Below are 72,089 nucleotides of genomic sequence, written 5' to 3' on the forward strand. Positions count from 1 at the left end.
ATGTCTAGTGGGAATGAGATAATATTAGCTTTTGGTTGCCAACTTTGGACCTAGAGCCCCTACCAATTGTCGTGAGGCAAGAAGGAGGCTCGTGATAATTTTCCATCTAGGCCTTGCCCCTTCACGAGTTTCATCTCATTACCAATTTTGTCAATGGATGGTGTAGGATTTGAAGCCTCCTTAAAAAGAAAACTCTTATGTTTCAAATGAAGAACAACCACGGTGGCTTATGGATGCTACCCCCATGGTCCTAACCTAAATTATAAATTATTTTGTGAACCCTGTGGGGAATTTAATTGGTTCAAGTAAAGGTTATTTTTAAAGAGTTTGTTCTTTGCTTAGGGTGTGCCAAAATTTTAAATTCAAGATAAACTAAGTACAAATATTGCAAAAGAGCATACCCTTTGTACAAAGTTTAAGTGAGTTTAGTGTGTGATGTGATGGTGTGTGTAAGGTGAATGGTGAACATACAAAGTGTTTGAATTGCAACAATGTGGATATGCGATGATCCTTTATAATTTCCCCTAATTACACTATGTTATGTTGTTCCTTGCAATCAAAGAAAAAGATTTGTGGATAATGGGCCACTTACTTTTCCTAATTATGCTAGATGAGCATATAGGGAGATGGAAAAATTAGTGTTTTGAGAAACGTTTCGAAAACCCCCACAGGTTCACCACAAGGGTGCAAGGGAGGGAGGACCTACTCTCTTTCTTACTAACACCAAATCCTAGTCCCAAAAATGAGATTGGTTTGCAAAATAAGTAAAATATGTGTGGATTAGGGTTGCTTACTTCTTTCCTAGTTAAGCTTAGTTGTAATTTTCCAATTGAAATGAAGATGGTAAGTAGTATTTTAGAACCTTTTCAGATCCCCCCACAGGTTCGTCACAAGGGTGCAAGGGAGGGAAGGCATGCTCTCTTTCTTACTAACACCAACTCCTAGTCCCAAAAAAGAAATTAGTTTGCAAAACAAGTAAAATATGTGTAAATTAGGGCCACTTACTTCTTTCCTAGTTAAGCTATGTGTAATTTTCCAATTGAAAGGGAGATGGTAGGTAGTATTTTAGAACCTTTTTGGATCCCCCCACAGGTTCACCACAAGGGTGCAAGGGAGGGAGAGCCTACTCTTGTTCTTAATCACACTACTCCTAGTCCCAACATACAAAATTTTAAAGTAAAAGATAAGAAAGTTACTCTAATTATGATGGTTAGTAAATCAAAACTAAAGCTTATCTGAACTAGAAAAAATTACAAGAGTGTAGCAATATCACTAAAGGATGCCAAAACACTCAGGAAAATGAAATTAAAATGAAGATAATGGTTATTTGTGTGTCTCGTGGGTTATGTTATGCACAATCGCAAGACCTACGTGACTATCTCTGTAAAAAGTCATGATACCAATCAAAAAAATTGAAAAGGGAGGCTTCTAGGCCATAGACAAGTCTAATGGAGACCTACAAAGCTTCATAAATTTATGTGACTAAAACCAGATGGAGAAATAGTGAGAAAATGCTTTCCAAACAACCAAATTATATCAAAAAATGTAACCAAGTAAAGTCGCCAATTTGTATGGTGTATTTGGTATCATATGAGTCCCAAATCCACCTCTCTTAGAGCTGGTTGCTTCCTAAAATAAGGTATACAAACAATGAATAATGTTAGTGGTTAAACGTGGACTAACAAAGCATTGAATTAAGTGAAAACAATGCATAAAAAAAACTAAAATTAAACTAAACTAAACAACTTGTAATAAGCACATGAAGCTAAACTAATCAACAAAGTAATAGGAAAAGGGTCCTCTTTATTGATTATTGGTAGAGGAAGAGTTACAAATGAGTATCAAAGATACTAGAAAAGTTTTTTTTTAACAATGGTGCTCAATAGTTCTTAATGAGGATTTACCCTTCTCAATCCTTTTTGCAAGTTCTTGCTCTCTTAATGAAGAAAATTAAAATCTCTCAATGGTAAAATTATCTTAGCATTGGTATGCTTGATTACTTTAGAGAAATTTTGGAAGCATAACAATGCAAAAATTATTTTGTTTTCTGGCTCTCCATGCTTTTGCATTTATAGAAATTTTGAACACCCTCTCCCTCCTTTGGCTCATCAATGAGGTTGTTTGGCTCATAAATGAGATGAGAGATACCATCCTCCTTCAATTAAGGCTTCTTGAGGCTCAAGGCTCAAATGGTCAGCCCCATCGTGTCAATAGTTTGAGTGTTCTTCAAGTAAATGTGCCTCTCGAGGTGTTGATTAGGCTTTCTGCGACCCTCACAACTATCGAAGTAAAAGTCGTGAGGGTGCAATAAAATATATTTAGAGCGCCCTTGAGAGTTGATTTTTTAAGTCAAATTTAGGAAAACCTTTTGAATTTTTCCTTTCCTAATGTTTTCAGCTCAAAATGTGTCATTTTTACATGTTTCTTACTGACTCTAAGAGCCTTTTTTGTGTACAATTGAGTGTACCATTTTTTCATAATAACAATTGTTCTGGAGATTAGAGAGTCGTGAACTCAAGATAGGTTTGAGATTACTAGGGAACTATCGTTCCCCATTATGTTCACAAGAATATTGTTAATCAAGGAAAAATTCTTATACTTCTTTGAACCAACCCCTTAAATCTAACAAGGTAGGTGAGATAATGGGACAAATCTACCTGGAAATTTGTGCCCTAATGTTGTGACTAATCTTGAAGAGAATTCATAAGATTTCAATGATAAAAGAAAATTATTTACGAGGGATTTGAACATAAAATGAAATTAAAAAATAATATTTACAAACTGTTGTTGAAATTTCACAAAAATTATGAAATAAAAGTCTACACATTGAAAAATCAACAAACATGAATTAAAAATCTGACATAAAGAGTTGCAAACTAATCAGTGTTTTGAAGTTTTTCAGCCTCAAAAAACTGTAGAGCCTTATCTGTGTTGAATTTATAAATTAAAGAGAATAAACTGCTAATAAAAATACAGATCTCTGTGAGAAGTATACACAGCAAATATAGAGAAAAATATGTTGATTTATTAATTGAATGTCTACGAGTATAGAAGAATCAAAAGGAATAATCATGTGAAGAATCTTCACCAGATCATATTCAAAGCATCTGCAATGTAAAGAAATCACATGCAGAAGCTCTGGAAAGAAAATAAATGATGAGACAACCCTCAAACACATTCAGATGATCTGATACAATAATAGACAACCTATTTCTCTGCAAGATCAATTGTTGTTATCACTATTTAAATGAACACCAAACCTTCAAACAACAAATAAAATAATAGGAATTCAACTTACTTAAGAAGATATGTCCAAAGGTTGAGTGGAGTTGCTCATTTGACTTTATCATTCCTTCAAAAGTGATGATGCCACCTTTTGGTTCAACTTCTTGTAGCTCGCAGAATATTGAAATCAAAAGGAAGGAATGACAACTTAATAACTTAATGCCTACCTCTCATCGCAGTATTATCTCTCCTCCCTTCATAGGTGCTCTTCCTATTTCATGCCTCCTCAAAGTAGTTTGGAAGTTAAACCACTTTTGGGGTTCATTATGTTTTATTTTTTAATCAAATGTTGATTAGAATATGAGGATGGGGTTTCTAAAAGGAAAGTTAAATCAAATTAACTTTATGAATTATTATGTTTTAATTTCCTAATAGGTGGGACCCCCCTAATCCATAAAATAAGCCCTTTAATATGACTCCCTGACATAATTGTTTTTTCTCATAAATAATTAAATAATCATTAACCACACATGCATTATATGCTTCCAAACAAAATAAGATAACAAATAATGTTATTATAAACTATTCATCCCTCCAATGTGAGAACAAAGGCATCATTATCCATTATATCCATTCATCATCAAACAAGAAAAGATAAGCATCTTATGTCTCCCAAAACACCTCTTATCTCTCCATCCTTAATCATAATGATAATCAACAAATATGCATCTCAAAAATATATACAATAGATGTATTATAAGATCCCAAAATGCCATCCATAAAATAAGTACTATAAACTATCCATATATGCATACAAAATCTTGTCATAAGTCTATGTGAATAAGTGTTGAGAAAATAAACTAAAATAGTAGCAAAAATTAGGCATGATCCATCCATAAATAAAATTGAATCTAACAGTATCAATAAACTATCATTTTGGCCTGTGAGAAGGTGCACTTATAACTTAAGGTGACAAAGTGATAAGAACCATCAGAGGAGTCTAATCTCGTAACCTAATATTTTTTCTTCTCAAGGTTGGCAGTGGGTTGAGGAAGTTTAATGACATGCTTAGAGGGTTGAGTAGTAGCTTGTGAAGGTTGGTAAGCAGACCTAGAAGATTGGGTTGTTGGTTGTGGAGTGGGGACAACACGAGAGGCAGTTGATTGTAATTGATGTGATACATGAGCTTCTAGAGGAGGTGGAGGAGGAGACAATGAATATGTTGTCCATCCCTAGACAGAATACAATGGTTGTGGATGAATGATGTTTTTCCAACCATCATTGGTAGGGACTGCAAGTGGGGTTGAAATATGAGCTAGCACTGGGATACCAATACTAGGCCTATTATGGATGGATGGTTATGGAAGTTGAGCAACATGTTGGCCAGTTAAATTTACAATGCCAGTTTAGAGAAGTTGTTTCAATTCTTTTGAATCTCCATCAAAATGCATAGAAACTCTAGGCCTTTCATCCCTTCTTATCCCAAATGCTCTGTTTTTATTATTCCTTCCCCTTCCTCTGTTTCGATTATAAAAACTCATGTTGTAAAAGAAACATTATGTAGGTCATGGCAAAATAAAATATCATAATATCAATCAATCTCTTATTACATGAGTTTTGAATAACATATAATTGGGAAAAGAAATTTGCATGGAAAGGGATAATCTCATAATGCATCATAAGAACTCATCTACAATTAATAAATAAAAGTTTGCATCATATAATGATTTAAAAGGTGATGATATCGAAAAATGTTATAGGCATATTTTTTAATTTTACGGAGGCCTAATGTATCATAATAACACATTACTGATAGGCATCTCAAATTTAATGAGAGGGTGATTGGACATAAAACAGAGGTCTCTTTTTTATTTATCTAAAACCGTATGACTCGAGTTGAGTATGGCATCGAGAGGCATATAAAATTAAGCAGACATAAAAAGATAAAGACTCTTGGCAAATATGTGAGGGTCATACTCTTATAATGAGATCATTGACTTGGAGTTTATATGGCTCACAAAAGAAAACAAGATGTTGGGTATATCAAAATGATTTGAATCAAACAAATCCCCTTTTTTTATTAAGCGAACAGAGACATGAAAGATAACCATGATTTTTGTATTGTAGAAAAATTAATAAGGAATTTATGAATCTATAAATGAATCCATGTTATTAGAAACTTGCCTTTCCCAAGCCATGAAGAGAAAACATTGGTTTAGTTCCATGATAACATCAACATGGTTTTGTGCCCGAGACCCTAAGGTCTCAAGAGCTCACACTATAGGGTTTTGTTTTATATCTGGAGAGAAAGAGTAGATAGTGTGTTAAGATTAACACGGGGATGACCCATTTATATGAAAATAAGTAAATTGTGGGTTAAGAATAGAACAATCATAAACCATGATTATTTGCAAAGCCATTTTGAAAATTATAATATAAAAAAAAAAAAGGGCCTGCATGTTGCATCACTCAAGATGCATCACTTTGTATGTACTTTCACTTTTGAATAACCCTTATAACAAAGTGAGAAATACATACGTCAAAAAATGCTACAGTCCTAGCCTTTGAACAAGAAAATATGGACAAAAAAATTATTTTACTCAGGGACAGAGCATATAGAGACAGTCCTGGTAGGTCATGACAAGACATTTCGACAACTCCTTCAAATACTAAATGTAATAGACATGACAAGATTTATTAAAAAATGAGGGGGATAAACACAAAGTTAGGAATTTTTAAAGAACATAATGTGTTTTTGTGCCAAGACTTGAGTCTCAAGGGCTCGCACTACATGGCTCAAGAATTTTGAGTAGTGAAGGTTGTGGGACAAGACAAAATCATGCAAATACCATGTGGAGGTGTTTATCCTTTCCATGCAAACAAATATTAGCTGCATAGAAGTATGTAGAGTAAAAACTTTGAATAGAAACGAATTTTATGAACTTCGAAGTATCCTCAAATAAACATAGAGGGGGTTTTATCCTCAAAGGAATGATTTCAAAGGAGTTTGTGATGACATCAAGCAATTAGTAGACAAACCGAAGGAAGAACGGGAATGGAGGAGTAAAAACTCAATGTAAATTCATCCTATTAAAGCTGAAATATATTACTTGTCGTAGGCATACCTGAAAATTTCGCACACCAAAAGAAAACAATTACCCTGGTGTTTAAGAATCTCCTTTCTGTTCCTCAGCTCCTAGTAGTAATTTGAGGCAGTTTGAGAGGGAACAACTAAAAATGGAGGATCCCGACATGTTCAATACCCCTGAAACTTTAGGGGAAAAGTGTAAAATGGCATGCTATGATTGAGAATTTAAGCATAGTGGTGAGTAAATATCTAAGTAAAAGTGGGTGTAAAGATTTCCAAAGTGGATGGCTATGTCCTAGAGAAAAATGAGGTATGAATTTTATGTAGGATTCATTAAACCGGTGACCTCTGGTAATTACAAACGTGACTTCACTGCATAAGGAATGTTTACACAGTCGAGGAGACATGCTAGAATTATTCCCTTATGAGGGATCACAACGAAACAAATAAATGTCATGACGATGGAGGAAGCAATCAAGATATAGCTTTAAAACCAATATCAAGTGAAAATTATAGGAAGGACTAGCCATTATAAGCATCGAAAATAACAAAAACTCCCATACCATGTGAGCCAACATACATGGAATGGCATGTTGGATTTATAACTCACTTGCTCACATAGATTCATCTCTAGTTAGATATTTGGATTGCACTGCCATGCCATGACACATAGAAGCCAAACAAAAATATGTTGTGAACACTCGACCTTTCCACTAAATTTATTTTCCACATATATTAATTCAATATATCAGTCTATTTGTTAATGCTTGTAATATTTCATTGTTCAAATATGTGCCCTGCTGCCACCTTAAACCACATGTTATAACTTACAACACAAGCTTTGCAATCTAGTTCAATAATATAATTATATAAATAATGATCTCATCCTTATAACCATAAGTATTGCACAAAACAATGTAAACCTTTGTTATGAATGGGAATTATAAACTTGTGACTGCGAGACTATATAAAAAGTATTTTGTATCATTCAAAAACCCTTGAGCGGTGATATACTATGTTTCGACCATGAGAAATAAAACAATATAATGTGAATATGAATTCCTATGTGAGATGCTTGCAAAATGGTTTTCAAACTTTTGTCAATGAAAACTATATGTGTTTAATGTATGGCAACCAGAAGTTCAACCCTTACTCCTTTTCTTTGTGGAAGCTTAGCACATTTAGAACTTGGCTAGTTATGCTTATATTTCCTTCCATTTGTCATATTCATGGCATAAACTTTGCCTCCATCCCAAACTTAGTTGAAAACCTGAATGTGGAAGAAGACTTGATGTACCGGTATATTTTTCTCATATCATCACAAATTTGCATAATCTCTTTATGTGGTTATCTCAAGGTAGGGCCCCACCTACTAGTTTTATTTTTATTATTTTTTTGAAATTTGTATTTAATTTATTTTTTACTAAAATAGGGAAGATAATCACAATGATTTGTGAAATTTTCAACATTGATGTGCATTGACACTATGCTTCATGGATTTACCAACAAATACTAACCATACATTAATTTAAAAAGCTCTAAAGGCTCCATTTTAATTTTACAAAAGATGTACAAGTTTCATGAATTTATTAGTGATTTATTTAATTATTTAATCAAGATGTTTTTTTGTCTAGATTGGATCATTATTTTGTTTTCATCCATCTAGAATCTTTTAGAGTGGAAAAAAGTGGGGGAATCAACTCATAGGATCATTTTTACCGGTGAGCCCCAATTTGGCAAATTGGGGTCTGAAACCTTCTAGGAGCATTTTGAGGCATCAAACGATGTTCTTTGGGGGGTAAAACTTTGTTGCTTTATTGCAACACTTTTTTCCCTATTCTAGACACAAAGACGTATGGAAAAGTTTTGCCACTCAAAAGTTGACCTTCTTGTTTTCACCACCATAATTCGAGAGGATGTCACATCAACCCCCAGAACCTATGGAAAATGGGATAGCTACGTGATTATGATAAATAAGACACTATAAGTTTCCATATTGTAACTATGGTTAGGAGTTGAGGGAGTAAACCCTAACCACTAGTAGGTTATCGAGTTGTCATATAATCGAACCACTGGGAGGAAGGGTTTCCATTCTTTGCGAGTGCATTTGTTCCATAGATAAGCAGAGTAGCCGAGAGGGATAGAGAGAGAGAACACAAAGAGGAATTGTGCACAGTTGTTGCCCCTGGGCCACAGGCCTTACTTCTTTGTACTTACAACCATTTTCTATTTAGATGAAGAGAGCAGAGAGGCCTCACCTTCTAGTGGGGTTTTCTCCTGAAAGGGTTTCTCAGGTTATATCTTGTACCAAATCATGGTTTGTGAGTTTTTATTTCAATGTTCTTTATTTTGTGCATAATTTTAATTTGCATGCATGCGCGATAAATAATAATCTATATATTCAGAAATTTAAAGAGGGATAAATCCTTATCATGTATATTTCAAATTTTTAATTATAATTTTATCAGATCTATTGTGACAAAATGTCTAGTGGAATATCCACGGCAGTTTGCGAATCATTTGTGGAGACTTTTCCAACAAATTCTTCACTATAAAACATGGACATTCTAAGCATTACACATGTTAAAATTGCATTCAAATATTTATATTCAATCCTTTTCTAGAGGGAACATTCAACCATTCACACTTGAGATCAAAGTCTAGCTTAGTGTTAGTCATAAAACATCTCCATTGATAGAAATGGGTTTATACACTTATTTGATTCATAGTAGATTATAGGAATCTGAAAAGGGTGAGTCACTCTCCACCAAATTGTAGGCACAACTACACTATAATCTTTATGGTAGTTAGCCACCCTTAAGCCAAATCTAATGCCTTAAGAGGAAGTTTCGCTTGGGGTTTAAAAAAAATCAAATCGAGATAGGGGACATGAAGGATGCTCTCTTTCATACACAAGAATTCAGCGTGCTACCTGTTAGCCATTGTGTTAGGTCATGTTATCTTTCACTGTGTGGCCACTCTAGGTCTACACAACACAAAGGGAGCCCTCCACTGAGTCGATAATTCCTTGGTAATTCCCTTTTTAGTGCCATTTTTGCATAATTTCAACGAGATTTCTCAACAATTGGCCACTTTAGACTTACATGGCATAAAGGCAGCCATTCACTAATCCAATAGTCCCTCAGTGCTTCCCTTAGTGTTTTTGTGCATATATTCAGTAGGCTTTCTCAACATTTTCATCTCGCCCTCTAACTTAGGTTGATGGCTTCAACATTGATTTCTCTCACAAATCAGGTAGTCCACAACTCCACACAGGTTTTTTGTGACTTAGAGGGTTCTCGGTCACCCTCAATCAAAGTCACCCTTTTAGCCCTATGTGTGGTTCAATTTTCTACTCACATATTCCACTAGTTAACTAGCATACACTTCTTTGTCTCTATCTCATTCCCCTTCCACTACTCATTGTTATCCTATACTCTTCACTATGTTCTATTCTCCATGCATACTCCTATTATGAGAATTTATTTGGGTCCCTCCTTGATCTGCACAGTCAAAAAGAAGTCTCCAGAATGGGTACGTAGCCCATACTCTTGGAGCATCTTTAGACCACTCCCATTCCTTAACTACTAGTAGTTAGGTGGTTCAAATATTAAATCTGAAATAAGAACATCCAATTCATGTGAGATAGGAAACTTCTTGAATCCCCTTTATAGCTTTCCCTCTCAAGCATCGATATCCGTGTTGGTTTCTCTCTTCTTTAGTCTTTGGTAATATATATAAATAAAATGCATATTACAATTGTTCTAGGCCTTTTGACCCATTTTCATTTACTTGCTCCTACAATGTCATTACATTAATTAATTATAATTATAATATTTTTTGGGGATTAAAGACTGCAGGTATTACATTACCTTCCTCCATGAAGTGACAAAATTTGGCAAGAGCTTATGGTTGTTCACTTCTTTTAAACTAGCTAATAGATTTTTAGCTCCCTAGTGAATGTTAAGGCTAAAAATAACTCTCATATTAAAAAAATAACCTATCATGTAAAACTAGACCATATTTAAAAAGAACCTCTTAGAATCTAAAAGTATTTCCCTATTAACCCCATAGGGTAAACATTTATACTAGGGGTTAAGAGCTTTATCCATCAACATACTCACTTACTTTTGTTAGCCATACTCACTTTACTTTTATCGCCCATTATGCCTCCCACTATTTATTGGGGTTAACATTGATACTATGTGTTAAGAGCTTGGTCCATCAACATACTTTTGTTGCCCATACTCATTTTACTTTTATTAGGCATTATGCCTCCCACTATCTATTCAACCCACTATTTATTCAAAGGAATATTAAACATGCCACACACTCACAAGAAAGCATTTATACTAGGTGTTAAGAGCTTTGTCCATCAACATACTCACTCACTTTTGCTGGCCATACTCACTTTACTTTTATGGGCCATTATGCCTCCCAATATCTATTCAACCCACTATTTATTCAAAGGAATGTTAAGCATGCCACACTCACAAGAGAATTGAACTTTAAATGGAAAATATCACTATTTCTATTTAGCTAACGAATAAAATATCAAATTATAAAATTTATCAATATTTTATTATTCATGCATTCCTATCACACTATTATAACATGGTAATACTCAAATTAGTTTTCTTATAATAAATTATAAATAAATAAATAAAACATTAAAACAAATATATATATATATGACACTATTATAACATATCAACTATCACTATTTAGCTAACGAATAAAATATCAAATAATAAAATTTATCAATATTTTATTATTCATGCATTCCTATCACACTATTATAACATGGTAATACTCAAATTAGTTTTTTTATAATAAATTATAAATAAATTATAAAACATTAAAACATATATATATATATAACATCATAGTTAATAAAATAATAATAACCACACACATTAACCTTGTGGTCTATGATGTGTCAATAAAGGTCCACTGAATAATGAATTTTCAAAGTTCTCACATTTTCCACTTCTAATATATGTCTAGTACATCAAGAAATGAATAATGAATTTCCACATCATACCAAAAGCCCCACACGTAAACCTTGTGGTCTATGATGGGTCAATAAAGCTATTAACACAATTATTTGGTATTATCTTTTCTGTTTTTTTATTAATGTATAGTCTCACATTTAAATCATTCTTAAAAAATTAAGGCCAACTTGTCATATTCTTTTCCTTTCAAAATGGGTTTACAATTCCGTTTTAAAAATTTAAAAGCCAACTTGTCATATTCTTTTCCCTATCAAAATTGGTTCATAATTCCTTTTTTTCAAACCTATCATGAATATGATACTTTTCCAAATGACGTCATATTCACGAGTGCCCAGCAATGTGGTTGACCCACCAGCAAAGCAATGACCTTATTCCATCCTAATTTGCTAAAGAGAATAGATAAACATGAGAAGTTGAAGAGCAGCCAGCAACTTTACTTTCTTGGTAGGATGTCATATTCAACTTTTTTAAAAGAATCTACAAGGAAATTATGGAAAGGTTTTTAATTATATGGATAGGTTTTTTTAATTATAATTTAGAATATAGATTTTTTTAATAATAAATATTAGATGGATAATTATAATTTATTTAATATTTTTAATTATTGTTATAAATAAAGGATAAGATTAAATTTTAAATTTAATTTTGATTATAGTTTATTTTGTTATTTTATTTTTTATACTAATTTAGATTCATCTTAATTCCAGATCTATCAAGTGTCGAGAGGGATCGAATCGAATCTCTCGAGGTGCAAATCTCTTTTTTTAGTGCAAAACTTGAGGAAAGGTTTGCACCTCGAGAGATTTGATCCCTCAGAGCTTGATAGATCTGGAGTTAAGATGGATCTAGGCTGGTTTCAGTCGTGTGCGGTCATACAATATTTGTTGAACATCTAATTATTTTGATCATTTTAAATATGCTAAATATGTCTAAGATTAATTTGGTCAATTTGATTTTAAATTTGCTTAGTTATATCAGTGTTTTGAGATGAGAGAGACTATTAGTAACTTGATGAAAATTGATGAAATAAAAAATTTGAGTGCAAAGTGACAATGTAACAATATTGAATGATAGAAAATGTGAATAATAAGAATATAGTCAATTACAAACAATCTTCATTGCGATCAATCTAAAACTATTTTCTTCTACTATTCTTATTGTCACACCTATTAGTTTTGCCATTTTCTCATATCGATCATATGAAAATGATAGTTGAAATCATAAACCATTCAAATATTTAACTCGAGCTACTGTAGTAAACACCATACCTTGTCTCTGTTGCTCTCCAATATTAATAGTAGTTTTCTCCAAAGTCAATCATTGTGACTTATGGAGTGTTAAACCCCAAATAATATTCAATGGTAGTTATTTTCTATTACCACATTTGAATGCAAAGTGATTAACAATGTTGAATGATGGAAAATGAGAATAATAAGAATGTATCCAATTACAAATAGTTTACAGTTTTAGGAAGCAAACATTTCAGGTAAGTGAACATTTTATTTAGGATGAAAATTCAAGTATTATTTATAGTTGAATTAGTGTAACACAAAAGTCAGTTCATGTCATGAATAATTTTTATGTTCTTACACTGAGAGAGAGGGTGTCTATTTTGGGGGTGAGAATGAGAGACAAGGTGAGAAGGAGAGACAAGGGGAGATAGAGATATAGATGGAGGGGGGAGAGAGGGAAGAAGAGAGAGGCAAAGAAAGGGAGGGAGGAAGATATATATGTATGGAGAGAGAAGTGTAAGAGAGAGAGAGAGAGAGAGAGAGAGAGAGAGAGAGAAGTGTTAGTGCATCTAGTGCAAGCGATCAATTAGTATTAGAAATCAACAACTACAATGAAATCAAAATAATTATTTTAGTGAATAACCAAAATATTCATGAATTACTAGATCTAAATTCTATGTTTGTATTTGTGTCTTTGTGTCTCTTTACTCTTCCCTCTCTCTCCACCTTCCATTATGTGTCTATCTTCCTCCCTCTCTCCTTCTCTCTCTCCCCCTCCCTCTCTCCCTCGTCTCTCTCTCTCTGCCTCTCCCTCCCTTTCTCTATCTTTCTCTTCTTCCCTCTCTCCCCCTATCATTTATATCTATACCTCCCTCCATCTCTCCTCATTTGTATCTTCATCTCACCCCCCTAAACACATGTCACTATCTCTCTCTCTCTCCATATCTATCTCTCTTCCTCCCTTCCTCTCTTTGTCTCTCTCTTGTTCCCTCTTCCCCCTCCATCTATATCTCTATCTTCCTATGTCTCTCCTTTATCTCTCTATATCAGCCCACAAACATACACACTCTCTCTCCATATCTATCTATCTATCTATCTCTTCCTCTCCCTCTCTATCTCTTTCCCCACCTCTCTCTCTCTTTGGCCCCTCCATGTATATGTCTATCTCCCATTGTATCTCTATCTCAATCCCCAAACATACACACTCTCTCTCCATGTCTATATATATCTCTCTCTCCCTCCCTCCCTCTTCCTCTCCCTCTCTCTCTCTTCCCCTTCTCTCTCTCTCTTCCTCTCTCCCGCTCTCTCTTCCACTTCTCTCTCCATATGTATCTCTCTTCCTCCCCCCTCTTTGCCTCTCTCTTCTTCCCTCTCTCCCCCCTCCATCTATATCTTTATCTCTCCTTCTCAGCCCCCGAAACATAGACACTCTCTCTCCATATCTATCTATCTCACTCTCCCTCCCTATTCCTCTCCATCTCTATCTTTGTCTTCCCCTTCTCTCTCTCTCTCTCTCTCTCTCTCTCTCTCTCTCTCTCTCCCTCACCATCTCTCCATCTCTCCCTTGTCACTCCCTCTCCCTCTCCACCTTTCTCTATCTATGTCTTTGTTCCCCTTCCAACTCCATATGTCTCTCCCCTCCTCTCTCTCCTCTCTCTAAATTCCTCTCTCTCAATTCCTCTCTCTCTTCCTTGCTCTCTCTCCCTTTCTTTCCCACCTCCCTTTGTCTCTCCCCCCTTCACACTATTCCTCTCTCTCCACCCTCCAACTCTGTCACTATCTCCCTCCCTCTCTCCCCCCTCCATATCTATGTCTCCCTGTCTCTCTCTTCCCCTTCTTTCCTTCTCTCTACCCTCTCCTTTTCTCTGTCTTCCCTCGTTTCCTCTCTCCCTCATTCCATCTTCATCTCTCCTTTTCTCTCTCTTCCCTCGTTTCCTCTCTCCCTCATTCCATCTTCATCTCTCCTTTTTCATTCCCTCTCTCTCCACCTCTATCCCTCAATGTCTTTATTCTTCCCTCCCTCCCTCTATTTCTCCCTCTAAATCCATCTCTCCCCCCCCCCTCTCCCTTCCTCTCTCTCCTTGTCTCTCCCGCCTCTATGACTATCTCCCCCACTCTATTTCCCCTCCATCTCACTCTCTCTCTTAAATATGATCCTATTGTATTGTATTTAAGAAAGTATCTAAAAAAACGTACTTGGTTATAAAATATTAAACTTATATTTTGGATCAATCATGTCAAAGAAAATACAATAATAAAAAACTTAAAAGAATTGTGCACTATCTTTCCTCTATTATTGCTAGTCACTTTGCTTTTTCCATTGGCTTGGATCCTTGGTTAAGATACATCTATCCAGTTCTTTATAATATTATTTATATTATATAAATTTCACATATGTATATATAAAATTATTCTCACTTTTAATTTGTTAAAACCTTGATTTAGTCTCTATGGGAATATCTTTAGTAGTGGTGAGGATGGAGGGTTTACGCCCTAGCCGCCGCCGGACTCCTGCTGGAAGCCTGCAATGGCAAAGTCTGCAGGAGGGGAGAGCTCCGCCTCCCCTCCATTGGTTACTCCAATCTCTGACAAGGAACAGCATAAAAGACCTCTGAACCCCTCTGGCGCAGTCCCTGAAGCTGGGCAGGAAGGACACAGGACGAACGAAGAAGAGGTACCCACAGCACAGAATGAAAAGGAAAACACAGAAAAGGAGGCGCACCACAACGCTGCGTCGTCACAGCCAAAGGCGACCTCGGCCACCTGTATCCCGAAGGCTGCAGAGCGTATCAAGGTCGATCTGCCAAGCCACCGCATCAACGGTGAGATCCAATTCATGCAGGATCATGCACTAATAGGGAAGTTTCTGGGATTCTGGCCTACTGAAAAGGCCTTACAAGGCTGGATAGCCTCAAAATGGAAGCCCAAAGGACAAGTTACCCTGCAGCTTGGACCGAAAGGCTTCTTCACAGCCATCTTTCATTGTGTGGAGGACAAAGCGCGGATATTCGAAGGCGGCCCATACTTCTTCAACTCTTCAGGTCTCTATCTCACAGAATGGAAACCAAGATTTAACCCTGATAAAGAGGATTTCAGCTGGGCTCCGGTCTGGATAAGAATGTATTCCCTCCCAGTGGAATATTGGAAAGAAGAAACGCTGGCAGATATTGGCAACAAACTTGGAACCTTCATCAAAGTTGCGACTGAAACAAGAACCCGCAAATACACTTCGTATGCCAGGATCTGCGTCCAGATGCACCTAACCAAAGCTTTAGCTGATTCGGTAAGTCTCTTTCACGATGACTTTGAATGGATACAGCCTTTAGATTATGAGCATATCCCCTTCCGCTGTCGCAAATGTCATGAGCATGGCCACCTCTTCCGAGACTGTCCATTAAATTCGCAGTCCAAAGCCACATCTGATGTCTCTGACAAAGACTCGGAAGGTTATACCAAAGTTCCCAACCGCCGCAGGCATGCCAAGAAAAGCCAGGTAGTCTCGGACAATGCCTTCAAAGCCGACTCCCAGAACAGATTTTCGGTTCTCGCTTCGCAAGTTATGCAAGACCAACCCAGCTCTGACCCCCTAAAGAAGCCTCTTATGCCTTCATCCTCCCACATCCCCTCAGGCCCCATGCAGTCTTCAGATCCCGCCTCTTCTCACCTCACCCCTAACCCTTCTTTGGAAAATGCAAAATTGGTTTCAGATCTTAGTCCCTTAACCTCCTCACAAGGGAAATCTATATTGGATGATAAACAACAAGACTCGGATATGGAACTAGATGCAACTCTAGCTCTCAGTCTACATGAAGAAGCAGATGAGGAAGAACAGAGCTCTCCTATTGTTATGGAGGAAGATCAGGTGGATGTCAACCTAGATGGTCTTGACATCTTCAAACTTGAAACGGCATGCAAGCAAAAGGAATACAATTCAATTCCCCCCTGGCAGATAGACAGACTTGAAGGAGTCCTGACCAAAGTGCAGCATAATAAAAGTCTTGGCATACAAGGAGGCAGCCCCTGGGACGGAAAAAAGGTGCTCAAAGAAACCAAGAAAAGGGGGAGAAAAACAGACCTTCAGCGGACCATAATAGTAGGTGAAATACTTATGGAATCGGGGCGATTCCCTAAGTTGACTAAGTTCTATAAACCTAAACCTCAGTTTACATGAAGCTCATCTCCTGGAATGTGAGAGGACTCAACAGTCCCTCAAAACATAGAATGATCAAAAACCTGATTCAACAAGAAAAACCATCCATAGTTTTTCTTCAAGAAACTAAAAGCAGCAACGAAGCTATTGAAAGAATTCGAAACAAGATCTGGGCAGGAAGCAGCTCTATTGCAGTAGACGCCTCTGGAGCCTCAGGCGGTCTGGCCATTCTGTGGAACCCGCAGATTATTTCATTATATGACTTCCATGCCACCCTTCATCTTATCCAAGCATCCTTCCACCTTACAGGCACCAATATCCATGGGCATCTCTCTAATGTATATTTTCCGCAGACTATTCAGCAAAAACTGGACCTTCTGGAAACGATCTCCATCCTCAATGAAAATAGGCAATTTCCCCTCTGGATCGGCGGTGGCGACTTCAACATAATAACATCCATGGAGGAGAAACAAGGAGGCCGAATCAGGCTTGATAGTGACAGCAATGGCCTCAGACAATTCATTCAAACCAATCAACTTATGGATATTCCAACCTCCAATGGTATTTTCACTTGGACTAATAAGCGTCGAGGTATTCACCATATTGCCTCCAGGCTCGATAGATTCTTCATCTCTGATAATGCAATCCACCTGGGAGGGGACTTCAATGCTTCCATTATTCCCCAAGGAGGATCAGATCACTGGCCAATTTTGCTACAATGGTCCAGGCCAGGTAACTGTTGCAATAGACCTTTTCGATTCGAAGCCTTCTGGCTCACAAATACCAATTTTAAGGCAGTGGTCAACGAAGCATGGACATCCTATATTCCGCCAGAGGGAGCCAAGATGTATCAATTCCAACAAAAGCTGAAAAACTTGAAACAAGTTCTTAAAGTTTGGAATCGCACACATTTTGGTAATATACAGGCAAATCGCCAAAGATTGGAGCAGCAAATGCAAGTACTTCAGCAAACTTTCATTCTAGGAGGCAGAACAGATGAACAAACTCAACAGGAGCAGATACTCTGGAACCAAATTGAAGAGCGCCGAAAACAAGAGGAAATTCTCTGGCGGCAAAAGTCCCGAATCAATTGGCTAAAAGAGGGGGAGAAGAATACAAAATTCTTCCATAAAACCACAATCCAAAGGCGAATGCACAATAACATTACCTTCATCAACAATCAACAAGGTGAAAGAATCGAAGCACATGAAGACATGGAGAGGGAATTCACAGGATATTTTAAGGATATTCTTAAAGAACCCATAGACAACAGGGATGAAGCAATCAGAGCCATCACGCAGCACATTCCTCGCATCATAACTGAGGATCACAATAACAAACTGCTTCAGCCCACGTCACTGCAGGAAGTTGAAGAAGCCATGGCTCAGCTCAAAGATGGAAAGGCTCCTGGGCCTGATGGATTCACCGCCAATTTCTTTCATGAATTTTGGGAGCTCATCAAAGTTGAGGTTTGGGAACTCATTGAGGAATCCAGAATCATGCACTGGATCCTACCGGCCCTTAATACCACCTTCTTAGCACTGGTTCCCAAGGGAGAAGAGCCAAACAGGCCGGAAAAATACAGACCAATCGCGTTATGCAATGTGATCTACAAACTTATCTCAAAGGTCATCGCGAACAGGCTCAAACCGCTCCTTCCCCTACTCATCTCTCCAGAACAGACGGGATATGTAGAAGGCAGGCAGATTATGGATGGAATAATCCTATCAAATGAGGTAATTCACTCATTAAAGATTCTCAAAAAACCAGGTATGATTCTAAAACTAGACCTTTCTAAAGCTTTCGATAAGCTCAGTTGGAATTTCATTCACAAAATGCTTTTAGCTTTTGGCTTTAGTGCAACTTGGACAAGATGGATCATGAACCTTATCACCTCTCCCAGCTTCTCTGTCTTGCTGAATGGTTCTCCCTCATCTCCTTTTCGTCCCTCTCGCGGCATCAGGCAGGGGGATCCACTTTCACCTTTCCTCTTTGTTTTAATGGCAGAAGGACTAAGCAGGCTTCTCAAATCCGCTGTCTCCTCTCAAGCTCTTAAAGGCATCTCCATTCATGGCCTCAATCCTCTGTCCCATCAGCAGTTCGTTGATGATACCATGTTATTCGGACATCCATCCTCGAGAGAAGCCTCTGTTTTCAAATCTTTACTTTCCCTCTTCTCCGATGCCTCTGGCACTACCATTAATGCCTCGAAATCTCAACTCTTCTTCTTCAATACCCCCCCCTCAACGCAAAGGAACATTGCCAGAATTTTGGGGTTCACCATCTCCCACTTGCCATCCAAATACCTTGGAGCTCCCCTTTCTGATTCGGCCATCAAACATGCTTCTTGGAGGTCTCTCCTTGATAAACTAGAATCAAAGCTTTCATCTTGGACTTTCCGTGCTCTAAATATGGCAGGCAGACTTGTATTAATCAAATCGGTCTTACAAGCAATGCCATTGTATCTCTTTTCCATCATGGCAGCACCAAAATGGGTCCTTAAAGCCATTCGCAACCTTCAGCGCAACTTCCTATGGGGCTCCACTGGACTGAATCGAAAATGGGCTCTTGTTAATTGGAAAGAAGTTTGCAAAATCAAATCAGAGGGAGGACTAGGATTACGGGATCTGCTTCAAAGCAACAATACAATGGGAGCACGAATGTGGTGGAACTGGATCTCCAAACCTCACTCACCATGGGCTAGATTATGGCAAGCAAAATATGCCCCGGGAAGTCAATGGAGCGATCTCATAAGAATCAGCTCCACAACCCAAGGATCACCCATCTGGAACACTGCAAAGATGCACAACAACTTCATTCAAGAACACAGCTTCTGGGAAATCCACTCAGGCACGACAGCAAGGTTTTGGGAGGATTCGTGGCAGCAACTCCCTAAACTCGCAAATTTATTTCAAAAGCCTCTCTGGCAAACACATATGCAGCAAGCGAACCTCACACATGTTCACCAATTCTGGCAACAATCCACGCATCATGACTACCAAACATGGAAACCAGCGAGCATCTGGCAGAGGGATTGGCAGGGAGAAACGTATTCTGATATCGATCAGGAACTCACATACCGAAGAATTCGTTACTCCAACCAGCAGGACAAACTCAGATGGGGTCACACACCCAAAGGCACATTTACCACTAAAGAAGCCCATCAACTGCGCTATTCAGACCTCCAAGCGGACAAAGATCAAATATGGGGACAAGTTTGGCTTCCTGGGCTATGGCCCAAGATCTCTACTTTCCTTTGGCTGCTAAGTAAAAGACGCATTCTTACATGGGACAATTTGATAAAACGGGGATTCATTGGGCCATCAAGATGCCCAAATTGCAATCTCAACTCTGAGACCATCAGTCATTTAATGGAAACATGTCCGCTAGCGAAGCAACTTTGGGAGAAAGTTGAGAAATGCAACATGAGAAGGGAACCAAGGATGGAGGATATAACGGAAAATATCAGGAAATGGACCAAGAACCCATTCAAAAGCCAGCTTCTCAACTCTTTATGGAGTCTCATACCAGGCTTTTTGTACTGGATTCTCTGGAAGGAGCGAAATTACAGAATCTTCAACAACACATACCGGTCAATAGATGCTCTGTGGCTCATCTTCAAAAAAAACATACAGGAAACCTTAGCCATAAGAACCTGGTATGATACAGACATGCCAGAATCTCAGCAGGAGCGTAATATATTGATAGAATGGAATCTAGACCTTTCCGCCTTAGCCAAGGTCATCACCCGTCCCCCAATCAGCTCCACCTCCCCGTCATCCTGGTCCCCACCAGCAACCAACTCATACAAGCTGAACTTTGATGGGGCGGCTAAAGGAAATCCTGGACCTGCCGGATTTGGAGGAGTCTTCAGAAGCCACACAGGAGCATTACTGCACATCTACTATGGTTCAATAGGCAAAGACACTAACAATGTAGCAGAACTGGAAGGACTCTGGGAAGGGATTTGTCTAGCAGAACAAAAGCACTTCTTCCCTCTCGAGGTCGAAGGAGATTCTCTCATCCTTATAGCAGCGGCTAAAAGAATACAGGCTGGGGCTACTGCAGTCAAGATCGCAACAAGTTGGAGACTGCTCAGTAGATTGGAATCCCTGGAGGAAAAGCTAAAAAATCCCCAAAGTATAACCTTCCAGCATGTAAGACGAACAGCAAACCAGGTAGCAGATAGAATGGCTAACCAAGGTGTTTCTCAGCTATTACCATACTTCTCAGGCTCACTGGATATGGCAGATGATGATCAACTCAAAAAGGACTGCATCTCTTTGGTGCAAAAAGACCTCTCCCTCCCGGATGCGGGTGTCTCATACGCGTAGCAGCCCAAAGGCTCGTCACATGGGCAAGTGTCAGCCCGGACGAGCCACGCAGTACCTGGCAGATGGTTTCTTAAGGGTGACGGCGGTCGATCCTCAGCGAAATTTAATTCCAGTCCTTTCAGTCTTAATGGTTCTCCTGCGAATTGGTGAGATGGCGCTACAAAGGCCAGAAACCTCTGTCATTTTCCCGCATTCTTTCATAGAGTTTGGGCACTCAGCGGCAGCACTGGAAAATCCTCTGGTTCTGTGGGGGACTGCGCAGGGACTTTCCTGCTCTTTGGAAAATTTGATAATGCAGCGCGAGCGTCCGAGAATGAGCAGCCGTCGAGGAAGCTCAAGGGGTCGAGCTTCTGCTCAGAGGTCGACAATTTCTCCCTCTTCCTCAGTTGAGGTCACTTCGGACCATCACCGCTCCTCGGGTCGGGCAGCAGGCCGTGGCAGGGCACCTGGGTATGGCGAAATCATGGAATGTGGTCACACAGCGCATCCCACTGTCAGGTATAGAATACCCTGCACTCTGGCAAATTCTACATTCATCGTCTCGGTTTCTGTTGAGCATTGTGGTAATTCTAGAGGTCAAGTGGAAGCACCGCAGAGAAACCCTCCTCCGGTTCAAGGGATTGTTCCCACAATTGATATGCAGGTGCCTACTATCGATCTGCAACGCCCAATCAAGGAAAGCTCTTCCCCAGACTCTCAGGCTGCCCTTGCGGGCCCAAGCGAATTGGCTCAGAGGATCCTGCTCTCTGATTCGGACGACCCCAAGCACTTCAGGGGCAAAGTGGAGGACGAGCCGCATACCACCGACGATGAATAATTCAACCAACAGTTCGCTCACAGTGGCCGGGAAGGGAAAGCTTATCTCTGTTTTCGCTCATCGTTATCTGTATGTGTTTGGTTTCAGTCCAGATTTCAAAATCTATGTGTTGGCTATCCATATGTTCTATGTGTCGGCCATAAGCAATGTCATGTGTCGTAATGTTAGTCTGTCATCGCCCCAATTTTTGTACCTGTTCAATTTCGGATATGTCTAAACTTGGGCAAACTGTCAATCTCTCGACAGGAGTTACAGGGCTAAGACCCTGTTGTAATACTGATGTAATTTTTGACTTTTTGTAATATAATAGATTAGCCTGATTCAGAAAAAAAAAAAAAAAAAAAAAAAAAAAAAAAAACAAAACAAAACAAAACAAAACAAAACATTTTTGCTTTTACATTTAATTAAAAAATGTTATAAAATTAAATTAAAATAAAGTGTTTGTAAAATATTTTGATTTTGAAATAAGTTATGGTTTTTGGGCATGTAGTATTTATAAGCCATGGTATTGGCCCATGGTATTGTAACAGAATAATTAAAAGCCTAGATCCATAACATAATAATCAAAAACCTAGATGGCCCATGGTATTGATAAAACATGGTATTAGCCAATGGTATTATGAATTTCTTCCCTCCTCTCCCTCTCTCCCTCCCTCTCTCTATTTTTCTCTTATGGTTATTGGCCTGTGGTATTGTAAAAAAACCTATTTAGAAGTTAATAATATCTATGGTAAATATTAATGATTAAAAATCTTGTTATATTGTAAATATTAAATTTTTATCTGCTTATTAATTAAATTTTAAAATGGTTATGGTAAAATAGATGTTAATTTATAAGTACTATTTATATGTTAGATATTTTAATGTGATATGTATATTATATTTTCTTTAAAAAACAAAATTACAATATAAAAAAATTAAATCTAAAAATATCTCACGCCTCACATCTAACGCTCACCCATCCACCCTAAACTGGGTTGTAGAGCACCTCTCGACTCAATAATTTTAAATATTTCTAATTGTGGCTAAGTGCTTGGGTAGTTTTTTTTAACTTTTTTTCTCCATTCTCTAACCCACCTGCTTATAAAGATCAAAGTTGAGGGGTTGGCCTTAATTTAAATTAGGAAAGTATATAATCATTTAAACCCACCTACTTATAAAGATCAAAGTTGAGGGGCTGGCCTTAATTTAAATTAGAAAAGTATATAATATTTAACTCTGGAAGGAGGAAAATTATCAAAATAATTATACTTCAATTCGCAAATGTAAATTAAGTAAATCATTTATAAAAATAAAATGCAAAAAATTAAAAATTTATCCTTCCAAAGCTTTACAATCTATAAAATTAAACAATTATTACATGAAAATTTTGTAAAATTATGACGAAACTAGAGAAATAAATATGTGTTCTCTCATATTTATAATATCTATAACATTATTAACCCAAAAAGTTTATATAGACTTATTTATATTTAAATTGAATATTGTCATGTGTAGTGAAAACACTGATGATGATGATGGTGGTTAACGTCCACTCAGACCAAATTGGTCTATCGGACCTACAATTTTCTTAATTTTTACTTGTCTGGCTCCTCGTCTTTCTTGGCGAGATTGGTGTTGTAGCTTTCTTTCTTTTCTCTACAGTCTTCCAACTTCCTTTGTCTTGCATCTCCTTCATCTCTTCTGGTTCTTGGGACATTGGTGTCTTAGCTTCGCGATCTATTGTGTTCGTTCTTTTGAAAATAGTCGGAGAAGAAGTTTGGTTTAGGAGATCTGCTTTGCTGTTAGATGAAGATTTATTTTCTGCGGTATTCAAATCCTCATAACTGTTGATTTGTTGGGGCGGGCTTTCTCCTTGCTTGTTTTGAGAGTTGCTTCCTTCTTCCTTGATTTCTTGTGACTCATTTTCTCTAGAATATTCTTCTTCTTTGATGACAGTGTAGTGTTCTTTTTGTGCTCCTTCCCACCATGTAGATCTGTGGTGGTTTTTTCTAGCAAAATTTTTTTCAGAGGCTTTTGGGCAATTTTTTGCTAGATGCCCCGTCTCAAAGCACGATCGACATCTGAAGAGGACACTTTCGTAATCAAGCTTCTGGTTCCACACATAGTCTTTACTTGTTAGGTTTATTTCAGCTGGGAATCCGGCGCTGAAATCCATTTCCACACAGATGCGTGCATAGGTGGTTCTAGCATATTCTTCTGTTTCTGGGCACCTGCAGTAAAATTTCCCAATTGCATTTCCGATGGCTTTTAGCGAGGAGAGATTCCAGAGATGCAAGGGTAGGCTTGGCAATCTCACCCAAACTGGTGCTGAGGTTATCACTTCTGTAGAGGGATCGAATGATGGGTTCCATGGCTTCATGAATAGGCCTGATTTTTCCCAAAACCAAGGGCCGGAGTCTAGAATACATTGTCTGCTTTCAGGATTTTCAAAATCTACTATAAAGAAACCTCTAGCACAGGGGTAGATATTAATTTCATCAGAAATGATAGGCTTCCATACCTCCGAGATCCAATTGTGGAGTGCTATCAGCCGCGGCCAAAAACCATTGAACCGGCAAATTAGGGCACTTTCGGAGAACTTCAAAGCTTCATCGAGTGAGTCCTGGACCACTTGGATAGTGGGAGCTGGGGCTTCACTCACGATATGGGCAGGAGATTGCCCTTCAGAGGCGGATGAGCCACCAGTTATTTTTGCGAAGCTCGGAGCCATATTTTACTTGCTCAGGAGAACCGAGACTTCTCAAGAGAGGAGAAAAGGAGCGCTGCTGGAGAGGAGTCAAGAATATATAGCTGTCTCAAATGCCGAGATCTGAGCGACCGAGACTTCTGAGATCCGCAGAAGAGGAAAAGGAGAACCGAGACTTCTGAGATCTGAGCCACCGAAGACTTCTGAGATCTGATGCGCATAAGAGGAGAACCGAGACTTTATGAGATCTGATCCGCGGATCTGAGATCTGACTTCAAGATGAATCACGTAAATCTTTTTATCTCCGCGGAACCGAGACTTCTGAGATCAGGGATCTGGGATCTGATTTTATATGTAAGCAGAGCACCGAGCTTGCTCTTGCGTTAGAGAAAAACAATCTACGTTACAGCATAAATTGCCACATCGAGCCACGCCACACATTACAGAAAACGCAGACAAATCAAGATGATCAGTAATGAAAACCTAATTCCCAGGGTCAACTTTCAGGTAACATCCAGTAAAAGGATTTAATTTGCACTTTCCAGGCAAAGCCTTCGCTAGATCTGGGTCGATGTCGGACATGTAAAGAAGCCAGGGATACTTATTTTCCAATACACAGAAGCACGTGAGATTTGCCGTGCGTAACACACTGCAACAAGCTTGAACCGGCTGCGCAGGAGGCTGTCTCATTTCCTCATTTTGTTGCGAGAAACGTGTGGAATGGATATGAGTTTTTAACACAAAGCATTAACATGAGGACGAGGGCGAGGAGTTCTGGAGCCACAGTCCCGCAGAGAGCCGCCGAGACCAAAGGAATAGAGCCGCAGTCGAGCCTGGAAGAGATCTGGAGCCACAGTCGAGAGATCTGGAGCCGCAGTCGAGCCTGGAAGAGATCTGGAGCAGTCGAGCCTGGAAGAGATCTGGAGCCATAGTCGAGAGATCTGGAGCCGCAGTCGAGCCTGGAAGAGATCTGGAGCCGCAGTCGAGAGATCTGGAGCCGCAGTCCCGCAACCAAAAAAAATGGTTATATCCACCGGAATTGTTCCAAGTCCAAGTTCCTTATTAGCCCAAGAAGGTAATAAGCCCGGAAGAGTTGTACAAATGCACACAGGCCTTGACATATTCTTGATTGAACAAATGCAATTAGGTGTTTCCAAACCATTTTTTGGTTTCAAAACCCATGTATCTTTCACCTTCATCCCCTTGTCTAGCCGCGTTACAAATTCACCTCATGTGTGTTATGAATTCACCTGCTATCACTTGTGCGTTATGAATTCAAGTGTGCCTTACGATTAGTTTAGTATCCTGCAATCAGCTATGTGATTGGCAGCACCGCAAAACCTTAACTAATTATGAAAATCTTAACTAATTAATGATTTCATAATCAAAATAAAAAGAATTAATATGAAAACTATAAATAATTGATAATTATTATGAAAACCCTAAATAATTATTGTTAATTATTATGAAAACCTTAAATAATTATTGCTAAATAAATATAAAAACTTTGAACAATTATTGTTCAATAATTAATGATTTCATAATCCAATTGAAAAAAATTAATATGAAATCTTTAAACAATTATTATGCTCATTATTATTTTCTTTTAAAAAAATGAAAAACATTTAATGTGAAAACCCTAAATAATTATTGTTGTTTTTGTAGAGTGAATTCCATTAACTTCAAAAACAAGAGATTACATCACAGATTATAATAAGTCATACTGGTCTCTCAAAGGGGAGACAAAACCATAACCAAAATTGTACCCTCTGAAGGGACATAAGAGACAGCGAGAATCTAACAGAACTAACATCAAACAAGCCTTTGTCGGGATATTGGCCTATATGGGCATATACATGATCAACTACAAAAAGGAATCCATAAACTCGATCCATCACATAGTCATGGAAGCGGTTAAGAATCTAAGTCATTGATAGGTCTACCAAGGGTATAACAATTGCTAGAGGGATGTTGAGATGTTGTTCAACCCTTTCCAACTTGTGATCCACCATTTCCAACATACAATAATAATGTTTCAGGTGCCCATGCATATGATCCAAGTATTGTAACAGGTTCCTCCTAGACTCATGGTTGTCCAACAACATGTGTTCCAAGAGGAACTTCATCTAGTAGTACAAATCTATCGCCTGCATATACTAATTAGATTTGCCTCATATATTTCCCATATCATGGATCCATCCTGTCCACTCTGCCAACAGTTCAGAATCTGAGAGTGAAGCCCTTTGGGAGAAGGCTCCCCCTTCAGACTAAGACAATTGCTCCTGCACATGGATAGGAATTTACTCCCCTACTACTTATTATGTAAACGATAGTTTCCTCTACATATGCAATCTTTATGATAGGAGGTCCCTCTCCTCACTCTACATCTCTTTCGCGACATTATGAATACCACACCAGGGAGATATGGGATGTTTTGGGAAGACAAAGATTCTCTCCCCCCAATTGCACCTCACCTTTGAGTGGTTAGAGACTACTCGATACGTGGCTCGTAAATTGGCCAACATGGAACCCTTTCCATTTAGACGAGCACTAGTTGATGCAACTTTTTGTCATCTCCCAAACACCAATTAAAGAAAGATTCACTCATCCACTAGCTACACCAACTTGGATCCATAATCTTTCCTAGAGACAAACAATAAAGCCACAACCCATCCTCCTCCTAGCCCACGCCAAAGTTTGGTATTTGATAAACTAGTCAGAGCTAGAAGAGTCCCACAAAAACACACACCACCTTCCACCCAACAAACGCATAGAACAAACCTATCTCCTTGGATTCTTAGTAAGGATATCAACACCAAATGGGTTGCACCAGTATCCAAGGACTACATAAACCAAAAAAACTATAAGACAAAAAAAAAATACTAACTCCAATGCAACTACTCCCCACTAAATAATTCCCAGGCCAACTTCCTTTCAATCTCCACACATCGTTCCACTTCTAGCTTAATGAAGGAAAAGCAATCAAATGTAAAATACCAACTTCCCCTAAAAACCAGGCAAGGAGGAAGAGGGTCTCCTGAATTGAATTGAGGATCAATTAACAAACAAACACAAAAAAAAGATTCCAAACACCAGAATATTAGTTGCATGAATGATACAAGAGGAGACTTCGCCTTAATTGTCTAAGCCACACAGTAAAATGTTCTTAGTTCTTGCTTCCTCATTTGAAGGCTAGGTAATTTACATGCCAATTGTATCTCAAGGTGGCTCCCAAAATCAGCTCGTCCTCTAGAAGTAGAATTTTCCATACTTAAACCCCCTTGCCGACAACATACACCATTCTTCTTTAGCATAATAGGCTTAGGTTAGGAGTGCTATTGCACTCTACAATTTTCCCAAGGTTTGCTTGTCCCACTTCCCCTTAAAACCTCATTGCCAGCTTTGGTTTTCCCTGCAAACCATATTGTCTCTGATGTGCTCTTGGCTATGAAATCCCACAAATGAATTACTACAAGCATGATAAGCATTATTTCCACCCTCGTCACACACACAATGCCACCTTCATTATCAACTCAATTTCCTTTCATCTAGCCCAACGTTGAGGGAATTAATACCAGTTGTTGTTTTATTACATTTGTCGAGGGCATGTTGGCATGCTATTGATTAGGTGGGGCAATGGCATCCCATCATCCCCAACCCCCACTCCCCACCTTTCTCCACTATTCACCCTAGTCGGGGCCCTAATGATGAACCACATTAGTTGATTCGAAATGTCAACCGAAAATTTCATGATGTGATTAATCCGAAAGAACAATCTCAAAACAATATGCATCTCAAAAGTTTGAAGTGACAGATAAATAATTATTGTTAAATAATTAATATTCTCAAAATCCAATTGAAAAGAATTTGAATTAATGCTTATTGATATTTACCAACCATTTAATTTATATGGTTATGCTAGTTGATATTGTGGAGAAAACGTTATGATAATCGCAGTTGGTGTTGAGTTCTAGAATAAACCCTAGTATGATTAGGATTTTTTAAAATAAGATTAATTTTAACAAAGATATTACATGAGAGCAAATAATATATTTAAATTATAGATTGTATATTTTGTGAAAAGTTATAGACAATGTATTGTATGATGTCTATCCACTTATATCGACAATTTTTAATATGATTGTGTGAATTTTAATAAGAAATTGTATTTTAAGAATTTCAATTTTTATCTTTCCATTTTATCATTAATTATAATAAAAAATTGCTTTTTTTCAAAAAAGCTTAATCTCTTGCAAAAATTTTAATTAGATTTTTTTTTAATTTTGATCTCTCCTTAATATTATCATTAATTATTGTAAGTGGATTTTTTTAGTAGAATAACAATAAGTATATATATATATATATGAAAAATCGGCATGCATATTAATTATGTAATTTTAATTCTATAGATAGTAATATGTAATCAATATTCTTATAAATATAATATATTTAAAATGTTTAAAATATAAATTTTATTTTATGATAAAATAATGATTATAAAATTCAGATAGGGCATTTTTAAGGCAGGGGGGAGGGATGGGTTGTCACTGCCCCAACTAGCCAAGTGGTCGTTGAATGTGGCAACTCGCCCCCATAAGGGAATAAAAGATTGTTAATTTATTAGCACCTCGCTCAAGGCAAATAGTATGTCGAATCCTCAATCCTAAGACCATGCATCACAAATGCCTTGAAGTGAAGCTGCTCTTCCATAATGGTATTTTCCCCATATGGAAAATGAATGACAATTAGTTTTATTGTAAGGTTGCCACCCCCCCCCCTTTCTGGTGCAAGCCTGTCCAAATTCTTTCACTAGACATTTCACCTCGCAGTTAGTCACCACATTTCCTACTCTGAGCTCTCTCCACAGGGAACTCTGGCTGACTCACCTCAATGAAGCCTAGTCAGGCCCTATCACAACTTCTATTCTCATCTTTGATAGTTGGAGTTTCAATCACACTATTCAACATTCTTGGCATTACAAGTTTGCTTTCTCCCCGCTTCTTTGGTTGGCAAGTCAAGATCAGTGGTTTCCTTTTCTAGAATTGTCTTTTTTGCATGCAAGTTGGATCTTTCAGTGGAGCGTGGGTGGCAAGAACAAGGTCAACACCACCCTCAGTGGCAGTTGAACTCCTATAGCATTCCCTAGTCCGACATTTTCAGGTTTTTATAACATTTTTCACTTATATTTTGTCTTTGTATTTAGCATTGCAACCTATTTTTTGTCTATGTATTCAACATTTCAAACCATTTATTCTTTGTTAACTTGTTCCTTGTTGTTTTTCTCACTGGGCTCTTTTCATTTTTGAAGTTTTATCCCCCTTTGCATCTTCACTAGAATTATGGTATATTCCTCTGCTCCTTACCTTGTGGTTGCTCATATTCTTGGTGTCAACTTCGTTTGTTGGCTTGTCATTTGCTCACTTCCATCCTTGCACCCACTCTACCCTCTTGTTTTTGGTTGGCATATTTTCTCTCCCCCCTCCTTTGATCTGACATGCCTTCTTACTTACGTGTCTCCACTCCTCCCCTTCATGGCTCTTTCCCCTAAAGTTAAATCCCACCTATCAACCTTTTCCCTTACCCTTCAAAATATCAGTCTCGTTGGGAGTCATGCCTCGTTAACGAGCACGTGTTCACTGAGGGGCCAATTATTATTAGGAGTGTGCCTCTTGAGGCATACACATGCATATCACAAACTTCAGGGATTCGCTGACCAGTTTCAGTACCTCACCCCGGGACCCATCTAGGAGGAACTTGCCTGCATGGAAAGGGAAGTTGGGTCATTGCATCAGCAACAAATTTCAAACATAGAAATTTTAGTGGAAATTGCTTACCAAGTGCTCGATGTCGAGCATAGCCATGGAAGATTCAACCAATATAAACACACCATTGATTTGTATTGGCATATGAAGTTCCTCCTAAGAAAAATTTTACCAGATCATTCTTAGCACAGGTTTGGCATCCTTCACTCTCTGGAGCACCTCCAACAACATCTGAGGGACATCAACCGTGTATGAGCCGCATTGAGCACCATCTGGTCATTCCTCCAGCACTTGGAAACACCCCCGATAACATGGAAAATCCAATCCAGGTGGTTGATACATATTTTGACTCCTAGAATTTGTTGGTTATGTTCATCGACATTTTCATTTTTACTCAAATATTTCTATCTCCAACCCGTTATGGCCAATTTTTTAGTATATATACTCTCTACTCATTTTTGTAAAGCATGATTTCACTTGCCTCTCTGCAAAGAGTGCACTTTTGGCTATGGTATGGTCTCCCTAGTGAAAGGCAGACCTAACATCACTAGAATATCCATGTAAATCTTAGTTTGGAAGGAAATACAAATTTTATCCAACAAAAAAATAATGATTATAAAATTCAAAAAATATATTTTGTTTTGATTTTGTTTTGTTTTTTTGTTTTTGTAAGCTATTGAGTCTTCGATTAATTAAAAAAACATGTACCATTCAAAGTTGTTCCTACCACAATATATCGCTAAGGAAACCAAACCAACACTGGAAGAAAAGTATTTTTATCTCCCAGAAAATTATCATAAACTACCAAACTAACTGTGAGACTAGTAAACATACAAAAATCATGATATCTATGACTATACAAAACATCATGATGGGAACCGAGGCCTTCATTGTTGTTCCTAATCATGAAGGCCGCATGTTGCCAAACAGTAGTTAGGAGAAGAACAACGAGCATTAGACCTTCAACCTTTTAGATCCTGAGATACCTCGATTACTGGAAGGATTAGGAGGATTTTTTTTTTCCATTAGAATCTGCCAATCCTTGCTTTCCAAGTCTTTTCATTCCTTAACCTATTCAAACCCTAACAAAGCTTCCATGCATGAGGAATTTTTTATGGAGGAGTTCTTGTAGCCCAGATTAGAGAATAGGTCAGCAACTTAGTTTCCTACTCTTTTTACATGCATAAGAATGATAGCGAAGATACCTGGAAGAAGCTTGTTGATTCTGTACATGAGGGATTCTAGACACCAACTATGAGATATTTTTTTCGGGTTGGAACTATTTAGAAGTTTCTTAAGGGCATTGATAATAATATTCAAATCGCCCTCAACAATGAGACTATGGAAACCATTCACCCAAGTAGTTTGCAGACCAACTTCTAAGGCAGAGAGCTTGACAACATTGTTTGTATTGAGGCTAAGAGATCTCGCTACCATGTATGTTGGAAGGCCGGGATGATTGCAGAAGACTTCTCTAAAGCTTGAATTTCCTGTATTTCCCTTTGAGGCACCATCAAAGTTAAAGTTTAGAAATCCTAGAGTAGGAGTGGACTAAAAAGAATGAGTTGAGGGGACAAGGTAGGTGATAGGATTCACAAATGAAGAGGAGGGAGGTGAGATGGAGAGGGCCTCGAGAATGGAAGACTCGAGTGGGGAAGTCGGCCAATCATTGGGTTCCCAAGAGCTGGCCATAATGGATTCTCAAATGTTCTTTAGGATTACTTGCTAAATAAATACTTCACATCTTGATGATCCCTTAAATATTCTATAGTTCATTTCCTTCCAGGTTGTCTATAAGACAAATCCGTGAAGGAGCATCTAGGCTTTGCTGAGAACATGACCAAGTAGTGATAAGATCCATAACATCATCTTGAGAATTGCAATCTTTTTTCTTGAAGGTGATGGTTGTTTTCGTTCAGATGTCCTCTACAAAGGCAAACTCATTAAAAATGTGATTTGTTGTTTCCTATTGCTGGTAGCAAAGATAACATCAGGATGGTCCTTCGAATCCCTTTTTTCTTATTTTTTGCCTAGGTTAGAGTGTGATTCTTGACTAAGAGCCAAAATAAGGAGGATACATTGGGCCACATACCTTGATGTTAGATGCAATTCCATGTCTCCTCTTTGGGGAAGTTTTCCAAATCTCTTGTGAGATTATAAACCTATTTAAAAGTAAATTTACCTGAGGACTTGAAGACCCATCAAAGGATGCTAGCACCGTCCTAGATATGAATTTTCCTTGACTACATTTATCTTAAGAGAATCTCCTAGTCCTCCTTTAGAATGGAGAAGACCCAATCCTCTCAATATTTCCATGTATACCAATGACCATCGTTAGATTGATCTTTCCAATATTGTGCCATCTGCATGTAACTCTAGCCTTCCAACATAGCAGAAATTTATGACGAGCTCTCCTGAGAAGAGAGCTTTGGAAGTATTTTCCATGAATCAAACCAAAATTTATCCAAGCCTCCATTATGAATTTCATAGTGATTTTGGATAATTTCCTTATTATTTTGAGCCAAATTCCATAAGGAAGAGCATGGTGTGAAGTTTTATCTATGTAACTTGGATTCTATGCTAAATCTTGGATTGTATTTGTTTTCCCATATTAATTCCTAAAGATATTTACACCCTTTAAGACAACACCACTAGATTTTGGCCCCCATGAATCTATTAAGCACCTTTGTATCCATCAGTCTAAGTTCTCCTCTTCATTTTGGAAGACAGAGTGAACTCAAAACCACAAGCACCCACTTACATTCCAAGGTCTCCCCCCCCCCAAAAAAAGAAAAGAGCACATCAGGTTACACATTGAATTCGGGACTCCTTTTGGTGCAACTAGGAATGAAATTATGTAAATTGGGAGTGATTGAAGCACTGATTTGAGGAGAACTAATATTCCTGGAATATTTAAGGCCCTAAAGGTCCAATTGTTTAGTTTGGTGGAAATTATACCCAGAATATCTATCCAGTGAATAGTTTTTAAGGAATTATCCACTAGGGGACGCCCAGTAAAATGATCTAAAGAGTGGCTTGGAAGAAACCCAAGAGACAAGAGATCTGGCCTTGAATGCTAGGATGGGTATTAAAGAAGTAGACTTTGGACTTGTTGGGGTTGATTTCAACACTAGAGGCAAGCATCAAGTCATTCAAAATGCACTTGAATGCCAAGGTTTCTTGAACCGAGGGCTCACCCATCAACATAGTGTCATCCACAAACTCTTGATGAGTTCTGGGTGCCAACGAGTTGTTGAGATGAATGCTCCTTAGTTCACTATTAAGCATAGAATACCTGAGATAATGCCTGAGGCCTTCAACATCTAAGACAAAAAAGAAAAGGGGAGAGTGGGTATCCTTGGAAAATACCTTGAGAGTTGCTAAAGGTGGAGGAGGCTGAGCCATTGATAAGGATATTAAAGAAAGGGAGGGGGATAATAAAGCCACCCATTTATCCCAATCATTAGAGAAACCAAAGGATTTCAAAAATTGGATGATATAAGCTGAGCTTAATTTATCAAATTCTTTTGATAAATCCAATTTGATTACCATACTTGATTTTTTGAATTTTTTCATAGTGTGTATAAGCCCATGTGCTACCATGATCCCATCTAGAATTTTTTGACCCTCAAAATATCTTGATTGATCCTTGGAGATGAGAAAAGGAAACATGGATTCAAGTATATTGGTAGTGATCTTCTAAAGGATTTTTTACACCACATTGCATAGCACGATAGGTCTGAAGCTACTTGGGTATAATGCTTGTGCTAATTTAGGAGCAAGAGTGAGGAATGTGGCATTTAGAGTAGGGAGGATAGAGTGTCTTCTTTGTGATTCCTCCACTAAAGCTAATATATCCTCACCCAAGAATGCCTAACCTGCTTAGAAAAAATATGAGGTGAAACCATCTGGTCTGGGAGCCTTTTTTTTGGGAATCTCATCACTACTTCCTCAACCTCCTATAAGGTAATTTCATTCATCAAAGTTGTGTTTTGGTCTTTAGTGACCAATATCATAATGCAGGTGATTATTTTTTCCATGGCTTGTGATCTATTAGGGTTAGGATCTTTAGAAAGATTGTTGTAAAATGAAGTAATTTCCTTTTCAATATCCCTATGATTAGAGAATTGTTGCCCATTCTAATTGGTAAGTGAGAAGATATGGTTTTGATGCCTATGTTTCAACACTGATTTGTTGAAAAACAAGTGTTCTTATTCCCTTCCCCGAGCCTTGAGATCCTATATTTTTTCCTCTATAAAGTCTCCTCATGCTTCCATCTTTCCTCTAGTTTTTCTTAGAACCACCCCCTCCTCTTTTGACATATCTTCGAAGCACCCTTCAAGCATCATTTGTTGTTGGATACATTCCATTTAAGCTTCCATATTTTGTTTGTCCTCAAATATGTTGTCAAATTCTTCATTATTCCACTTTTAATCAAGCCTTTTAGAATCTTTAACTTCTGTTGAAAGTTGAACATGGGGGAGGGTCTTGGATTATCTAAGTCTTGCCACCACTCCTTGGCTTTCTCCAGGAAAGTTAGATCAGTTAACCAAAAACTCTCAAATCTGAAAGGTCGGCTTTTAGGAGCTTCTTTGAGGTCCAATTCTAGTGTTATTGGCTAGTGGTTTGAGTCTGCACTAGGAAGGATGGAAGATTCCAAAAAGTGGTATTTTTCCAATAATGATTCCAAGATCATAAATTTGTCCAGACGACAAGCTATCTGATGCCTACCTCCTCTATGTTTTTTCCAGGTATATACTCCATTTAATGTTTCTATCTTAGCTAAGTGCATGCGATACATCCCTAAAGGATTGTTCTTCAATTTATAATTGTGAACTCCTCCCTTTTTTTCCTCCAGTGAGGTAACCATATTGAAGTCCCCTCCAACAATGAAATTTTCATCTAGACGTAATTGTTAAACTTGAATGAGGTTGTTGAGAAAATCAAGTTTATCCCTCGCCAGATTATTGTCTGGGCGAATCTTGTTCTGTGGACAAAATAAGATCTCCCTATGCTTAGAAACCAAGCCTAGTAATAACCAAGACAAAATACACTAATTCTTCTCTAGAAATACCTAAACCTTTAGAGGTAAACTTTCCCAATGACCGAAATAAGCCTTCAATCCTTTGTTTGCTTGAGATCCTACTCCACTTTCAAACCCCGAAATGGAATCTATAATGACATAAACAACACAATATCAAAGCATACAATATATATAAATGAATTCAATCCATTTCTAACCAAAAGATCAAGTAGTTTTGATATATATATATATATATATATATATATATATATATATATATATATATATATATATATATATATATATATATATAGATATAGATATATGTAAACATTGAACACATTATATGAGAAAAATAATGCACTTTGTATTAACAATAGGAAGACAAGATTACAACCCTTTTGGCCTTGATGTCATAAGCTCTCTTCCAAGAAATCTCCAATCCTTCCTCTTGCAATGATAAGCCTTCACTCTTCAATTTGACAGCATAAAGGTACCTCAAAATCCAACCCCTACTCCTTTAGTCTGCATTGTATTTATAAGAGAGGAGAGGATGTTGGAGATCCATCTTCTAAGGGATGATATCCACAATTAGAGGGGATTGATTCCATGATCAGGGGGATGAGATCCAATTATTGGGATGAGGTCCAAAGAGGTAAGAGCTCGAGGTCTAGTTGGTTGAGGGAAGATTCCTCAACAAGGTTCTAGACTTTACTTTTTTATTTTTACCCATGTTCAAAGGGTGTTGCACTTTGTAATGGATAAAAATGTGTCAATTTGCGCAAGTCTCAATGACTTAACCTGCAGTGTCACAGTTTGTATCTAAAAAAGGTGTGAAACTACTTAAAATTAGTGTTTTTAGGCAATGTAATCCATGATTCTTGGGATCTTCAAATGGTTTTTCTTATGACTTTGTAGGATATTACTAAGAAGGGTTTTCCAGATAGTGAGCAATCCAGATTTGGGTTCATTTGCCTAATGGTGACAAAATAGTGTGTAACAAGGTGCAACCCATATACTTCCATCAAGAAATTTGTTTCCTTCGATTTGATCAGTTGAAATTTTCCAGACAAGATCTTAAGGGTTGTCATATAGTTGTGAAAAGTTACTTCCAGTGGGATCCATATGATAGATGGATCCCCCATTATTCCCTAAGAATCAAGGGACATAGAGTGACACCCTTTCTATCATTCTCTGTTATAGCCTCCATGTTAGCTTCACTAACCTTTATTTCCTACAAGATGATAATGCTATATTTTTCCTTTTTTATTTTTTTCTCTTGGGAGTCTTTGTTTTCCCTTAATTTTGAGACCCCTTATGTTATAAGAAACCACTTTCATTGATAAGGAGTAGGGATAGGTAAAAAAAACCCTTGAAAGTGGGGTAATCATACGTTAATTAGCCAGAATATCTCCTACCTATTGTATTAACTCCTGTGTGATTTTCCTCCCCAATCATTTGTCTCCTTTGACTGGTTTGAGGGGGTCTCTCGAATTTGAAGAATGAGAACATTGATGAGGAATTGTGGGGCTTAATACTCTCCCCAAAAGGGAGGATTCAATCCAGAGATATTATTGTTTGAAAAAATCCATTTTCACCTCAGACACCGAATTGGGTCCTTGGCTTTATAGTTATTCCAGTATCTCTGCAAGGGATTTCTCCTCTACTTCCATTTCATCCAAGCCTTCTATGCTTACCTAAGAACTTGTCTCCATTTTGATTTCTTCCAACATTGTCTTTGCATCATGCATTTCAAGCTCCATATCTGTTATGTCTTCCACTGTGTTATCTGGGTTTTCCTTTTCTTTGTAAAAGTGTCTTGCATGGGCTTGAGTTATGGTCCCAATTATTCCTTAGGAAACATCCAATCTTGTTGCAATGGATCTTGTGCTAGGGCTTCAAAATTATTTTTCAACTAAAGGGGCTCCTTGGGGTTAGGGTTTTAGGGCCTACAGATCCTCTTCCTGCCCGCTAGTTGTTGAAACCCTTATGAATCAATGCTTATGATTGGCTCCTTTGACATGGGGGGATTTATGAGGGGGAAGTCCTTATAGAGGTGGTCATGTCCATGGCACATTATAAAGTGGAAAGGGATATGCTCATAATTAATGGGTTGGGTGATGTCCTCATCATGGACGGAGATAACTATAGATTTCGGTAGTGGCTTCGAGACACTCATGTATATGTATATCTTGGAATATGCAGTGGATCTCTTGGATTTGGTTATTTCCAAAGATTTTACATAGTTTCCAATGGTATTTCCAATGCCCACCAAGATATCTTCTTTCCAATATTTAATTGATATAGCATACAATATTACCCATATAGGAGCAGCCAAAAAACTTTTCTTTGTCTGAATTGAAATGAAGTGTTTAGAACTGGATAAATAGACCAACATTCTTAAGAAAATAAGGACCATTATAAAAATACCCTTGAACGATCCTCTAAATTAGTGACCACTGTAAAAAAAAATTGGCTCCAATATGTAAGTCAACATGCCCTTTTGGCTTCAATTTAACTTGATCCATGCTACCAAATCTCGTTTTGGTGGCCAAGCATCAATAAATTTATAGATTAAAGTGTGGTCTTGCATGAATTATATGTGCTCAAAGATTTTATCCGACTTGACCTTGTATATGGGGTTTTGAATGGATTTCAGAACACAGCAGTTGGATCTATTGTTCCACTGGGCAATGCCCAGGATTGGGGCATCTATTCGACCTACTTGCGATGAATTTCATGGGAAGGATTGATGAGGTGTTGTTACTACCACCTTCTTCCCAGGCTTAGCATCCTATGAGACTACATTGTGGTAGGAGGCGGTCGCACCCCCTCCCCCAAACAAGGAGGCCATAAGTTGATCAAAATCAGGCTAAAAAACAAAGTCTTGGAAAAATAGTAAAGTTAGCCATGGAAAATCTACAAAGGTTTCAGGGCAACTACAAACGTAAACTCTAAACCTAGCTCGTCAGAGTTGTAGAGCTATTATTTAGGTTTTAGTGTTGGGGTTTTTTGGTTTTATTATATATATATATATATATATTTATATATATACACACTAAATTATTAACAATTCAAATTAGATTAGTTTTCATAAACACTCTCAATGTATTGCAAGATCGCATCAAACACCCATAAGGTAAGGTAAGGGTATTAAAAGTTTCATTAATTTGTAACTTCCAAGTGAATTTTTTTGACATGTGAATAGGTTATGTTTCTATGTGTGTGTGTGTGTGTGTGTGTGTGTGTGTGGAATGGAATATTTATGTGAAATTATTATTTTTGTTTATTTATTTACAATTTTAATAATATTTTTGATGAATTATTACAATTATAAGTTTAATTACTAAAATTATAATCCAAAGGTATTTTAATGAAAATTGGTTTACAAATATTCTATGTGGGGCTATTGGTTACAATGTACTAAATGTGGAACAACTCAAAGTCGGAGCGAATGACACCACAATCACATCCCGTCCCTCTTCGTTATGACTAGTTTTATTGTAAATACATGTAGCAGTGTAATGGGAGCAATATGATGGCGTCAATTATCAGAAAATTCCTCGATGGATTTTAATCCAATTATATGGTTCCCTTTCCCACCTTGCACAATCACTTTGTAGGCTCGACAAACTCGAGATAGTGGTACCGGTGACATCACGATTAAGTGAAAAGCACCCACAACTTTAGTTCCTTAGCAAGCTAATTCAAGAAACCTTGTTTGTCTCCTACTCTCCCCTTTGAGCTCTGCCTCTTCGTTGGTGTGCCACCTACTAGTCTCTTATCCTCCATCTTCCTCATGTCATTGCAACTTTTCCCGTCATCCCTCTCATATCTCCCGTCAGCCACCATGCTTATGTGAATTTCCTTTACTTCTCCATCAAATTATCTTTATCCCTCACAATATCCATGGATCCCCTTGGTCACAAACACAAGGGTTCCAAATGTTGAGGAACATCTTAACTCGTCATATTGAATCCCCCTTTACCAACCCCTTTGAAATACAGGAGTTTAGCATGATGTTGTAGCTACCCAACTAAGATATGATTGCGTCATGATTAAGGAGTCTCATAAGTTGATGGAAAATCTAGTCATCCAAGTTTAGCAACTTTCCAATACACTTGACCACAAAAAATATAGGAGTTTCATAGTTGGGTTCCCAACTCCCGTGCACCAAGAACAAGGGAAACCAAGCTCTTTCTTGCCAATGGATTTTATTAGATGGAAAATATAGTTGTTTCTTTATCCATAGGTAAACCTCAAAAAAAAAAAAGATGGAATTATTAAAAAGTTGAGGCAACTGGAAACTAAATTCAACATAATGTGTGGAATAGTTTATGGATTGAGCTTCCAAATAGTAGATTATGAGGCTAAGAAGCATAAAATTAGGGTTGAAGAGAAGTTGGATTCTAGGCATCCTGACAATAATTGCAACACAAATGATGATCTTCTGCAAATGACTTCGGGAAAAGGAAAAGCCAAAATGTTTGAAGCGTTAGGCTACACTTTCTCCTAGGTTTTCCTCCAGATAAAGTGCCATGACTTCATAGCTCTCTTGACTCGCAATTCTCAATAATATTTCTAGTTTCTTTATGATTATGTGTCTACTACTTAATATTTTCCTTAATATGACACACTTGTAATTTTGGTCATAATCAGACATTATCTCAGACATGATATTTTACTAGTGGATTGCAATGTGTGATCTGGTTTCCTTTCTTGTTTTGGTAGGTCATATATCACTTTACATTTAATATTCTTGTACATAATTAACATATAAGTACCCTAGATTATATATATATATATATATATATATATATATATTAAAAAAATGGTTTACAAATTAAAATTTCAATTTGAAAATCATATTTTTTCATTAGCTAATTTCATTTAGTAGTCGATTGGAAAGGGGAGATTGTTATACACATATAGTGGGGAAACCCACTGGGTACTTCTCCTATTTTTAAGGATAGATGGTACCTAGGGTAAACCGGATTTAGTATAAACTTGAGGCTTTGCCAATGCAAGGCTTAAGCCCATTATAAAAATATACTTGTTGATATTTCAACATATCATTAATGGAGATTAAACATGGGTGGGAAGGATAACTCAAGGCCATTATAACAATATACTTGCTAAGAGTTCAACATATTGTTAATGGAGATTAAACTTGGGTAGGAAGGATAACAATAATTCCTCCAACTGATCATGTTAGACCTAAGTAACACATCACTCCCTATTATACTAACACGATGTCACATAATACATACATACACACATACATGAAGGTGGCACAACCTACCGTAACTCAATTACTGATGATAACCACAACTACTTATTTTGTGATACAGGCCAATCGTCATCATTAGGGAAACCACTCCACCGAAAATGACATTTCTAGTAATATATAAGGGCACAAGCTTGTTGGATAGTGTTGTCATTGATATCAAAGAATGGATGAGATTATTTGAGATATTACTATTGATGTAAGGAAAAGGCATGGTTGACAAATAAGTTATTGTGGAAGGGGAAAAAATGTTGTCCTTAACCTCTCGGACTACCACTAAGATTGATTCGTTGTATGAAGGATTTGAGTGTGCCATTGGGGATCTCAACATGAATGCGCAGTGTGATCAAAGGCACAACCTTTCTAGAGCAAGGAAAACTAGAATTACTCATGAACACAATGATAATCTAAGGAGAGCTGCTATGTTTCCAATAACTACACATGAGCATGCACTGCTTCTAATCAACAAACATTTGAACAAGTCCTGCATTGTGACCTGGAAAACATGATTATATCAAACTATATATAGATATTTTGTAACCAAAAAATATTACTTTGAGACATATTTACCATAAAAAGACCCTTTATAAATATGACTGTAAATAACCTGAGGTTGTCAAAATTTAGGGAAATAGTAGCCCTGTAATTGTAAAATAAATCTAAACAAATGATGACAGGGTGGCCTATCCAAGCTCATATCGGCCCCCCAAAATATGTGTTTGTTCAGGTATTGAAGGAATATAAATAAAGTGACTCATCCTTCATTTGATAACTGAATTTGACCAAGGAAAAGAGGATAAGAACACAATCAAAGGGAAGTATAGAGCTCATATCAATGGAGATAAGAAGCAGCAAGTTCAGAACTACACAGGTATCTTTGTTCACGAATTTGAAGAATAATTTTGAAATAATTTATCACACATATCATGACCAAGGAACATAAAATAGAGAGTTTCCACCTAAGGATTTACTACTATATTACAGTTTATCTTTTGGAACTATCCTACACTGGAATAAGACCTTCGTTGTTAACTCTTGAAACTAAATTCTTGGCTCTCTTGGAATAAAGGACTCAGCCATCCTCAAGTAGGAATTTCGCCCATCCCAAAAGCAAAAGACTCGGCTATCTTAGAGCAACCATTCTAAAGCATAAATATAGATCTAAAGTATTCTATGGTTGAGACAAAACCTGAAGTTACTGTGACATATTCCTAAGACAGATCTATGATTTCTATGACACACTCCTAAGGTATAGTCTGAGATATCAAGCCTGAGCTCCTTGTGAAGGGAAGTCTGTAACCTAAAGAGTGAAGACTGAGGCATGATGTTATAATCAAGCCAAGATCTTATGAGGTTTGACAATGATATAGTCTTGGATTTTTGTAGCACGAAACTGAACCTCCATGTAGATCTTAACCTAGCTGCTCGAGGTAGACATTTTGTGGACAAAAGGAAGAGGTTGAACTTAACATCCTATGGTTGTCTTGTAAATAGCATCTTGCCGAAGAAGGGTTTATATCTTAAAGATAGTATGTTGAAGTGATGTAAATAGGTCTTGATCAGAACTTGATGTATAGTAAAAGCAAAATATTGATCAATCCTTTGGATTTGTATACCTCGACCTGTGGAGAAAATTGTTGGCCCTATACTAGGAAATCTCTGTAATATCTTTGACCAAGCTCCTTTTAAGAATTCAAACCAATGAATATTTTCTTACTAAAGTGAATTTTGGGAGCTAATTGAAGACAATTCTTCAGCAAACTTGCAGTCGTTGTTACGACAGGTTTTGAAGAATAAGGAAATGTCCTATGAACTAGATCCTAAAATGGTAAAGGAAAGTTTTAATTGAGTAGATATTTGACCAAGACCTTGAAGTGTGAAAAATGTCTTTTGACGTAGAGCATTGACTAGACCTCAAAGTGTGAAAAAACAATTTTGAAGTAATTTTTGAAGAAAATCCTAAAATTGTCTTTGAAGAGATCCCAAAGCAGTTATTGAAGGACATTTTGGAGCAAACTATTGAAGAATGTTGAACACCTTTTGAAGCAAGTTTGAACACCCTTTGGAGCAGATCATTTGGAGCCTTGAGAGAAGATCAATTTGGATCCTAAATCCATAATTGATTATTGGAGTCCTCAGACAAGGTTGGAGCCTTCTGATGGACTAGGTTGGAGCATGGATTTGTAGTTGAGAATTAGATTCCTCGTTCAAGGTTGGAGCCTTGAAAAAGTTAAAAATTTTGTTGTGCAAATTGAAGCTTGAGTTTCCGTATAAGAGGATTGGAGTCCTCATTATTTTCATTAATAAAATTATTTTCTTGTTCTACATCTTGTGTTCTAGTTTAACTAGTGACCTTAACTAGCATAATATAACAATTGTAAATAAATATGCATTCACCCCCCCCCAGTGTTTCCAATAATTGGTATTGTTGGAAATACTAAGAGGGGGGTGAATCAATATTTCCAACAAAGCTTCCACTCTTACTAGATTCTTGTCTTGGGTCGTTAAGTTATTTCCTTAGATCTAAGAAAGACGAACTCTTAACCAATCAAAGGCAATTTTAAATCTTACTTTAAAACCAAAAAATAATTTCCACCTAAATATTATTCATAAGAAAATCAATATTACCTTTAATAATATGCTTTTTAATAACATGTAACTTTAATCTCATAAATAAACTAGATACCATCCAAAATTATCATTTAGCTTTTTATCTAAATATAAAAATTAACTATATATTCTATAAGAGGTAGAGCATGTACACCTTCTTAAAATTTAGCAGTCAAGTTATTGTGTGGAAATGGATCCCTCTCATACACCAAACAATGAACTTAAAAATAAATTATTGATGAGCCTCCCGATTAGGTAAAACAAAAGGCCCATCTAACATTTCCTAGTTACATAAAGGCTCTATTAGACCTTCCTTTTTGCAATTTATAACACTTTCTTAACTTAAATGAGTTCTTAGGAAGGTTAAAGAGATTTATCATGATTTATGTGCTTAACATGATTATTATGCATGATATTAAGAGGATTTTGCATAGATTACGAGGGTATCCAGTTAAAGAGATTTGTGGGGCCTGCACCCTACTACAGATGGTTCAAGCTTGGATGGCTTGGGACAATCAATACCCCTTCTTGTTGTTGCGAGGTCACCTAGGGAACATGATCCAGTCTTCCAGAGGTTTTTGAGGGAAAGTAGTCCTCTTTTTAAGGAGGTTTCCCTCATTCATTTTGTTTAAATAGAGGGCTCGAGTAGCCCATTGGTTAGCTAGTAGAAGCAAGAGAATAAAAATGTACAGCATTAGGAATCCTAGTTTTCAAGTTCCGTAGCTTTTTATCATGTACAAGAAATTCTTCAATTAACAAAATTCATCTTTGGTTTTACTTCTTATTCTGATTCTCTTTCAGGAATCTGAGTTTCCTTGGGTTAGGGCCCACCCCCGGTGCTCAAGACCCCTTTTGTAACATTGTTATTTATGCATTTATCCTTTTCTGTAGTTTATTTGTAAATATTGCTTTTATTCATGATTAATTAGATGATTTGTGTATAGCCTTTCTTTGCAAATCTTATGAGCATTAGATGGTAGCATTGGAAATGGTTATATTGTTCAAGTAGCATTCTTTGTTATGCATTTTAGTTCATTTTAATTGTTGATGCTTATTTGTTGTCTATCATTATTGTTTCACTGCATCCCCACTATTTTGCAGCTACAAGAAACCCTACAGCAACGTGTCTTACTAAAGAAACCCTACCACTACTAATGTAAAACTTTGACAAGTGAGACTTATCATTTCTTAGCCCTTCATTAGCTTATTTTGTTTTTCAATTTTGCCTTTAGCACATTTTTCTACTCGATGGACTCTCTCATGTAGAAAAATGGAGACTCTTGTAGCAGTTTGCAATTTACTCCCAAAACTTGCCTAAATTTGCTTTCAAGTTGTGATTCACCTTCTTTGATGTGTTACAACAATCGTGGAGCCCTAAATATGGAATTTAGAAGCAGAGAATCTAATTAATGCTTTTACCTAGTTTGTTGTAGAAATTTCCCTTTTCTGCAAAATAAGGATTTACTATTTACAAGTTTTTACTTCAATTGTGTGTTTTCTTTCTCTGCATAATACAATAGATATGGTTTCATTTCATTTCAATTAAGATTATTTTCCCTCCATTACAATTAACATAGTTTTTCTCGTTGTCTTTCATTCCCTGCAATTTCAAGTTTTGCCTGTAGCATAAAGCAATTAGAATGGTTCTATGTAACCAGATCTCATCTCAACACTTCCACCCATATAAAAGCCAGCAAAAGAAAGAGATAGTGTTTATTGCACATATAGTGTCGACCCCTCTAAAGTTTGTATGAACCCCGAGTTGAAAATTAAAGCTGAGACCCTTGGGAGTTGCAATATTGTTGCTGCAATATTGAGGAACATGAATTATTATTATTATAAACATTTGCAAACTCTTTATTATTAATAATATATATTTGCGTCGATAGGCATGTCTATTTTGAAATTGAGCTTGCATAATTCTAATTCAATTAACAATATTTATTAGGGGGTGGTAGGGATTTAACCTCAATGGAATATTCTAAAATATTCATAGTAGCATACACAAATCAAAGGTTGAGATTTTTTATTGGTGGGTTGAGAAAATTGATCACTGAGGCACGTAACAAGGGTTCCTTTATGGGTTTTAAGATCACCAAAAATATATTTGTAACACACGTTATGTTTGTGGATAATGTTCTTATTTTTTGGAAGGTATCCACAGCAAAATGAAAGTATTTACATCAGATCATATCCGAATTTGGAAATACAATTGGCCTTCTGAGCAAAAAAAAATCTTTGTTTATTAAAGCATCTCCTAAATCGGTCGTTGTTTCAGATATTGTTGGTATTTTATTGTTGAGGTGGTTGTGATGGATAGGGGATTCAAATATCTTTGCCTCCACTTGAAACCAAACAACTATGGTATTATATTATTGCTAGTTGATTTGGTCACTAAAATCATTGACACTTAGGGGTAGGTTGATTTTGGCTTGGTCGATCTAGCAGAGCATTTATTTATATTGGTTGCACCTTTATTTGATGCCCAAAAATATCATTAAGCATATTAACTCCATAATCTCAAAAAAAAATTGGTCGGGTTTCAAAGATGTAGACAATATACATATAGTTCAGATGGAGGACATTTCTATGAGGAAAGAGGATGGAGGTTGGGGATTAAAGAACATTGAAAATTTTGGATGGGCTTTGGCGCTGAAGAGCTTCTGGCATGCTTTATATGGAACAGGCATTTGGAAAATGATTATAAAGGGAAAATACCTAAGAAAGTAGTATGTTATGAAGTGGATAAAGTCTAAGGCACGGGTTCCTTGCATAGTATGATATATATGGAACAATTTTATGAAGGTAAAACATTGGTTGATAGGAAGCCTGAGGTGGGATGTTGGATCGGGCACATTGGTGGAGATAGGCTTGGAACCAATCAATGGATTCCCAAATAATCATACATTTCCATACTCTCATCGGGTACATCTATAATAAGGGTATATATTTTTAAAACTAGATATAGGTGTTGGAAACTTGAATAAATTGAGGGGGGGGTGAATTAGTTTAGTACATTCATGGACATAAATTGATTTTTTTCAATTGTTAACTAGACTATTAAATGAGCAGCTTAACACGTTATGAACAATAGATTTAATATATGAACATCATGTAATATGAAAACCGTAACATCAAATCAACACATATGGACATCAGATATAAGTAGAAATCGATAAAGGGAGAAAACCAAGAATTTGTTATGTTGTGATACAAACGGCAAGCTCTTACTTCCTCTATTACATGATTTTTTCTATAGGATCCAACCTACAGGGGGCTGCTACCTCAATTTCTTCTCCAAGATTCAATTTGCAAGGAAGCTTCAACTCCCACAAATTTTATGTAGGCTACAACCCATAGGAGGCTCCTACATAAACAATCTCCAACCTGTTCTTTATCAAGGTACAACTTGAAAGGACACTACAATCCTCTGATACATACAAGAAACAATATATTGGTTTACCTAGACTATAACTCTACATACCTCCATATATGTCTTTGTGACTTCGCATCCTCAAATATACTTCACATCTACTCTATATGTGTCAGGTAACTAATGAACAACAACACAATTAGCTCTCACATTCTCTAACTCTCTAACATTATAGCCTTCCAAAATTAAATGTTCTATAAACAACCTTTTGTTGGTTGTTAGTGTTCAATACAAGAATATGAAATGATAAATATTGTCTCTTTGCATTCCAAAGGTGTCTCTTCAATTCCAAAACCACTTCAACTCTTTAAACATTAAAAATACATGAAATGAATTTCATCATATTTAAATAACATGCATTAATATTCTTCATGCCAATAAAATGAATTTCAACTTATTCAAATAACATGCATTAATATTCTTCTGCAAAACATTAACTTGTATTCTCTTGCATCAACTTGCATTCTCTTGTACCACAACACCTCAACAAAATCACCATGCATCTCCAAGGCCATTCCTCTATAACTAAACTTACTATCAATGAACATTTGAACAAGAACTAAGCTAAGTGAACAAGAATTACATTGTGTGAATTGGAAACCTTCAACTGTCATAGGAACACTGCAACCACTTCTTCAACTCGAACCTTTGCAACATACAATAGCAACCTTCGCAACATATGTTAGAAATACATCATAAACTATAACATGATAACCTCACAATCATAACAACATTCTTCATTCCTTTGCCTTTGAATTCGCCTTGCATCACAACATCTCAATCATCATATGCATACATGCTTACCATTAGCCACTACTCAATATGCACACAATATGTGTCACTAATAAACACCAATCAATATATGCAAGTACAAGAAACCTTTCACCAACACCCTTTGCAGCATAACAAACATACCTTGTACCCAAGCATAACAATCATACTTTGTTGCTCCTTTTCTTTGTTGTCAAGAAGCAACATATCTGTGTCAACATCACCTTCTCACACACATATGATGACCACACTTCTTGTTCCTCCTTTGCCATCAATGACAAGAATGCCAACAATATCCCCCTTTGGCATTGATGGCAACACTGTGATCCTCTCCCTTTTGTCTTGAGAATCAAATTCAACAACCTCTACTTACCTCCCCATTTAACATCAATGGCAAGGGAGGTTTAAAACTTTAACAAAAATTTTGTGAACCTTTTTTCTATTTGTTATTTTCAACTTTTCTTGTCTCATCAAATTACAATTCATTGTTCCTGGTGGTATAAACTGGTCATATTTCTCTTTACTTCTATGATAATCACTTTTCCTTTGATATAAATGGCAAGAATACAATGACAAAAAACCATAATCTTCAGTACAATTCAGGATGTTGTCACAATATGTGACAATTTTCATTTGTTTTAGGTCATGTATTGAAATTAAGCTTGACAACCAATTGATAAATTTATCGCACAAACCCAAAGCATAGTCCTGTTGTTGATAGTCTTCAGACTCTACTATATTTCAGACTTAGTTTATTCTTTATATATGCACTGCATCATGAAAATCCTAGAGTTAACTTCATAGTGAGTAATCTAAACAAAAAATTAGTTATTTCCTTCATCTCGAAAATGTAAGGATCAATCAACTATTTTCATTGTTTCGTTACAAAGTTGTGAAATCTTTAACAAAGATTTGCACTCCCAAATGCAACTCGAGCAATGTTGGAAATAAATTCAATAAGAAGAAATCGATCAAATTCCAAGCAAATATCCACTTCCCAACTTGTGGCTTGAATACAAAGATGAATAATAACAACCACAAATATTAGTCTCTAAACAAATAATCATTGTCGTAGCTTGAATATGTTCAAGCAACTTCATTACCTCGGGCCTAAGATAATTGTATGTTTAACTTCCTGCATAGTCCACACTAGAATGATGTCTCATGGAAGCCACATGAGTCTCATCTAACACTATTTGTAGCCTAGCGAGGAGCTTCTTCCAAGTCATATTACTGTCATATATTTATCATTGTTATCAACTTTCTTAATGTTGGTGGATTATATCTCGTCGATTTACTGAGTCTGAAGTTCCCACCAAACAGTCTATGCAAATGATAAAGTTGAATGTTTGAAAAAAAATGCTTTTTAATATTGATGCTTATATATTCTTTCTCGCTAAACCCTGCAAAATTAGGTCACCTATAAGAATTTCCATTGCAGGAGGTGAGAAGGTGAGAAATCCTCAGACTTAAAACAGAGTTAGGCAATTATAATACAATTCCCAGTGGCCCAACACAAAAATGTTTGGCATTGATATGTGCTCCAGAAGGTCAAAATGGTGTGAAGCATAGAGAAAAAGAAGAAACCCACATGAAATGCATGTCATCTACAGAACCAAATCAATGAACAAACATAACAAAGAATGTTACCAGGTCATTGTTCTCATGCAATTCCCGTTCTTAGGGTTTCTCAATGCCTAGTCACAACTATTTTTTCATTGTTCTTCTTGAATGTTATAACAAGAGCAAAGAGCATAATTAGTTGAGACTGCAACATTACGTTTAGTGTTGTTGCTAAGGGAGTTCCTGCACATCAGAGACTATGAAGCCAATGGGAATTATGATCTTCTTAAAATGTTATGATCATCATGTAAACTAAAATATAGTTGTGAACGATCAGCTCACGGTTGAACTTTTATCTACGTCTAGGGTTTTTCTGCTTCATACGTATATGAGTCATGCATATTTTCTATGTCACTTTATTCTCAATCCATTATCCTAATTGTGATTGTTGTTGATGTTCTTCGTAACCGAATAACATCCATAAATGTGTGGCAGGTTCTACTTCTCACGAGTGTGAGTTTGTAACCAACCCATCCCACATTTACTCGCTTTTACAAGCTCTCCAGGGTAAACATGAGCTGAGTGTTACTATGACATGACCCAACCTCCAAGTTTTAGTTATGGAAGTGGGGTCTACTAACTAGAAACATATTGCCATCCCTCAGGGACACTAGATCAACCAGGTGATTGACAATACCAATGGTGATCAATTCCTGGGCTATAAATTTCACTTCTCGGGCTTTACACCCTAACCGCACGCTTTCCACATAGTGCATGCATTTGGAAGGCTCCAACTGCACTCATGAGCCTTCCTGCATGCTGTTATAACCAAAATTATTTAGCTCAGATGGTGTGGTTGCGAGATCCGTGCCACTTTTACAGGGCTAGCCTACATACCACTACCCAATACCACTTAGAACTTTCCAGAATCAAATCTAGGATAATCACAAGTCTAAATAATCAATACTAAAGCTATATCTTGTCTAAGACATGCATAATACATGATAGAAATTTCACCAAACATATAGTAAGCATAGTAGCTACAGGTCATGAATGCATATATGATCATGAACTTCTTAACTTCATCAGAGAATCATCAAGAAAGCTCAATTCCCTCTCAAGCTAGTTGCCATACCACTTATTAGCTCATGCATACATTAACCATTCAATATCTTATCAAATCATGAACAAGATCCATACCAAGAGAACACCATTCAACCATGCTTATAACCAGCATATAACTAGAATAGAATCCATGACAAACCAGCCATAAGATCAACATAATAACCAATACATGTGCTCATCAATCACAATAAGAAAATAATTCATATTAATCATATGCAAAAGCCAACCAAGTCAGGGACTTCCACGTACCACTCGACCATAGATTGGATTGAAACATATCTCTCTTTTAGCCAATCACCTCCATGCCATATTCCAAACATGAATGTTGGATCATATGGGTTAAACCAAAATAGAACCAACTAGGACTTCTAGAGGCCAAACCACCTCAACCCTCAACCATGGTGATTTCACCTAAACCAATCCAAAAATGACTAACACCAAATAATCTTGGATGCCTTTGACTTCCTTCACCAGAACCAAAGGAATTTTCTTGTCTCCACCCATCCATCAAGAGTTCCAAGATAAATCCCATCTCCATCCTTGGGAATTTTCCTGAGACCACCTCAACCGAGATCCAAGCCTACCGTCTGTCCAAATCTTAATAAAACTAGAGAACCCACTACATCATGGCTATAAATGAAATGGAAAGGCGAGGCTAAAACCACTGCCAATCCAGGCAAATCTCATGCTAATGACAACAAAATAACTAAAGAACCACATGCATGTTACATGCATCCAACCTGTTACCTACAATGAAATCCGATTGTAGCTACTGATCCAACCTTCTTTTCTGATAACCATAATTCCTTTGTTTTTCCTTTGCTTGCTTTCTTGTCCAAATTCTTCCTCTCTCTTCTGTTATAGCTTTATTTTGAAAAGTGATTAAAGCTAGAACCGACAAAAAGCTATGAGTTGTTTCTCTGATGCATTTTTATCATTGATGTCTAGTCTCTTCCTTTTATTTTTCCTATTTCTTTCATTTTCTCTCTAATTTCCCTTACATGCATATTTGTGTCTCTTTGTCTCCCTTTTCTCCTATTTTCCTTTATGTCCTTAATTAAAGGCCATTTATTTCATCTTTTCCTTTGCCAATTTCCATAGCCAATATACTGCAAGTGATGCTCACTATAATGTTTACCCACCATTCATCTTGGAATATGTGTCCCATGACCTTGGTTTCATTTTATTTACTTGAAAAATCAACTAGGGGTTGTTATAAACTCCGCCCCCTTGGGGAACACCATCCTCAGTGTTTTATAACGCTTATTACCAACAAAACATATTGGTTATGGAGCTTTATAACACAACTCATTGCAGTATTTACAATATACCAAACTATTGAAAACATGATCAACATACTACTTATTAGAGCTTTACAACACAACTCATTGCATATTTACGACACACACACACACACACATATAACTAAAAAATATATACCAAACACATTTTCTCAACCAGCAAACAAGGAAGGATACAAAGCCCGCATCTGATCAGCCATCTCCCATGTAGCTTCATCGAGCCCAAAGTACTTCCACTACACTTTAATCTACTCTATTGCTCTGTTCTGAATCTTGAGCTATTTCTGTTGCAATATATACTATGGCTCCAGATGGAACTCTCCCTCTAGTTCCACTTGCAATACAAACCAATCAATCACATGATCAACATATTGCACATATCTTTTAAGCAATGAAACATGAAAAACATCATGGACTTTCATTGTTGGCGACAGTGCAAGTCTATAGGCCACTCGTTCAATCCTCTCAAGGATCTCAAAAGGCCCAAAATACCGAGGTGCGGTTTGGCATGTGACCCAATTCTCAAGAAGCTCATATTGAGCTTGATGTGCAAATACACATGCTCCCCAACCTGAAACTCCTTGAATTCTCTATAGGGTAAATTTTAAGGGTGGAAATTTATCTTAAATTTTAGAAACCTTGGAAAATCTTACTAGTCCCGAATATGCAAAATATAAAATGTTCAATGGTATTTTTGTAAAAATATTCAAATTTCTAATGATTTTATATAGGCTTCTATAAAATTTTGGCTTTTTATTAAGGTAAAACAATTTTATCCTATAAAATTTGGGAAAATCATTTTTAGAGAAAAATTGGGTTTAGCAAATCTTTCATTTGGAAAAAGCATGGAAAATTAGCCCATCTACGAATATTAGACCCTAAAATATTCCCTGATGCTCTATGTTGATCTACATAACTCTTATGCTTGTCTTGTGTTGGATACAAATTCCTTCTAATAACCTGCATCTCCTGCTCCATCTTAGCCAAAGTATCTAGCCCAATCAACACCATGTTCATTGGATCACTCCAGTTGATAAGAGTATTATAAATCCACCCATAGAGAGCCTCAAATGGACTCATCTTCAAGGATTCCTGATACCCATTATTATAATAAACATCCACCAGTGGAAGATAATCCTCTCAATTCCTTTGTTGATGTATGCCATAAATCCTCAACATATCCTCAAGAATCATGTTAACCCTCTTTGTTTGTCCATATGTATATGGATGATAAGTTGTACTAAAGGCTAACTTTTTCCCCAAGCTTGCAAACAACTCCTTCCAAAACTTGGAAGTTACTTGGCATCTTTGCCTGATATAATCTTCTTGGGAACCCCATGCAACCTCACTATCTCCCTTATGAAGATCTGAGCTACCTCACTAGCTGAATTAGTAGAATTCATTGTAATGGAGTGAGCAACCTTGCTCAACCTATCAAACACAACCATGATGAAATATTGTTGCTTTGTTGTCCTTGGAAATCCTGTAATGAAGTCCATGGAAATTAACTCTGATTTCCATTCTGGAATCTATATAGGTTGCAATAGACTAGTTGAATACTTGCATTCAACTTTGACCTAGTGACAGTCCAAACACCCAGCAACAAACTCAACCACCTCTTTCATAAAATTCGACCAATAGTAGAACTTGTTAACAATTGTCAAAGTCTTTTGGTGTCCTGGGTGGCCTAAATATGGCTTGACATGAAATTCTCTTAAGATAAGCTTCTTCAATTCACCATTGTCTAGCACATAGGTCTTGCTCTTAAATCTAACCAAGCCATCTATCACAAGGTGATACTCCTCATCCCTATCACCTTCACCCTGTTACTACAATATCTGCTTAAACTACTATTACTTCTCATCATGTTGCCCTGAATGTAATATCTACTCCTACAAATATGTCCCATAAGAGCTCATAGCTAAAATATGGTTCACTTGCACTCTCATACTGAGAGCATCTGCAACTCTATTCTCCTTGTCCTTGATGTACCTGATCTCAAAATCAAACTCACTGAGGGTATCCAAACATCTAACTTGCCTAGAATTTAGAATGGGTTGGTCAAACAGATACCTTAGTCCACTGTGATCACTCATTAGTACAAACCTCCTACCAAGGAGATAATGTCTCCACATTTTCAATGCATAAATGATGGCTTCCAACTCAAGATCACAAGTCACATACTTCTACTCATGCTCATTCAACTTCCTTGATTCATAACAAACCACATGTCCTTATTGCATCATGACTCCACCAAGTACTTCCTTACTAGCATCTGTGTAAACCACAAACTCCTTATCAGGATCTGCAATCTTCAAAACTGAAGCATTGGTAATCAATTGCTTCAACTGCCCAAAACTAGTTTCACACTCTTCAATCCATTCATACTTCTTCCCTTTCCTCTAAATATGTAATAAGATAGCCAATCTTAGAGAAATTCCTAATGAACCATCTATAATAACATGCTAGTACCATGAATGATCTGACCTCATCCACATTCCTAGGAGTTGACCACTCCATGATAACTTTTATATTTTTTGGGTCCACTATTATCCCTTCCTTGGAGACAACATGTCCCAAGTAATGAAGCCGAGTCTAAAAGAAATTTCACTTGTTGAGCTTGGCATACAATTTATGATCTTTTAACAATATCGACACCACTTCCAAGTTATTTGCATGTGTTTTATCATTCTTTGAATATACCAATATGTCATCAAAAAAGACTATCACAAACTTACCCAAGTAAGTGCACAACACATTGTTCATCAACAAACATGAAGGTGGTTAGAGAATTACTAAGACCAAAAGGAATTACCACAAACACATAGTTCTCATACCTTGTATGACATTAAGTCTTATAGATGTCTTTTTTCTCTTATGCGCACCTAATGATATCTTGATCTCAAATCAATCTTTGAGAAGGTTACAACTCCCTTCAGTTGATCAAACAAGTCATCAATCTGCGATAATGGATACCTATTCTAGATAGTCACCTTGTTCAGCTACCTGTAATCAATACATGATCTCAGTGTACCATATTTATTATTTATAAACAACAATGGTGCACCCCAGGGAGATACACTTGGCCTAATTTATCCCTTATCAAGCATTTCCTTAAGCTGCAACTTCAGTTCCACCAATTTTGAATCACTCATCATGTACAGTGCCTTAGATGTTGGTGTTGCTCCCGACATCAACTCAATAGAAAATTCCACCTCTCTATGAGGAGGAAACTCTAGAATCTTTGTAGGAAACACATTCTGAAATTGCTGCAAGACAAGATAACTCCTTAAGACTTCATCATCCTCATCCTCTTTCCCTTTGTCATTGGAAATATGAACTGCAAACAATACACATCCCTTCATGTGACTGCCCTTTACCTTCATAATTGTAACCATTCTCACTGATGTAGGCTTATTCTTTCCTAACGGGATTCTCCTTTCCCCATCATCATCCAGACACTCAATGGCCTTGTCATAGCAGTCTACCTTAGTCCTATGAATGAAAAACCATTCCATGCCCAAAAGCATGTTATATGATCCTAAAGGAAGCACATTTAGATATGATGATGTAAGCATACCATTAAGCTCAAATGCACAAGATCTCACCCAATGATGAACTCTCCCTTTGACTCGTGTAGCCAACTACACCAACCAAGATTCTGCATGCACTTCTTTAATCAATCGGCATCGATCCCCCAATTCAGGACTAATATAGCTATAATTAGATCCAAGATCAATCAAACTAGAAACAACTTGATCACAAATCTTACCTTCCATCTCAATAATGGATGCATGATGATTTGTCTGCCTATTATCCATTGTTGGATAAATTTGGGGAATACTCTGGCCTACATCTCTAACTATTTGCACCTCCTGAGCACTGTAAATCTGAGGCTTGCCACCCTGATGTGATGGACAATCCTTCCTGTGATGCTCCCCACCATAAGTGAAACACCTCAAAGGTTTCCTTACATCGCCTTTATTTTGTTGCTACTCAGGTTAAGACCCATGTCCTCTCTCAGTTGCATTGAACTTCTTATGAGGTTCCACATTGTCCTTATCACCTACATCTGAAGATATCCCTCACTTCTTAGGCCATTTCCCTTTAGTCTTCACATTACCTTTCTAGTAATGCTTGAACTTAGGCCTGCGTTTAGACTGTTCATAACAATGCTTCAGCTTCTCGGTGACTTCCCCTAATGACCAAGGCACATCATACCCAATCTGATCTTTGAATGTTAAAGGCAATCCACTGATGAACCTTTAGACGTTTTTTTTCTCATCCTTGAGGTAGGGCACATATATCAACAACTCCATAAAATTGGTTGTATACTCTTCATTTTTCATGGAACCCCTCTTAATCTTAAAGAATTCCTTGGCCTTCTTGTCATAATATCTTTTGAACAAGTACTTCTTCCTAAAGAGTCTTTTAAATGCATGCCAACTCATATCCTCTTCCCTGATGCCTCTGACATGCTTAACATCTTCCTACCAAATATTTATTTTTCCTTTGAGACTAAAGGTAGTTATCTTGGCTTTCATATTCTCTGAATAAACATGTAATTTGAAGAACTTCTTCATCCCAAGCAATCATGCTTCTGCATCTTCTGATTTTTCACTTCCCCATCAAAAGTAGGAGGCTTGTATTTCCTGAACTCATATGGAAATCACCCCCTCTCACTCCTCTTGTAAGGATGCTAGCAGTAATGAGAGGTGATGTCTCTCAGAACTCGATCTAAAATAAAAACCATTATCCCTACCCGACTTCTCGGTTGTATCCAAGGATCTACCACCTCTCACTGTATCATCTTTGTCCAACATTTACCCCTTCTGAGACCTGCATCCATCTACACCGTTTGTCATTTCTTCTTGTCCATAACTGATCCCAAGTTGTCCATGCATCTCTAAACATGAAAGGATATGAAGAATCACTGCATTGACCTTGGTTGTTTTTCCTGAGCTCTTTCAAGTCTTTCTAATACTTCAATAAACATGTTATTATCTGCCTTGCAACTTCAAATTTTTGCCCCCAAACTCCTTAGTGTATCCACTAGATCAAGAGAATACTCTTCTCCTTGCTGCTCATCTGACTTTTCCCATTCCATTGATTTCACATTAGGCCTGTAAGAGGAGTCATGTGAATTATAGTCCACCATTCTTCTCTTCATATATGATCTTCTATTTCCTGCAAACATACCTTGTTATATGAACCAAATAGAAGACATAATCAAAATCACAACTCAATTTATCTCAGGAGAGGCTATCAAATTTGCACAACTTATTCCAGATGAGCACGATATATATAATAATAGCAACACATTTCAACATCATGATGCATGCATGATAATAATACAAAATTGTAACAATAAATGCACACATGATAACAATAACCATTTGCATGTACAACGAGGTCCAGTGCTGCAACCTCGCTCTGATACCACCCTGTGGTATCAAATGCCGCCCAAAGGAAATGAAACACCGCTCTGATACCACCCTGTAACCACCCCATCCCACATTTACCCGCTTTTACAAGCTCTCCAAGGTAAACATGAGTTGAGTGTTATTATGACATGACCCGACCTCCAAGTTCCAGTTATGGAAGTGGGGTCTACTAACCAGAAACATACTGCCATCCCTCAAGGACACTAGATCACCCATTTGACTAACAACAATCACTGGTAATCAATCCCTAAGTTGTAACTTTCACTTCTCAGACTTTACACCCCAAGCGCATGCTTGACACACTGTGCATGCGGTTGGAAGGCTCCAACCGCACTCATGAGCCTTCCTGCATGTGGTTACAACCAAAATTATTTAGTTTAGGTGTTACGGTTGCGAGATCAGTGCCACTTTTTCAGGGCTGACCTACAGGCCACTGCCTAATACCACTCAGAACTTTCTAGAATCAGATCTAGGATAATCACAAGTCTAAAAAATCAATACTAAAGCTAGATCTTATCCAAGACATGCCTAAAGCATGATAGATATTTCATCAAACATATAGTAAACATAGTAGCTGCAAGACATGAATGCATATATGATCATGATCTTCTTAACTTCATTATAGAATCATCAAGAAGGCTAAATTCCCTCTCAAGCTAGCTGCAACAACACTTGTTAGCTCATGCAAACATTAACCATTCAATAACTTATCAAATCATGAACAAGATCCATATCAAGAGCACATTATTCAACCATGTCTATAACCAACATATAACCATAATAGAATCCATGAAAAATCATCCATAAGATAACCATAATAACTATTACATGTGCTCATCAATTACAAAAAGAAAATAACTCATATTAAACATAAAAAAATCCAACCAAGTGAGGGACTTCCACTTACCACCCGACCATAGATTGGGTTGAACCAAATCTCTCTTTTAGCTAATCACCCCTGGGCCATATTCCAAGCATGAATGTGGGATCATATGGGTTCAACCAAAATAGAACCAACAAGGGATTCTAGAGCCAAACCACCTCAACCCTCAACCACATGATTTCACCTAAACCGATCCAAAAATCACTTGATACCAAACAAGCTTGGATGCCTCTGAATTCCTTCACCAACTCCAAAGGAATTTTCTTATCTCCACCCATCCGTCAAGATTTCCAAGAGAAAACCCATCTCTACCCTTGGGAATTTTCTTGAGACCACCTCAACCGGGATCCAAGCCTACCAACCATCCTAAGCTTAATCGAACTAGAGAACCCACTACATCATGGCTATCCAGAAAATGGAAAGGTAAGGCTGAAACCACTGTCAATCGAGGAAAATCCCATGCTTATGATGGAAAAATAATCAAAAAACCATATGCATGTACCATGCATCCAAATCTCAGCAAGGAAATTACACATGCAACCTGTTGCCTACAATGAACTCCAGTTGTAGCTCTTGATCCAAAATTCTATTCCACTGCCCACAATTCCTTTGCTTATCCTTTTATTGCTTTCTTATCTAAGTGCTTCCTCTCTCTTATCTTAGAGATCTATTTTTTAAAGTGATCAAATCTATAACTAACAAAAAGTTGTGAATTGCTTCTTTGATGCCTTTTTATCATTGATGTTCAGTCTCTTCCTTTCCTTTTTCATTTTTCTTTCATTTTCTCTCTAATTTCCCTTGCATGCATATTTGTGTCTTTTCATCTCCTTTTCTCCTATTTTCCTTTATTTCCTTAACTAAATGTCATTTATTGCCTCTTTTCCTTTGTTAATTTCCATATCCATTAATAAACCGCAAGTGATGCCCATTATAATGTTTACCCACCATTCAACTTGGAATATGTGTCCCGTGACCTTGGTTTTATTTTATTTACATGAAAAATCAAACATGGGTTGTTACAAACCTCTCCCCCTTGGGGGAACACCGCCATTGGTGTTCTATGACACTTATGACCAACAAAACATACTACCTATGGAGCTTTATAACACGGCTCGTTGCAATATATACAAATACCAAATTGTTGAAAACATGATCACCATATTGCTTATTGGAGCTTTATAACATAGCTCATTGTAGTATTTATGATACACATTGTTACACGTCATTATTCACGATTAGGCAAATGACTGCCAATCCGGATCTCTCGCCATCCGATGAAGTGTCCCAAGCATTCCCCTGTAATGTTAGAAGCAAAAAATCCCAAAGACAACAAGAATATTGGATACATTGCTCCAAAAACCTACTTTTAAGCACTTGCACAGTTTCCTAGCTAATATCTGCGCAACCGTGGTTTTGACCATTATGGCCTGCGGAAATATGCACTTTGTCTTCCACTGAAAACTGCGCAAACCACTTAACGAGATAAAAAAATAAAAAGTGATTTCCAGAAGCCTTGTTGGAGGAATATTTCCCAACTGAAATCCTTGAACCTCTACATACTTGAACCTCATCCCTCTATTCATGGTGAAAACTTCCTCCCTTTGTGGAACACTAATACCTCCTTTTAAGGATCTTATCCCTTGAGAAGAGGATCTAAAACCTCCTCCTCTTGGCCTATAAATTCAACACAAACCAAAGGGCTAAGGAGGACTTTTGAATGTAAACTTATGCTATCGAAATAGGGTTGGATATCTTGTCACCTAAGGGGAGGATTGGAGACTTTTGGGAAGAGGCTTACATCATCAAGGCAAGGTTGTATTGCTTCTTCTTTTTCTAAGATTAATACAAGCAATTGTTTCTTTCCTAATTGCACTTGTCTTAATGTTATTTGCAAAGTTCCTTGATCTTTTGCATAATTTATAACTGAATGGGAGTTTCATCTTATGATATATGTTACGTTGAATTTTTCATTTTCTTTATGTTTCATCTTTTTCTACGCTATGCTTTTATGCCATGTTTGTTTTTGTTCATGCATATCTTCCTTCGAAACAACAAGCAAAAGCTTTTGAAATCATTGGAAGGACTTCCACAGGCATTTTGTAAAAATGTAAGAGGCTCGTGCATCTCTCATACTTCATAGTTCAATTGTGAATTAAGGAAAGGTATCAGTCACTTGTTTTGTTTGTTACTAGATCTTTCTCATACTTCATAGTTCAATTGTGAATTAAGGAAAGTTAGTAATCACTTGTTTTGTTTGTTACTAGACCTTTTTGGAATCTAGGGAGATCGCTCTTGTCTGCAAGAGGGATTTATCCACCATAACAAATTGACGAATCCACTAGGAAACAATTTGTTCTTCATCATCTCTTCTCGTGGCCTCTGATCACTTTTTGTAGCCTTGTTTGACTGTGTTCTAAATATTGAAAGTTTAAGTTTTTGTATTTTTGGGCTTTGTTTTTATTTTTCTTAATCTTTCTCGGTTTGCACACTTTTACTTTAGCAACAGAGCGCCAATTTGCGCATTATTCCTTTAGTAGCAGTGCATTTGCGCACTGAACCTAACTGGTTACCTGTGCAAATTTCTAAAAATTTGAAAATTTAGGGAATTTTCGAGTCTTCTTTGTTCTGGTCACTACTCAGAGGTTTATACAATTTCTTAACAATTTTTAGGTGTTTTTTTCTTTCATTTTTGCAAAAAAATCTCCCCTCAATCACCGGGGGGGTTTAGGTGTTTTTTGCTTTCATTTTTGCAAAAAAATCCCCCCTCAATCGCCGGGGGGGGTCTAAATTGTGTATGAGTGATAATTGCCTTTGAGTGTCATCTCTTTTGATCTTTGGAATTTTCATGAAATTTCAGTTTGAGTTCTTTGTTAATGAAATCTCATATTACATTTGATTTCATTTGGGTTTTATAATTTTTGTGAAATTTCCTTTACTTACACTTGATTGGTGCTTTCATAGTATTAGTGAAAGAAGGTACTATTATGCATAAGTAGTCTTGTTAGATTGTTCTTTCGTTGGTCCAAAATAATCTTGTGTTTGTTTTGAAGAGTTCTGTTGCATAGTTTACATTATAGAAAAGTCAACAATAGATTCAAATTCGTGTCTTTGATTGTCTTTTTGAGGAAAATCACTTATCTTTATAGTTTTGGGTTTTGAGTTTTTTTTGGTTTGTTGATCTATCAAAAAAGAGTCTTTCACTTCTGGAATTGGTTGTGTCAGTCTCTTTTCTTTCAGTGAATCTCATCATATATTCATTTATGCATGTTTTAAAGAGTTATTTCATCGATTGAAAAGATAGTGTCTCTCATTGAAAGATAGTCTTGATTTCAATTTGCATGATTTTATGCTTCTTTCAAAAATAAAAACGGAAAATTTGCTTGGAATTGATTTGCAATTGTATTTTCCTACTGAAAATTAATTCATTAGAGAGTTTGTTATGTTTTCTCTTATTTATCAATTCCTACATTATTGGAAGTGAATGGAACCTCTCTCCTTACTTTACTTAGGATTCATCAAAGTGAAGATTACAATATCCTTTTCAGTTCTTGGAAATAATACCGAGAGGGGGGGGTGAATCAGTATTATCGAATTCTTTTCAATATACCCTCTAGATTTATAATTTAATTTATTCTTCAGATGTTGACCATTAATTTGAATAATAATGAACAGGAACAAGAAAAACAGACAGTCACACCAAAGAACACCAGATATAAGGTGGAAACCCAATGTGGGTGAAAACCACCTGCTGCAATGTGTCTCTATCTTCTTTCAATTAGAAACTTCTTTTTACAATGATTCTGTACTAGTGTAGTCCTTTACCAGTACGTAGGCTGCAACCTGCAGAGAGCTACAACCCTCTCTCGTTTTCCAGACTCTCGTGGAAGGGAGCTACAACCCCCTTAGCTCTTGTACTAGCTGAGCTACTAGTACGTAGGTGCTCACCTACTGAAGGCTTCAACCTTCTCTTTTCTTCTAGGGACCACGTTTCATTAATTTTCAAACTGGATCCAAGGATCTCAATCAAACATCAATTAGATCTGCAATCAACCAACTTCCTTGTGCAAATATTGAATTAAGAACTTCTCAAAACACAATGCCAGTGATCAGACACCAATTCAGAACCCTGAACACAGCAGTGATAGACAGAAGCAGCTAAAACATATATCAAGAGAAAAGTCTGCAACTTCACCAATAGTAACCTGCGGATGTCCGCACTTTCTCTGTCAGTGGCCTGCGTAGCTTCGCTCCTGCGCTGTCTATGGCCTGCGCAGCTTCGCACTTGTATTGTCTCTACCCTACGGACCTCCGCACCTGAGGCGTCTCCTAATCTGCGTACCTCTGCACCTGCGCTGTCTGTGATTTGCGCACCTCCGCACCTGCACTGTCGGCTGCTCCGCGCACCTCCACACCTGCACTCTCGGCTGCTCCGCGCACCTCCGCACCTGCACTGTCGGCTTCTCCACGCACCTCCGCAGCTGGGGCATCTTCTAATCTGCGTACCTTCACACCTGAACTGTTTCTGGCCTGCAAACCTCCGGATAAAGACAGTTTATCAATCCTCATATATACCCTCGACTGTCAGATTCACAGATCTGATCATGCGCCAAAGAGATCACGACCCCTCAATTGATCTGTCTTCTCATGCTCAGGTTCAACTATAACTCACCAACCGATTACAAGTATTTTAGATCTTGTTCGTCTTAAGATATTCAACACATCAGTGCCTAGCCAATTGATCTCCTTTCCTTTTTATAGGCAAGCCCTTACTCAAACCATGGATCAAAACCATAGAAATCCAATACAAGGGACCCAAAACCGGGGTTCAATATTTTAGATGCAATACCACGGACCAAAACCATAGGATCAAAAACGTCGGACTAAATACCATGGATCAATCATACAATTTCCCACGTGTGCGCACTTCTCTACATGAAAGTAAGTGAATTTGATGTCCGCACCTTTTGTTCGGAGAACCTGCGGGTATGTCCGCACTTCTTGTTCGGAGCACCTACAGGTCTGTAACTTTTGTTAGGCGCACCTGTGGGTATCTCATTTTCTATCATTTTGAGAGCCTAAATAGTGATTTGCCACTTGAGTGAGTTGCCATCAAGGACAACACTTATGCCATAGCACCACATCTGTGTCATAATGCCAACAATCTCCCCCTTTGGACTTGATGGCAACCCCAAGATCCTCAAAGTCATTCTCCCCCTTTGTCATCAAGGGCAAAGGGTTATGCTCCCCCTGAGAACATGCTGAAAACTCTGCTCTACTGTGCTGATCGTGCTCCCCCTGACTGTAGGCCAGATCTGCAAAAGAAATTTTCTTCAAGAAGAACCATAATCCACCATACACCATAAATGACCTTCCTATCACCAAAAGACTCTATACATACATTCATCACCCAACCAAGTGGGGTTACATCAGAAATTTACATATGACAACCAAGTACATTATATCATTCATCCCAGGCATAGAGGGGAAACCAAAATAGGTCGTTACATGACCTTGACAAAAGAAATATAAGACATAGAGACAAAACATTAGCAGCATTATTCAGATCAGCATCCATGTTCTCCTTTTGTACTTGCTCTTCCAAGATCTTCTACAATAATGCCAACAATGCATTATTAGAAGAATATATGCTCCCCCTGAACCTGTGCCAGTTGGTCTTTGACCAATCCATAAACCAACGAATGTACGCATATGCCCCATATGAAACTCGCGTACAACCAACAATCTCTGAAACAGACAAGATTCAACAGCAAGATGATGCATCAACTACCCCCATCTTTTGTCTGAGGTATTCAAAGGTCTCCCTGAGCAGTGGTTTGGTGAGTATATCAAAAACTTGTTCCTTAGAGGGAACATACTCCAACTTGACCTTTTGTTCAAGCACTTGTTCCTGAAGAAAATGATATTTGATAGGTATATGCTTGGTCTTTGAATGCATGACTGGGTTCTTTGAAATGCTGATAGCACTTGTATTATCACATAGGATGGAGATAGGTGGAGTACAAGTGATTTGAAAATCCTGCAAAGTTTGCATCATCTAAAGAAGTTGTGTGCAACAAGATGCAGCAGCCAGATACTCTGCTTCAGCTGTAGATAATGCTATTGAACTCTGTTTCTTGCTGAACCAAGATACTAATCTGGAACCCATGAAGAATGCACCACCACTAGTGCTTTTTCTGTCATCCATGCTTCCGGCCCAAACTGCATCTATATAAGCATGAAGTGTGAGATCTGTATCTCTAGGATACCATAAGCCATAGTTTTGAGTTCCTTGAAGATACTTGAAGATTCTCTTAACTGCCTGAAGATGAGTTTCCTTTGGATTTGCCTGAAATCTTCCAACTATTCCCACTGCATGCATGATGTCTGATCGGGTACCTGTTAAATAAAGCAGACTTCCAATCATGGATCTATAGGTTGGTTGATGCACTGTTGTTGATTCATCATTTGCACTGAGGTTGCATCCTGTAACCATAGGGGTACATACTGGTTTCGAATCTTCCATGCCATATTTCTTCAAGATCTGCTTGAGGTACTTGGTTTGAGATAAAAAGATACCGCCTTCATTTTGTTGGATTTATAGACCAAGAAAATATGTCAGCTCTCGAAGAAATGACATTTCGAATTCTTTCTGCATTACCAAGGCAAAGTTTTGACTCATAGCTTCTTCATTGCTGCCAAAGATAATATCATCTACATACACAACAAGTATTAGCAATTTGTCATTTTCAATTTTTATATAAAGATTGCTATCTGCTAATCCTTTTGAAAAACCTTGTTGATGAAGGTATTTGTCCAAACGATAGTATCAAGCCCTTGGAGCCTGTTTAAGACCATAGAGAGCCTTTTTTAATCTGCATACAAGATTTGGATCATTCCCAAGGATGAAACCATCTGGTTGCTCAATGTACACTTCTTCTTCTAAGTCTCCATTCAGAAAGGTTGATTTCACATCCATTTGAAATACTTTGAACTTCTAAAAGCTAGAGAGAGCAAGGAACATTCTGATGGCCTCAAGTCTAGCAACGGGAGCAAAAGTTTCTTCAAAGTCTATTCCTTCTTGTTGAGCATACCCTTTACAAACAAGTCTGGCCTTGTTTCTAATTACTTCCCCATTTTCATTCAACTTGTTTTTGAAGATCCATTTTGTCCCTATGACATTCTTATCTTTTGGTCTAGGAACCAACTCCCAAGTGTTATTCTTTTCGATCTACTCAAGTTCTTCATCCATTGCCTTGACCCAGCATTCATCTTTGCATGCCTCTTTTACATTTTGTGGTTCAGCGGAGGAGAGTAATGCCAAATAGCTTGAAGCTTCTGCAATTGTTCTTCTTGTTTGTATACCTGCCTCCTTTTGCCCCAAAATTTGAGATTCTGGATGATTCTTTTGAACATACCTGGATGGAGTCTTTTCTTCTATCCTTATCTATTCCTCTGGTGCCTCATGGGTTTCTTCTTCATCATGAATCTGATTTGATGTTGATGGATAGTCCTCATCATCTTCGAAGTCTTCAGATCTTACCTATTTGGGAGTGATTTCTTCTTCATCCACCACTACATCAATGTTGTCGACAATTCTTCCAAGCCTTTTATTGTAACATTTGTATGCTTTGCTGTGAGGAGAATAACCAAGGAGAATGCCTTCATCTGCTCTAGGTTCAAACTTGCCAATATTTTCATCATTATTTTTAATATAGCATTTGCTTCCAAAAATTTTGAAATGTTTTACCGAAGGAGTCTCACCATACCAGAGCTCATGAGGAGTTTGAGTGTTGTTCACCCGGATATTTGTCTTGTTGAGAATAACAACTGCAGCAAATGCGGCTTCACCCTAGAAGGTTGCGGGAGTTCCAGACTCATCAAGCATAGCACGAGCCATTTGTTGAACCGTTCTGTTCATCCTTTCCACTACTCCATTTTGCTGAGGAGTCCTAGTTGTAGAGAATTCCCTTCTTATTCCATGTTCTTCACAAAAATCGAAAAATTCATTTGAGGTAAACTCCCCACCTCTATCAGACCTGAGGCATTTGATTTTGTGATCTGATTCGTTCTCCACCAAGGCTTTGAATGATTTGAACTTTTCAAAGGCTTCGTCTTTGTGCTTCATAAGTCCTATCCAACACATCCTGGAAAAGTCGTCAATGAATAATATAAAATATTCTTCTCCTCGAGGTGACCTTTTCCTAGATGGACCACATACATCAGTATGGACAAGTTCAAGTGGCCTGCTAGCTGATCCTTCCTTCTCAGGGAAGTTAGTTCTGGTTTGCTTACCAAACTGACACGATTTGCATATTGTATTGTCTGGAATTCTGATGTCTGGAAGACCACGAACTGCCTGGTATTTGCATGCTTTCCTTATCTGTGAGAAGCTAAGATGCCCCAATCTTTTGTGCCATAACCAATGTTCATCGTTCTTGCTTAGATAGCATTGATGTTGTCCTTCTTTGAATATGTATAAATTATTTGGAGTCCTTATGCCTTTGATCACTATTTTTCCTGTATCAAGATCACGAACACTACATCCATTTGATCGAAATATTACCTTCGTTCCTTGATCGCACATCTAGCTGACACTCAATAGATTATGCTTTAAGCCATCAACATACATAACATTTCCAGCTTTGACCTTTTCTTTCAACTGAACAGAACCTTTACCTTTTATGAGCGCAGGGGTGTCATTTCCAAATGAGACCTTCTTCTCCTTCTCTAAGGCACTATATGACTGAAGTTTTCTTTTATCACCCGTCATATGTTTCAAACATCCACTGTCGATGTACCATTGATTTTCTTGCCCTTCCGCATATAAGGTTATACCACATCTTTCTGGCTGCGGTTCTTTCGTTCTCCATGTTTTGGCATTTGAGGCTTGTTCCTTTGTTTGCCGAAACCTGCTCCTGCATTCAAAATCTTCATGACCGAAGTTGTTACAAATAGAACATTCAATTTCATTCTCAAGGGCAGAAAAGTTATTGCAGGTTCTTTTCATGATCCCAGTCATACTTCTTTATTTTTGAGCTTCTCTAGTCATGATTGTCTTATATGCAACACATTGAGCTACTTTGTGACCAAAGTTATGACAAGAGAAACATTGGCCAATGAAAAAACTCCTGCGATTATCAAATCTACCAAACGAATGATTGTAGTTTCTATAGACATCCATTCTTGAGGCAAATTGAGAATGTTTTACCTGTGGCTGGTTGTAGCTTCTGTTCATCCTTAAAGTAGATTGCCCCTGATTTACCTGGTAGTCTTTGTTCATTCTTGAGGTAAATTGTCCCTGATTTACCTGGTGATCTCCATAGTGCCTTTGCTGTCGATTGTCAATTTGTTCACTCCTCCTTGTTGCATCAAGATAACTTTTGGAGGTGGATGGTTTCTGCGCTTGAGATGCTTCTTCATTATATCCCAGACCTGTCTTGATTAGAGGAGAATGCTGCACATTGATAATCTCATCTAGAGTTTCAGATCCTTTAACAAATCTAAGATTAAGCGCTTTTGTTTTCTCAATCTCTTTTCTAAGACCCACAATTTCACATTCCAACTTTTCATGATGTTTTTCCCTTTCAGCCAGTTGGAATTGCAGAGTATCAATAATCATATTTTTCTCTTCTAAACAAATTTTGAGTTTAGAAATTTCTTCATACAGACCTTCTTCATCTATAGCATCCATGAAATCATCATCTTCAAAGGCCATTAAAAGTCTATAATTATTACCTTGTTCATCTTCATCACTATTTGAAAGTCCATCACTGTCTTCATGAGTGTAATAGCTTTTCTTATTTACATTCTGTTTCTTGTTCCATCTAACAGGTTCCTTACCTTTTTCAAGCTTATCCTTATGAGGACACTTGGTAGCATAGTGACCAACTCTTCCACAAGCAAAGCATTTGAAAAGTAACTTACCTCTGAATCTTCCAGCACCCCGTTGAAGGTTCTTGAAAAAATTTGATTCTTCCTCTTCTTCTGACATATGTCCTGACTCATAGTAATCTCCTTTGCCTGCAGCCTTGAATGCAGCTTCTCTCCTATCTGATGGTCCTCCTTTCCTCATTTCGTAAGCAGTTAGAATCTCGTGCAGCTGTGACATGGTAAGTTGCTGTAGATTCTGTTTTTCTTCTATTGCAGAAACTTTTGATTCAAACTTAGAGGACAAAGATCTTAGTACCTTTTCAACCACAACAGCCTCTTTTATTTCTTCACCCAAGTTTTTCATACAATTAACAATCTCATCTATACGTAGAAAATAGTTAGCCACACTTTCATCATTGTACATTTAGAGATTTTCATACTGAATTCTGAGGATTTGAAGTTTTGCTCGTTTTACCTGTTCATCTCCTTCATAGCTTAGAACGATCCTATCCCTTTGTACTGCATAACCTTGACGAACTCTAATTGAGATAGACATCCTAAGGGAGTATTGACCGCCTTTGCATTTGTTTCATATTGCTTCTTACCAGCCGGATCTATAGGTGTTGCTGACGGAAAAGTGTACCCTGTATCTATGATATCCCAGACTTCTGTACCAAGAGCTTGAAGATAGGCAGTGACTCTTACCTTCCAATATACGAAGTTTGTCCCATCAAAAATTGGTGGCCTGATCGATGCTTCTCTCTCGTAGTTGCTCATGATGATAGATCTTCCTTCAAGCGATCAAGCTTCTTTTGAAGGACCTGCTCTGATACCAATTGTTGGAAATAATACTGAGAGGGAGGGTGAATCAGTATCATCAAATTCTTTTCAATATACCCTCTAGATTTATAATTTAATTTATTCTTCATATGTTGACCATTAATTTGAATAATAATGAACAGGAACAAGAAAAACAGATAGTCACACCAAAGAACACCAGATATAATGTGGAAACCCAATGTGGGTGAAAACTACCTGCTGCAATGTGTCTCTATCTTCTTTCAATTAGAAACTTCTTTTTACAATGATTCTGTACTGGTGCAGTCCTTTACCAGTACGCAGGTTGCAACCTGTAGAGAGCTACAACCCTCTCTCGTTTTCCAGACTCTCCTGGAAGGGAGCTACAACCCCCTTAGCTCGTATACTAGCTGAGCTACTAGTACTTAGGTGCTCACCTACTGAAGGCTTCAACCTTCTCTTTTCTTCCAGGGACCACGTTTCATTAATTTTCAAACTGGATCCAAGGATCTCAATCAAACATCAATTAGATCTCCAATCAACCAACTTCCTTGTGAAAATATTGAATTAAAAACTTCTCAGAACACAGTACCAATAATCAGACACCAATTCAGAACCCTGAACACAGCAGTGATAGACAGAAGCAGCGAAAACATATATCAAGAGAAAAGTTCGCAACTTCACCAATAGTAACCTGCGGATGTCCGCACTTTCTCTGTCAATGGCTTGCATAGCTTCGCTCCTGCACTGTCTATGGCCTGCACAGCTTCGCACTTGTACTGTCTCTGCCCTGCGGACCTCTGCACCTGAGGCGTCTCCTGATCTGCGTACCTCCGCACCTGCGCTGTCTGTGATTTGCGCACCTCCGCACCTGCACTGTCGGCTGCTCCGCGCACCTCCGCACCTGCACTCTCGGCTGCTCCGCGCACCTCCGCACCTGCACTCTCGGCTGCTCCGCGCACCTCCGCACCTGCACTCTCGGCTGCTCCGCGCACCTCCGCACCTGCACTGTCGGCTTCTCCGCGCACCTCCGCAGCTGGGGCATCTTCTGATCTGCGTACCTTCGCACCTGAACTGTTTCTGGCCTATGGACCTCCGGATAAAGACAGTTTATCAGTCCTCAGATATACCCTCGACTGTCAGATTCACAGATCTGATCATGCGCCAAAGAGATCACGACCCCTCAATTGATCTGTCTTCTCATGCTCAGGTTCAACTATAACTCACCAACCGATTACAAGTATTTCAGATCTTGTTCGTCTTAAGATATTCAACACATCAGTGCCTAGCCAATTGATCTCCTTTCCTTTTTATAGGCAAGCCCTTACTCAAACCATGGATCAAAACCATAGAAAGCCAATACAAGGGACCCAAAACCGGGGTTCAATATTTTAGATGCAATACCACGGACCAAAGCCATAGGATCAAAAAAGTCAGACTAAATACCATGGATCAATCATAAAATTTCCCACATGCGCGCGCTTCTCTGCATGAAAGTGAGTGAATTTGACGTCCGCACCTTTTGTTCGGAGAACCTGCGGGTATGTCTGCACTTCTTGTTCAGAGCACCTATGGGTCCGCAGCTTTTGTTAGGCGCACCTGCGGGTATCTCATTTTCTATCATTTTGAGAGCCTGAACAGTGATTTGCCACTTGAGTGAGTTGCCATCAAGGACAACACTTATGCCATAGCGCCACATATGTGTCATAATGCCAATCAATTTTCAGTCATGTTATAACACCATCGGTTTCATATCCATCAATTTATTGAGTGAAAAACAACGCTAATAAAATAAATTAGAATTTTTATATTTCTAGGGCTCATTACACCTACATTAGATCATATTTTAGGGCTTTGGAATAGGAAAGTGAGTTAACTTTCCATAGCTGCAAACAAACAATAGAATCATGCGGTATGGAGTAAATCCATCTATTATAGTTTTACTCTGGGAAGATCCTCTTAAACAAGAGTTAAGCACGAGATCATATCGGACAAATTGAAGTGATCAACCCCGCTTCATTGGCTATGATAGCGTGACTTGCACGCATTATAAACGATGTTGAAAGGTACTTAGGATTAACTTGAAGGATAAACCTCAAATTGACCATTTCGAGGAACCTTCAAGGGGATTGAGATTTGTTACTCCACCCTTGCGTGTACGTCTGATTTACGATTGTCCCCCTAGGTCAAGTTGTTGTATGTGGTAACCTTAGAGACCATTATCTTAGGGATTTTTACCCAAGGTGATGGTGGGGGGGAAGTCTCTACTATACCTGTAGAAGACATTGATTAGACTAACTTGGACCTTTTTAGAGGGTATTCTTCACTCGAGATGGCATAAGTGAAGTTACTTGCACCAAATCATGGCCATTAAGCAGGTTGTTAACGTAACTGATTCCACCTACTCTATATCTATCCACTTTTCACATTGATCTTTGGGACGTTGGGTTTCATCACCAACTACTGATTTCACTGTGAAATAGTTGTTTACCTAGTTTGGCTCAGATTTGTTAGCGTGTGTTATTTTCTTGTTTTACTTTTTATAGACCTTAGATGTGGATTGTGAATTGGGATTGTTAATATTGTTAAAATTCTTAATAAAATTCACTAAAGTTGAATCTAATGGAAACATTTCTGGAATTTACCAATCAAGGAACCCTTGTTAACAGGAATCCTAGTCCTTTTCCTTACTTTGGAAACATTGGTCCTCCTTATATGGCTACGTTGTCACTTCTTGGATTCGCGATAGGTTTATCGGTGTGGTTGTTTTCAACCTCACTAGCCTCAAATACTCAAATTGTTCCACCTCAACCGGATTCTTCACCTCAACAAAGTTCTCCATCTCAACATCACCAACCTCATGTTCACCCTTTACCTTCTTCAACCATCATGTCTTCCTCCCTTTCTCCTTCTTTACTTAACAAAAGCCTTGATGCTAGTAACCAAGTGGCTAAGAAGAATAAGAAAGAGAAGAAGAAGAAGAAACAAGATAAAAAAGAAGTCAACCAACCAACAATGGTTGTAAGTATTGGTAATGTTGAGGGACCTTCCAACATATATCGTAAACCCAAATACCCTTGCAATCTTTATAAGGGTGGCCACTTCCTTATCAGTTGTCCTAGTATTCCTAAGGTCTTGAAGTATGGTCTAAATATTCTCATAAATTTATTGTTGATCCATCAACTAGTGATTTAATGGTTCCAGGGAAAAATGGTAAAGTTGGGTTTCCTTGTAGGTTATGCGAAGGGAGTCATCAAACTCACCTTTTCCCTCACATGGATGAAGCCTCAAAATTGTTGGAAAAAACTTATTGTTTCTCGACAACAACTTCCAACTAGTTACCATAAGCTTTCTCCCAACCTATCGTTAGTTGACAAAGCGATTAATATAATTTCAAGTACAGTCAATACCACTCTTCCATTAGAGAGTGCAACCCATATCACTCAAGTTGATGAACCATTGGTTGATTAAGTGCTTGAATTGATTCAATCTTTGGTTGATCCCATTCTCCCTTTAGAGAGTGAAATTCATACCACTCAGGTTCTTCTTGTTACTTCAGATTCCACTGCACAAGGGGGCATTTCACCCGTTTCCACGGAACCCCCTCCAAGTACTGACGTTATTTCCTTTGATTGGATTAGACTGGAAAAACCTCGTCTCCCTTCTTCG

This window comes from Pinus tabuliformis, chromosome 7 (genome assembly GCF_031772625.1).
Source record: "Pinus tabuliformis cultivar Carrire ecotype Pingquan chromosome 7, CPIR1, whole genome shotgun sequence".
Taxonomy (NCBI): Eukaryota; Viridiplantae; Streptophyta; class Pinopsida; order Pinales; family Pinaceae; genus Pinus; species Pinus tabuliformis.